The following is a 72,089-nucleotide window of genomic DNA, read 5'->3' as shown; positions in this document are numbered from 1 at the left end:
ACTTCTGGGAATTGGTACTTGGGAAAATTGGATTCCCAAAGCCCAATTTGGTCAGCCTAATTAAGGAATAGGTCTCTATATCTACAAAATAGTTTCAGTGGGGTTTCAAGGACAACAATGTCCTTAATTTGGAAATCTTTATCTGCCAGGGGGAGATGGTCTAAGTCCAGATGGGGAGTTGAAACTGGTCGGACATCCATGGCAATTGGAGCGGCCATTCTCAGTTCTTGTGGATTTGAGAATGGGGGAAGGGTTTTTCAGTTTCTTGAAGGCAAAAGGGTTCTAGTGCAGAGTAGTTTTCGGTTGCTGTGAACTTCTTTCAATTAATTTTTCTTTAATTTCAAGCAATTGAGTAACTAGTTCAGAAATTGAGGCAAGGTTTCTAGTGAATTTTGGGTTAAATACTTGGAATTTTGGGGGAAAATGGGCTTTGAACAGGTTGACAGGCGACTGTGCACGGTTGCAGAAGTTCTGCGTGGGCTGGAAGGTGGACTGAGTGTTCTATGGCATCTTCAAGTTGGCAAACGGACATAGGTTGACATGCTCAACGTTGTGCAGGTGTGTGCATGGAGGTCTGGAGTTGAATTTCACGATAAGACAAAAGGTTTTGGGGTTTTTGGTTTTATTCACCAAGTAAACCTTTTGGCAGGTTATGGGAACAATGGTCATTTTGGCATTTAGCGGGGCGACAGTGACAGTTTTGGCGTGTAGCGGATTGGTGGTAAGTGGTCTTCTTCGCACTGCTTTAGGGCGCTAGGTGGTTTTGTGGGAAGGCCGCCTAATTCCATTCAATGAGTGCCACGTTGCATTAGGGGCCCAGTGGAAAACAACCCTTTTCGAGAAGCTAATGTTCGGATTTCAGGCCCTTCTAAAATCAATACGAGTCGTCGGATGGGGAGGGGAGAGATTGTGTGGTGGTCGGGCGATGGATTTGCACGGACGGTAATGGGGGGGGGGGGTGGGCGTTTAAACGCAGCGGTTTGATTTAATGCATGATTAAGGAGAGGGTTAAGGTATCGGGCGGGATTTAATTGGATGGGTTAAATTTAATTAATCGCAGATCGATTAATTAATTAAATTTGTCGGGGTTCGGATAATGTAAAGTTTATATTTCAAACTCATGGTAGGGATATTTAACATTAAAGGGATTTAATAAAGATATATGAGAAAACGGTATTTTCGGGAATTAATACATATAAATAAAATTAGAAGTTAATATGAAACTTGCGGGAAATGAATTGCACTAAGTATAATGTATTCGTTGTAATTGATTTGCTTTTCACACAAAAACGTTATAACTTAGGCTTAAAGTATTTTTGTGGGTTTTTTAGGAAAAGGGGTTTACTTGGGGGTAATTGCTTTTCCTTAGGAAAAAAGTGTTTTAACCTTAGGAAAAGGGATTTATTAGGGAGAATGAGGGGGAGTGAAGGGAGTAAATGTTTATGAGGGGATTTTAGTACTTAAGATCTATAAGTCATTGGGCCGAGGGTCCAGTCCCTCCAGAAGTCAGAGAAATGCTCTGAGCCCCTTTGACTTAAGATTTTGGGTACTTAAGACTTATTGTGGGAAATTAGTTAAGTAAAGGGTGAAATGAGTGGGGGGGAATTAATCAATTGACTTTGTGAACTTTATGCATGTCCAATTGCTCATTCATACTTGGAACTTTCATGATGAGGGTGATAAATATGCTTTTGTCTAACAATCATCACAATTCTGCAACCTTTCATCTACTCATCCTACCATTTTTACTTCTCTTTATTTGGGTGCATTTAAGCTAGCAAACCCTTATGAACATTTTTCTTTTCTTTACAATGGAAATCTAACTAAGTCTAACCTTATTACATCCAAGGGCTCAGATTAAACAGTTGAGCTCCTTTTATTTACTCTACCTATCTAATTATCTACCAAGATTACATTGTTTGGTCAGATTTAAAATTATGACTCCTATTGGTATAGGAACCTAATAGTGGCTCCACTTGGGGATGGCATTTCCTGGTGAAATGTCAAGAACTTTGTAGACCAGTGGCCTTCTAAATTACTATGATCTTTCCTTGCAACATTTTTCTTTATGCTTCCACATTATTACTATTTATGATAGTAAAATCTTCAAAGCTCAGGGCCTTCTCTCTAGGCTTCAACTTCAAAAATTTACCATCCAATCAAATCTAGACATTTGAAAAGTAAAGTATGTACAAGTGCTAAGTGGAATTAGTAACTAGGTTCAATGTAGTGCTTGAGCATTCGACCATTTACTGGTCCTCCTTCTACTTCTATACCATCCATTTCCCTTAGGAAAAAAGCATTATTGCCCCTAAAAGCATAAATGATATATGGGCCTTTCCATAAGAAGTCAAACTTCCCATGTTTACCTTTATCTTCCCTCCTTGAGTCCCATTTCAACACTTTGTCCCCAAGGTAGAAATTATCAGCCTTGGTTCTTCTGTCATAAATCTTCTTGATCCTTTCTTGTACAACCTGAGATCTGATGTACACTTCTTCCCTGGTTTGATGTAAGTGAATTGTCTGGTTGATTCTTCTTTGAATATCATTGGGTTCAACCTGCAATTCTTGGAGCAGTTTCATCACTGGTGTTCCCAGAGAGGAAGGAAAGACAACTTCCATTCCATACACTAACTGGTAAGGAGAGGTTCCAATTGACTTCTTAGTAGTTAACCTGTCTACCCACAAGGCATTCACCAGCTTTTTATTCCATGTCTTCTTGTTATCCTCTAGTAATTTCTTAATAATATTAACAAGACTTTTGTTTGAGGACTCTGCTAGTCCATTTCCTTGAGGATAGTAAGTTGTAGAATGGCCTAGGGTTATGTGATACTTGTTACAGAAATCAATCATTCTCTTGGATTTGAAAGCTGCTGCATTGTCAGTGATGATTTTGGTTGGGCACCCAAACCTGGATAGGATATTGGCCTCAAGAAATTTTATGATGACTGTGTCAGTGGCTTGTCTTGATGGTATGGCCTCTATCCACTTGGTGAAATATTCTGTTGCAGTAAGGATCCATTTGTGTTGTGTTGAGGAAGGTGGGTGGATTTCACCAATAAAGTCTAAACCCCATTGTTGAAAAGGTGCTTCAGCAGAGATTGGTTTTAAGGGTAATGGTAAAAGCTTTTTTCTTCCTTCAAAAATTTGACATTTATGGCATGAGGTGACATGTTTCTTAACATCAGAAAACAGAGTGGGCCAATAGAAACTAGCCCTAAGGATTTTTTCAGCTGTAGTTTTCCAATAAATATGTCCTCCACAGTCACTTGCATGAAATTCTTCTAAAAATGTGTCATCTTCTTCTTTCAATAAAAAGTTAAGAAGGATGCCTTCATGATTCCTCCAAAACAAAGCATTATCTATGATGCAAAAATTTAAAGATTTCATTTTTAAAAACCTACTTTTGGTCCTGGATAATTCAGGAGGAGCTTGTAAGTTCAGTAAAACATATAGGATATCAGCATACCATGGTGATTCAGTAAAGGCCTGGTTGATTGGTGGAGTCACCATCTCCTCTTCATTATCCATTTCTGCAATGAAATTTATTTCTAGGGCCTGACAGTTCGATTCAACCATGAGTTTGGCTAAACCTTGGCCTTTGATCAACTTTGTTGGTTTAATTTCCAAGTCATATTCCAAAATGGTAGCTATCCATTTCCCTCTTTTTCCATCTGGACCTTCGTGAGTCAGGATGTCCTCGACTACTGAATTAGGGACATAGGCTACTATATGGGAATACAAGATGTAAACTCTGAAATATTTAATAGCTTTGACTAGGGAAAAAGCTTGTTTTTCCATTATGTTGTACTTTAAAGGGGCATCCCTTAGGGTTTTGCTAAAGAAGTAAATTGGTTGTTCATAGCCTTGATCATTCTTCTGTAGTAAAACTGCAGCAATTGTATGTTCTGAAGCAAAGGAAAATAGAATGAAATCTCTATCAAATTTTGGACTGATTAGAACTGGTGCTTTAGTCAAAGCTAGCTTGATATATTCAAATGATTTCTTAGCTTCAACTGTCCATTTAGGGTCGAATCTTTCTTTAACATGTTATTCAATAATCTAATTAACTCTGCTAAATTAGAAATAAATCTCCTAACAAAGTTAATATTTTTTTGAAGATTCTTTGGCAAAAATCACATAGAGATACCTTTGTCGACGTGTTTCGAACCAACCAGTGTGGTTCATTGTCAGGACAAGTTGAATGAGCAGATCTCACTTTGCACAGCGAGATCTGCTCATTTCAACTTGTCCTGGCGATGAACCACACTGGTTGGTTTGAAACGCGTTGACAAAGGTATCTCTATGTGATTTTCGCCAAAGAATCTTCAAAAATTTGATATGAATCACAGAAGCCTAAATTCAATAAAGTTAATCTTTCCTAAAAATTCTTGTAATTCTTTGATATTCCTGGGAGGCTGTATTTGTAAGATGGCTTCAATTCTGGCAGGATCTATTCTGATACCATCTTTTGAGATTATATGACCTAGTAGCTTTCCCTCTTCCAACCCAAATAAAGATTTCTTGGGGTTTAAAGTAATTCCATACTTCCTACATTTTATGAAAACTTTCCTTAGATGATCTAAGTGTTGATTATCAGATTTCTAGAAGACAGTGATGTCATCTAAGTATATCACTAGGAAGTCATGGAACGCCTTAGCAAAAGCTATGTCCATTGCTCTTTGGAAGGTGGCTCCTACATTCTTTAATCCAAAAGGCATATTCAAATACATGAAAGTGCCCCAGGGAGTGGTGAAGACAGTTTTAGCTTGGCGTTCTGGGTGAACTAGGATCTGATTGTAACCGGAGAACCCATCCAGTAATGGGATCTTGGTGGCCCCAACTACCCTTTGTAAGATGTGATCCATTTTAGGGAGGGGGTAGTTTCCTTTAAGTGAGACTTTGTTAAGATTTCTGAGGTCTACACAAAGCCTTATTTCTCCAGTTTTCTTTCTTGTAGGAACCAAATTGGAAACCCAATTAGAAAATCTGATTGGTGCAATTATCTTGGCCTCATACATCCTTCAGATTTCCTTTTCAATAGAAGGTAGTAAAATGGGATTGATCTTTCTAAGCTTTTGTCTGAAATGCTTTTGGTCTTCTTTAATAGGGATTGTATGTTGTATTATGTTGGTGTCATAGGACTTGAGGTCCTCATAACTCCATGCAAAAACATCTTGGAATTCTTTTAGCAACTCAATGTATTTTCCCCTTTCAGTTAGAGGTAATGACTTGGAAAGTTTGATAAATTTTGGATCTTCTTTAGTGCCTATATTACATTCCTCTATATCCGATTTCAAAGGTTCCATTTTTGGCATTTTAGGGACATCATTTGAATCAAACAAATCTTCTAAAGGGGTTAATCCTTTGGGTAAGAAGTTATCCTTAAGATTAATGACTTCAGTATCTTCATCAAGTATTTCATCAATATCAATTTCTTTTAAGCTTTCTACATCTGATTTTATGTAATTGGTGGGATGGAATCTATTTATCTTTTCACTTTCTATTTCATTAAATTCCATTTCATTTTCACAATATGAATCTACTGTAATGTCAGTATCTATATTGCTATTGACAAATTCATCTTCTAAAGTTAAGAAGTTAATTATCTGTTGGTCGTTTGCAAATACTTTCCAGTTTTTCAAGTTATCAGGGATAGCAGGTCTGTGCCTGACTTTAGCAGTGTATTGATGATTTGGTTGGAAAGGTAACTTGCAAGTATTAGCAAAAATTGCTAAACTGTGTGCTTGCATATTGTGTTTTCTTGGGATGACAACAAGCTTAGTTTCTAAGAAAGTGTTCAATATTTCTATAATTGTTCGTCTATGGAAACTCAATCTAGGATCTTTAGTCATATATAAAGGATTAATCTGTTTAATAACGAACTCAGAGTCTCCCATGATGGAGGCCCTTTGGGCTCCTAAGTTTCTAACTAGTTTGAGACCTAATATTAAGGCTTCATATTCATCCATATTTTTAGTACGTCTAAAATTTAGCCTGTAAGCATAACCCTCTGAATGATCATTTTCTAAATTATAAATCCATACTCCTGCTCCTACTCCTAACTTATTTACTGATCCATCAAACTCAAGATGCCATAAAATCTCATGTTCATAATTGTCACTATGGGGAGGGAGAGAATTTTCCTTGTTTTCCGCATCTTGATCAATTTGTTTATTGGAAAACTCTTGAATTTGAACAGTTTCATTATTACTTGTAACTGCAATTTCTTTTAGTTCTGCACAAATATTGTTTGCAATTGTCTTTGGTGTTTGTTCAACATTATACAAAATGAAAGAATCAAAGTCTAAATGCATAGAGTAAATAGGAAAGTTTTAAGGACGACCCTAACTACTCACCACATATTTCATCAAAGTTTCTCTATACAGTTTCTTGGGTTGTCCAAATACAGAGATGGTGGCATATGACATGTCAAGTTGCAAAGATCCTTGGAGTTTGGCTCCCCATGATCTAGACAAAAGCATACCATATTTAGGTGGGATGTCAGCCACTACTATGTCCATGAGAATGCTCTTAGCAGGATATTGTACCAAAGTGACACACAGGTCTTTGATTAAACCTAGACATTTTACTTGGCTTGAATCAAATGAAAACAAGTCTTTATAGGGTCTAGTGATGTCTAAGTTCAATTTTTCCATAACAGATTTAGGCATTAAATTATGTGATGCACCTGAATCCAACATTGCATTGTGTAAGATCTTGTCATGAATGCTAAGGCTTATATAGAAAGGTGGTACACCTCCTTCTACTGGTTTACCATTCACATCAGGACCGAATATAAGTTCAGGTTGGTCATCAAATAGGTTCACGGAATCTTCATTCTCAGTGATTTTCAAAGTTTGGTTTATCTGAGTTTTATATGTTTCACTTTTCATCAGTTCTGTCAATGGTACTGAAATTTTTAACTTAGCCACCTCTGCTCCCAAATTGAAAGGTAAAGGGGATTTTTCTATTTGAGGATTTGGGATTTTTACAGTAGGAGTTTGAGCAGGATAATCTTCTTTTTTTGTGTGAGGGATCTTTTCATGTTGTTTTTCTGATATGGGGTCCTGAGATTTTTCCACTGTTTCCTGGGAGGGGTTGAAGTGGAAGGTTGATTATTAGGGGGTTGATCGGGAGTGATATCTACAATGGTGGGACCTGGAGGATTCTGATTTGGTCTAGGAAGGATTTGGAGAGTTTTTGTGATTGGAGCTACTTTAATCTTCTTAGGTTGATTTGGTACAGTTTTCTTAGCTTGATCAGGAGTATCAATGTTCTTTTTACTCCTTAAATTGTATTGTTTGTGCACCTCAAAAATGACAGAATTGTATCCTTGTTTATAGTCAAATGATTCACCAGATTGGGTCTGCAATTACTGCAGCATATGTAGTTCTTGCTCATCTTGAGTTAAGAAGACTGTATCTTCATCATCTAATCCCATTGGATTTATCTTGGTGTCTTGTTCAGGGTCATCTGAATGAGAAGTTTTAGCATAGTTTTCTTGGAAAGGAGGCCTAATGTTTTGGTCAGGTCCATTCTTCCCAGAGTTCTGATTTTGGTTCTTCCTAAAGTTTGGATTCCTTACTAGAGGTGCTTGTTGATTGTCCCATAAAGGCTTTCTCTCCATATTGTCTATCCTATTCATAAGGTTTTCCATACTTTTGGCCAGAACATCTATTTTGAGGTCAGAAGGTGAGGCTTCATCTTTAATAGGTACTCTCCTCTCATTTCTAACTCTAGCTCTCTTTGTTAACAGATTGGCTTCTACACTCACAGCTACACTCTGCATTTCTTCGAGGTTTGGTGGGTTTCTCTCTCTAAGCTGGAAAGCCATATCTATATCAAATCCCTCAGGGAATTTTATTAAAGCTAAACCAGGTGGGGGTCTAAGGTCAACTGGTATTGCATTATATATGTTGTTGAATCTTGTGCAATAATCATGAACTGTCTCATTGGGTCCTCTTCTGATGTTTTCATATTCAGAAAGGATTTACAAAGGATTCTTTTTCTTCTCCCATGTATTTAAAAATTGTTGATAAAACACTTCTAAACTATCTATACTATTTGCAGGTAGTGCTCTAAACCATTTTCAAACATCTCCAGCAAGATTTTGAGCAAACAGCCTCATTTAAACATCCCCTATGTCAATCTCATGCAATTCGAAATAGTCAGTCATTTCGTTTACACGAAGTTGCGCTGTATAAGGTCCTATGCCACAAACTGGACAATTTTGTTCTGATAATCTTCATGCTTCTAAGTTGGGCAGGGCTAAGAAGTGGGGTGGGGTGCTAGGGGGTGATACAGTAGTAGATGTGGAACTAAGAGTAGTAGGTGTTTGATGAGTGATGGTAGGTTGGTGAGGGAGCAAGGGTACGAATGGAGGTGAGAAATGAAATTCAGAGATGGAAGGGAATAATGGTGAACTAAGGGTATGGGATACTGGTTCAAAAAGCTCGGGGATCCTAACAGTGGTGAGGGATGATTGAGGGGAATTCAGAATATACTCATCTATTGACTGGTTTGCCTTTTGAATCTCAAGTTCTCCAATAAACACTGGATCTAGAACTAGGTCATCAAGTGCACTTTCTGACGTGGTTCTAAATAGGGAAAGTTCAAATGGTACATCAAAAGGGAGGTCTTCTAAAAACAAACACTCATCAGGGTAGGAATATGCTTTTATTGAAAGTGTGGGGCTAACTAAACTTTCTAGTTTTTTGGATCTTCTTGAAATCAGGTTAGGATTATACACTACAGGGGCAGGGTTTGGATCAGGATTGGCACTAGTGTAATGAGTTCTCTTTGAAGCCAGATTTTCAAGATTTTTATAATTATTCTCTTTTTATGAAATTTTGTTAATAAATTCAAATAAATCCTTCAATAAGCATGAAATATAGATTAAAACTTTCCTTAAAGGTTTATTAGGGCCGAGGATTTGAGTTCCCCAGTATGGTCTTCACTATTTTATCACTCAGAATTTTCTTTGAAGTTCTAAGAAGAAGGCATAGTCCAAGGTAACCACAAACCAATATTTTAAGTATAGGTTCTAGCCAACCTACACTCAGAGAGGGCTCTCTCTTTATGATTTAACTTTGTTTTATGGGATCTTAGGCTAGCTGTTAAATATATGTGGAGTTTTGGTCTTGATATTGAGTTTGGGTGGTGGAATTCTTGGAAACAGTTGGACAGAGCAAGGTCTTCAAGCCATTGGGCTATGGATTCAACTAAATAAAGGCAAGACTGGACCCGATCATTAAAGGGAATGTCTACAGGGTGAGTGAGCAAAGAAAAAGGAAAATATTTTAGGCCAAGTGGATGAAGAGGTTCCAACCAGGGTAAAAGGGCACTTAAGAATCCTTAGACTGGGATCAGAATGAGGAACAGGGGATGATCATGAACAAAGGGCAATGAAGAATCCTTTGCTATAGATCACAAGGATCTACTTAAATTAAGAAGCAATGAAGAATTCCTTAATTTAAATATACTGAAGAAAACATTAATAAACTATAATTGTCAAAACAAAGTGCATTCATGCAAATTCTGAATTATCATTCCATGTTATAACTTTTAGAAATGAAAGATACATCAAAGATTTCTAGAAAACATAAGAAAACACAACTTTTAAACAAAAGATGATACTTATTTGTTTTTCACTTCACACAGGAATCCTCTAGAATATCTGATCTTTATTCCTTTGTCCAGCAAGCCAATCCAATCATTGATACAATATAATTTTGAGTTGGAAGAGAAAGTCTATAACAATGTATTAGAATCCAACCTACATACTTTGAAATGTGAAGTATTTATACAAAAATAGTTACAAAATATCTCATAACAGTTTGAGATTTAATCTAGGAAAATAAAAATATATCTAAGCATGAAGATAGAGGCAGATGGAAAACTGCATCACGATGTCCCTTTTATTGTCATGTTGCTGGCTGTTTGCAGTTGAGATGTGAGCCTTTTAGGCAGGTTGGTAGTAGTGGTGTTTCCACGATAGAACCTTCTTTCTTTTAATCTTTCCCTAATACTCTTTGACCCTGCTACTCTTTGACCTTGTTAATATGCCTTTTACCTGTTTCTTTTGAGGTTTTTCTCCTCATTTAGAGGATTTTGCATGACTGGGGGAGTACTCATGATGGGCTTTGGTACACTTATTTGAATAAGCTCCTCTGATAGGCCTGGTTGTTCTGACTCTTCTTGTACATGGGATTCTTCTTCTACATGTGATTCACTTTGTGCCTGTGTTTCACCTAGTGCCTGTGTTTCACCTGGTAGCTACAAGAAAGAACCTTCATCAAGTCGTTTCTCTAAGTCAATCAGTGTGTTTTCCACAGCCACTTCATTACTATCCCTGTCTTCTAGAGTGTTTTCTACCCTCTCCAATTGGTTGGCATATTTTTCTATTTTAAGGATTTTGTGATGAATATAAGGAGCCATCTTGTTTTTCTGTCTTCTGTGGCAGATGAAATCCAAGGGATCATATCTCCATATGAAGCTCTGTTTTAGATTTAGTCTCTGAAGGATCTATTCTGCTTCCTCTCCAGCTTCTTAGCTATTACACACAAAGGGGCCGAGTTGATATTTGATTCTGAGTTGGGCCTTCTTTTTGGCTTTGATAAAATGTACCTCATCTAAATTGATTTTCTATCTGTAGTACTCCAGAGAAAATAACCTCATTGGGAGGTATCTGGGTAGTTTATATGGGGCCAACTCACAACCATAAATCCTAATTTCAGTGTGATTTTGGTATAAGTACCAATCTCCCACTTTATGTTGTTTTGAAAGCTGCAGGATCCTCCTGATATCTGAACTGATTCTTGGAGGAGGGCTGTCTATCAGCATTGTTACAATAGGATGTACAAACAGATCTATGAATTCTGTATATGGATATGGGGAGTCATACTTATGGATCAAAGGAGTCCAGAAAATTACTGACCTAGGGTGACCTTTGGTATCAAGCTTTTGGAGAGTAAATGGAAACTTGTCAGCATGGAAATATAGGAAAAGGTGGTATAATACTGAGGAGTATTTGAAGACTCATTCATTACTCATTCTCAGGAATTGGTCATGCATTTTGTCTACTGTAAATTTAGCATAATCATAGATGATGGCAGGGGGTTGTCCTGGAGTGAAAATGGACATGAAAGCTAAAATGATCTCATCTATGTACTCACTTGTAGTGTAGCCTAAAACTCTGGAAATCATTGCTACAACATCTTGGGCAAATGGGGAAAGTATGGTGGCCACATAGGGAGGGGGGTCTTTTGGGATATTTTCTTCTTTCCTAATGAAAGTTTGAAACATTTCAGCTTGTTTTCCAGTGGGAAGATTAGGGAATTGGTTTAGTAGATTACCAATTGACAGAGGGGTTAGGTTTTGTCGAGGCTAAAATTGGAGCATTTCATTGATGGATTCAGCAGTGATGGTAAAGAGTACAGTCTAGTTTGGGGACATCACTGCTCTTTGATTGGGGATGTAATTGGCATGCCAATAATGGAAAATTTCAGGGAAAACATCTACTTCTAGGAATTGGTACTTGGGCAAATTGGATTCCCAAAGCCCAATTTGGTCAGCCTAATTAAGGAATAGATCTCTATATCTGCAAAATAGTTTCAGTGGGGATTCAAGGACAACAATGTACTTAATTTGGAAATCTTTATCTGCCAGAGGGAGATGGTCTAAGTCCAGATGGGGAGTTGAAACTGGTCGGACATCCATGGCAATTGGAGTGGCCATTCTCAGTTCTTGTGGATTTGAGAATGGGGGAAGGGTTTTTCAATTTCTTGAAGGAAAAAGGTTTCTAGTGCAGAGTAGTTTTGGGTTGCTGTGAACTTCTTTCAATTAATTTTTCTTTAATTTCAAGCAATTGAGTAACTGGTTCATAAATTGAGACAAGATTTCCAATGAATTTTGGGTTAAATACCTGGAATTTTGCGGAAAAATGAGCTCTGAATAGGTTGACAGGCGACTATGCACGGTTGCAGAAGTTCTGCATGGGCTGGAAGGTGGACTGAGTGTTCTATGGCATCTTCAAGTTGGAAAACGAGCATAGGTTGACATGTTCAACGTCATGCAAGTGCGTGTATGGAGATTTGGAGTTGAATTTCACGATAAGTCAAAAGGTTCTGAGGTTTTTGGTTTTATTCACCAAGTCAACTTTTTGGAGGGTTATGGGAACAGTGGTCGTTTTGGCATTTAACGGGGCGACAGTGAAAGTTTTGGCTTGTTGAGGACTGGCAGTAAGTGGTCTTCTTCACACCGCTTTAGGGTTCTAGGTGGTTTTGGGGGGAGGCCACCCGATTCCATTCAGCGAGCGCCACGTCGCATCGGGGGCCCAACAGAAAACAACCCTTTTTGGGCTGGTAACGTTCGGATTTCGGGCCCTTCCAAAATCAATACGAGCTTTCGGATGGGGAGGGGATTGATTGTGTGGTGGTCTGGCGATGGATTTGCATGGACAGTCATGGGGGGTGGGGGGGCGGCGGGTGTTTAAACGCGGTGATTTGATTTAATACGCGATTAAGCTGAGGGTTAAGGTATTGGGCGGGATTTAATTGGATGGGTTAACTTTAATTAATCTCAGATCGATTAACTAATTAAATTTGTCGGGGTTCGGATAATGTAAAGTTTATATTTCAAACTCGGGGTAGAGATATTTAACATTAAAGGGATTTAATAAAGATATATGGGAAAAGGGTATTTTCGAGAATTAATACATATAAATAAAATTAGAAGTTAATATGAAACTTGTGGGAAATGAATTGCGCTAAGTATAATGTGTTCATTGTAATTGATTTTCTTTTCACACAAAAACATTATAACTTAGGCTTAAAGTATTTTTGTGGGCTTTTTAGGAAAAGGGGTTTACTTGGGGTTAATTTCTTTTCCTTACGAAAAAAGTGTTTTAACCTTAGGAAAAGGGATTTATTAGGGAGAATGAGGGGGAGTGAAGGGAGTAAATGTTTATAAGGGGATTTTAGTACTTAAGATCTATAAGTCATTGGGCCGAGGGTCCAGTCCCTCCAGAAGTTAGAGAAATGCTCTGAGCCCCTTTGACTTAAGATTTTGGGTACTTAAGACTTATTGTGGGAAATTAGTTAAGTAAAGGGTGAAATGAGTGGGGGGGAATTAATCAATTTATTTTGTGAACTTTATGCATGTCCAATTGCTCATTCATACTTGGAACTTTCATGATGTGTGTGATAAATATTCTTTTGTCTAACAATCATCACAATTTTGCAACCTTTCATCTACTTACCCATCTACTGATCCTACCATTTTTACTTCTCTTTATTTGGGTGCATTTAAGCTAGCAAACCCTTATGAACATTTTTCTTTTCTTTACAATGGAAATATAACTAAGTATAACCTTATTACATCCAAGGGTTCAGATTAAACAGTTGAGCTCCTTTTATTTACTCTACCTATCTAATTATCTGCCAAGATTACACTGTTTGGTCAGATTTTTATTCTCTATCTATAACATGAAATTGAAAACATGAAATAGTCAAGTTTAAACATTTTGACTATCATGGATTGTGGCATAGATTACAAGCTGCACACAATCATTTATTCTGCATTAAAGTAAACTAGGAGTGGCATTTAGACTTGCTCACTTTCATGGTCTTTTTTTCTTTTCTTGGGGTTCATATTTTTCATCTTTTTTTGACCTTTTTATTCTTTTTGTCCTTTGATTATGTTTTTAGGACATACACTCTTTACATTTTTTTATTTTTAATTTTTTTTTTGAATATGGAAAACATTTGCACAAGCAAAGGTATGTACATATTACAAGTTTAATCTCAGTTATTCAAAATTATGACTCCTATTGGTATAGGAACCTAATAGGACCTACTGACCATACCACACGCAACTGTATAGCATCAGGTGGATTCACCAAGGATGATATCTCCGAGTCAGCCAACATTGTTGCCTTCCCTATAGCATCAAGCCCTTCCCAGATGAGGTATTGTGTGATGTTGCGCCTCTCGACGTTTGTGATTTATTATTTGGACAACCACACTTGTGGAAGCGACATGTTGTATATGAGTTTAGAGCTCGCTCTGTTATTATTTCTGTGGGTGATACGTTATACAGAATACCAGAGGTAGCCCAACATACCGCCGCCTCTTTGATCTCTGCCAAGAAATGTAGTAAGATCATCTCCCAAACTAGGAAATTTATTTTCTTTCTGGTTCGCTCTCAAAGTGAGAGGAATATCGTAGCCACATCCATGGCCCCTGGGAAGGGTTCCTCTACACAACAGAAGCAGGTGGATGCTATCATGAAAGAATACATGAAAATCTTCTCGTCACCCATAGGGGTACCATTTCACTGTCAGGTCAAGCATTCGTTTGATCTGACTCCTGGAGCACCTCTACTCAACGGGTTGATATATCATCGATCCATTGTGGAAAATTTCAAGTACAAACAACGACATGATCAACATCGGGTGCCACACAAGTTTCAAGTGGGCGACAAAGTCTGGCTATATTTGCGGAAAGAACGTCTTACAAGAACCCATTGGAAACTCATACCACTCTGATATGGTCCTTACACCATTACCCAGGCTATCGGAAACAATGTTTTAGAGCACAACATTCCTCCATTCATTGGCTTGCACCGAGTGTTCAATGTGGACTACCCTCGACATGTTTCCCACCATTACTAGACACATTAGAGATTGTAGAAAATCTCACTAGGGACTAGGTTCAATAGAAATTTCCTCACCTCATGGAGGCTTTGCACACAATGGGGACCATTGCTTCCTAAGGGGGGAGGAATGATCTAGGTGGATAGTGGTGGCCACCCACTTATTCCAATTGGACCCCCAACACTATCTCTTTTAGTTTTTCACTCTCCTTAATTGTAGCACAGTTTACTATTTTTGGTAGTTTTTTAGGTCCTGAACTTTTGGAGCCATTTTGAGGCCCTAAACGACGTTTTTAGGGAAAATGAAGAGTCCAAAACATTTTTAGACCAATTGCCAATTTGCTTTTGGCCTCCTCTTTGAGCTCTTCAAAACGAGGTATTATGATAGCCAAATGGAGATCATATGCCAAAGTTAAGACCCCAGGAAGTTGATGTACCAATTTACCCAAAAGGGGCCCATAGTTTTGGCGCTTCATATCCTAGGGTTAGGTTTTTGGAGGTTTAGGGTTTTCCATTGTTTCCTAATAATAAATAGACCTTTGAGCCTCATTGTAACACAGTGCAGAGGCATGTAGCTGCCACATCTCTTCTCAGAGATAAGCTACCATACCCCGAGCTAGTCTCATTTCCATTCTGTTTGTAAGCATATTTCATTATTTGATATTAATGAAAGGAAGTATTATTTCTGTTGCATCTCTGTATTTATGGTTATATCTGTAATTTGTTGCATTCCTGTTTAAATTTGGATCAACTATAATTCACTAATATATGTCATGTTACATAATCTATGTGAATCATTGCCATTACCTTAATTTCTTCTTTAAATATTTCTCATCTAAATTCGAGGCAAATTATAATTTTTTTAGGATTTTTAACTTTTTATAATTCTTTTTAATAAAATTAAAAAATTCTCAATACTATTTTTAATTTTTTTTAATTTTTTCCTATGAAATTTGAATTTGAAAATTTTGGCTTCTCAATAAAACCATCACATTTATTTATTTAATAGCTACCATAATCTTAAACCATAAAAAAAATATCATAAATACCCTTGTGTCTAATGGCAGTTTTTGACAAGAAAATACAACTACCATCCTGCCAACATTTCCGACCAACACAGGTCCTGTGCTATCAACCACAAAAAGCAGTAATCTCTCATGTAACTTTGATTCTTCTTCCAATTGCATTGCAATACAACAAACAGAAAGCATGCACCTTTCATTACACCCTATATTTTGAACCAATTAGTTAAATTACTTGTTTATATATTCTATTGATTTCATAATTCTTCGTGTCGCTTTTTAGGAACTAGGAATTTGGAATTTTTCCCCGTTATAAACTGCCATGAGCTAGTATGTGACATCCTTATTAGAGTAATTGAGATCGTCTTGATATTCAAGGATTTATATACTACACCCACTTTGCCATCTTCGTTCAACCTCAACTGTGTCTATGAGGCTTTGTGGATTTTCATCACAGACAAAGGCCTCAGGTTGTATCCTCAATGTCATCTTGACTCTAGGAGGCTTATAGATCAATGTAAGGATTAACAAAAACATAGGTACATCATTTGAAAAATAATTAATAGGTCAGATGTAGCACTGAGTGAAGCTCTGCCACAAAATGTAACTTCAAATAAGCTTTCTTTAACAGATAATTTCTCGTTGTCTTCTATAACTTATGAAATGTTACAGAATATAAATATTATAGCAGACTTGATAAGGTGCTAATCTATCATCTCAAACCTTAAACTGTGACATCAATTTACGAACTGTTAGTAGACTAAATGCCACCTGTTTTCCTTTTCTGAGATCCTTATTTTCATATAGTGGTGTACCAAACAGTCCTAATAACAACCTAACAATCTCTATTAATTGTAGAGATGGTGGGGAAGAAGTGCAATGGGAGCCATGAGCAGAGGTATTACAAAGTGAGCGCGTAAGATTTTTCCATGTCCAAATTCTTGAGCAGCTAGCCCTCAGGGAGAGACCAATCGAAGGAATGGAGTAAGGAGGCGAACATCAATTGAACCATGCAGATCCCCATGCTCATGCCTGTATAGATACTCTTCCCTGCGCCGAAGGGTATTACCTCAAAGTCGGTTCCCCTAACATCGATTGCGTTGCCCGCAAACCATTTGGGGTCAAACTCCAACATCCTTTCCTACATGTCCAGGTCACGCTGTATACCACATGCGTTCACAAGGAGACAGGTATTCTTGGGGATGTGGTACCTCTCTATCTCGCATGCCTCCACCGCAAGGCGAGACAGGAGCAAGGTGTGGGGAGTGCAGCCCGAATGTTTCCTTCATCATTGCCTGCAGGTATGGAAGTTTTGGGAGGCCTGTCTCCTTGATCTATCATTGATCCCATCCCACCACGAAGTCTATTTCCTCCTGCAATCTAAGACTATCTTTGTGGGTTTTATTTTATGTGCACTCTGTGTTTGGATTTATGCAACAAAGTTGGAATAAGAAATTAATTAACAGATTACAAATGTTTTCATTATAGATGTTATTATTCATTGCTAGATCTGTATTGTTTTTCCACAGAAGCTAAGGTGTCTATATACAGAGTAAAAAGAAACCATTGTTGGAGGAAGTCCATCTTGATGAAAACCAATAAGTATATAAAGAAAGATTCAGAAGAAGGGCGAACTATCTTCAAGAAGAATTCAATGGGTTCCTTCAGGCCTAAATTACTTTGTAATTACACCCCTCTACTCAGTCTGTACCAACATCAAACTGGACCAATTGCATGGACCAGTAATTGTGGAACAAAATTATAAAGACATGACATTGTGTTGCATAAATGTAGGGATAAATGTGGTTCTATGGTGCATATGGGTTAAGTGTAGAGATAAAATTTAAATAAATTTTGAGGTTAAATGATCCAAAATAAAGTGCAGAGAGAAAATTAGAAAAATCAAAGCATGAAAATAAAACATTGTTCAAATATTAAGATTACCAGAAAAATTAATTATGCGTTGATATCGAATACTGTGGGCCACAACAATCAAATGATGATTTCATAAAATATTGAAGTAGTACAACCAACCATGTTTTTTCTTTTTCACAAACCATCGTCATTATTCAAACATGGCATGCACCTTCATGAAAAACCAGGGATTTGGGATTTGGGCTGCACGACAATTTCTTGTTTAGTCCTCAAATGAACTTTACAATAGTCATAAATTTTGTAACTCAAAATTTACGCAGATACTACATTGATCAACACTACATTAATTCTTTATTGAATTCAGAATAGCTAGTGATAGATATACATAAAGTCTCTAATCTTTCCAGAGATGGACTAGTAAGGCATTTATCAAATATTATAACTCAAAATGAGCGTAGAAACTGAAATCTATTTGGATTTTTACACACTCTGTCTTTGAATCAGAGAAATTTGAAACAAACAAGACTCAATCCTAAAAGTCTGGCCACTTTAGGTTCTCACCAGGATTGTTCGTCCTGATGCGCATGCTTCTCAGACCATGAAACCAGTCATAGTCATAGTCATAGTCATGTGACTAGACATTACACTACAAATCAGATACCTTTATTGTAAGGTCCACTAGGAATGAATAATGAGTACAATTATGAAGCATCCAACAAGGTGGAGCTACAGAATCTTATTTTGTGATATAGATTATTGTCCCATGCCTTTGTAAAAATCCTATGGATTATCATGTGCTTTCCCAAAATAATTTGATGTTGAACTTTGGTCATGATAGCCCATTGGTGGTGTTTGGACATAAAATATAGGAGGATCTCATTGTCCGAGTATTTACTAAGGTTCGAGACAATTGTACAGGGTAAACGGAAGCATTCTCGACCTTCACATTTTTCACATTCCAACTAACGAGCACATTCGAAATAGAGTGGGTCTATGGCAAATTTGTTGAGTCCAAACATTCCCCACCATTCAGTGAGCCATTGCGGTCGATGATGATGCTAAGTGAGGAAAAGTGACCCAAATTTCATCAATGTGTAGTATGTACCACCTGGTTTATATCTGCAAAGGAGATTCCACTATAAATTTTTATATGCAGAAAAATTATAGATAGTACCAGGAAAAACCATGGCTGGGTCGTGATGTAGCCATAGAAATTTTAGTTCAAAAGATGGACCTCTTTGTCGATTGATCGCAAAATATTTGTGATAAATATTGAATCAATTATTTTCTCCTCCCAAACTTCAATTAAATCTTTAAAATGAAGTTTTAATGCCTCTTTTGATTCTTCTGATAATTTTCTGGAGTGGCTATATACCATGTCAGGAATCCATCTCCTTGATTTTGGATATATTTTTCTTTCTGGAACCAAATGCCGGAGATCTCCATGTGGTTGGAGGTTTGCATTTAACACTTGTGTTTCAGAGTTTCCAAGTTGGTCTCCAACTGTCTGTATAATCTTTACATAGGGTAGAATCCGGAATTTCTCTGTAGATTTCCTGGTTACATTAGACATCCCATTCAGTGAAAATGAGCATGAGTTGTGTCAGCCCTTGGAGATTTTCTTTGCTAAGAAAATATGGAATGCAATTTCTCATACCCTTAATGTGTTCGATATCAAAATTGAAATTGGAGAACAGGGTCTGCCTTCTTGCGAACTTGGCTTCTCCTGGTTTCTTAATATCCTTTGGTAGGATCTGTTTCATGGCAGAGGCATTTGTTCTTAAAAGAAATATTTTATTTATCATATGGATATCAAATTTGTCAATGCAGTTCTAGGCTTCTTTGACTTCTTTCTCAATTGTAGAGTAATTTTTTTTCTGCAGGGTTCCAATCTCTTGAAGAAAATTGTATAATTTTCTCATTACCATCCTTGTCTTGTTTAAGAATTCCTCCCCAAACAAGCTCACAAGCATCATATTCAGCAATTTTAAACAGATTTTCATCAGATACATATAAAATGGGTAGGACTCAGACTTTTTCTTTTATTTTCTTGACTACAGTTGTATGAACTTCAGTCTATGGACATGGATTCTTTTTCAAACGTTGATTCAATATTCTTCTGTCTTGGGTGCAATTTATATAGAAGTTGTAGACATAATTCATGCAACGTAGAAATCACTGCAATTGGGTTTTATCTTTGATTTCATCAGGAAATACGTCAGCAAATGCAACAACATGTTGTTGCAAAGTGATCTGTCCATTTTCAATAATATGACAAGAACTTGATTTTTGTTTGGAATTTCTCTAATTTCTTCTTACTTACAACCAATCCACTATTTTTAACAAAAAAAAAAATAATCTGTACAAGTGCTTAAAGTGTTCATTGACAAATTTAGAAAATACTAATATATCATATATATATACAGAATAAGCCAATCAAAATATGGCTTAAAAACTTAGTCCATCACCTTTTGGAATTTTGATGGAGCATGCTTCAGCCCAAAAGGCATAACATTCCATTCATAATATCCCGATGGCACACTGAAAGCAGTTTTGATCCGATCTTCTTCTTTTATAGATACCTGCCAAAATCCATATTTCATATCAAACTTGGAAAATATCTTGGCACCTACAATTTGGGTGATTAGATTTCCTTTGTGTGGGATTGGGTAGGTATCATCAACCAAGACCCTGTTGAGTGGTTTATAATTGATTACCAAACGAGGTACTCCTATGATTTGTTCAGAATGTTCTTTGACATAGAATCCATAGTAGTTCCAGGGATGTTGGATTCATGGATCAACTTCATGTCTAATAAATCTTGGATCTCCTTCTGATAAAGATTTCGGTAGGCTTCATTCATAGGAATTGCTCATATTTTGCATGGCCTACTAGTATAATCTAATTTATATGGTAGATCAACAAAGTATTACTTTATGTGCCAATATGCTTCTACACAATATTCATCTTCTAGAAGTTTTCTAAGTTCTACAATTCTTTTCTGCACACTAGGCTATTTGAGTTGGTCATCAATCTGGATGCAAGATTTTAAATCCTTCAATTATACTAGTATTTCTTGGGATTTATGTAATTCTTGCATTGCCTCAATCATGGTGGAAATCTGAGGCATTGATACAAATGGGAGTGTGATGGTATGCAGGTAACCATTATTGTTTGGTACAAAGATGAAGTATCCTGGTCTACCATCTTCAAGTCTTGCAGAGCCATGTGGCTCTACTGCTGTCAAAAAGGGATTTCCTAAGATGTAGTCAATAGGAATGTTGCCTACTGCAAATTTTTTATTTATGTAATATGTATCAGTATATTGTGGCCTTAGGGAATTCATACTGAAAATTAAACCCTTGTGCCCCTAATCCAATAACCTCATGTATTTCCTTAGACCAATACTTAGCAGGGACAGACTTTTTATTTAGAACATTGATGTCTGCACCAATATCTAATAAAGACTTTAAATGAAAGACTTCATCCTAGATTCCAATCTAGAGCATAACATGAAATTGTTGATGTTGTACAACCATAATCTTCATATCGCCCAAACCTCTGAAATTTGCAGGCTTGGTCTTATAGATTTTTTCATATGGATTTGATTTAGAAAAGAAATGGATTGTTTCCTCTTCAGGTGTCCTTCCTTTTTCTAATTTTGAGGCCTGAGTTTTGAGCTCATCTATTTCTTTTTTCAGACTTTGGATCTCATGGCTAATTTCTGGGAGAGTAAGTGTTCTATTCTTATCTACCTGGTGGCCTCTTTGAAAATATTTAGTATTTTTCTCAAAGGAAGCATCGAAAAAAAGGGTTTTGAATTTTTACCTGAGGAAGTGACTACAGACTGTTGGTTTTTTAGCATTGTTTGTAGAAAAGTTTCCATTAGCCTTTTTTTCATCTCTCCTTTAGGAAACATCTTTATTCTTGCCAAGACTTTGGCTTCTTCATCATCAATGAGACGAGCCATACATATTTTTTTTATGGATTTGGTGGTGATTATCCTTTGTCAGAACCTTCTTCAGTATCAATATTTGTGAGGGTGTAGTGACAATCATCAGAATTTGTACAATTACATTCTTCAACAAAGAACATGTTATCAGTGTTAGAAATACTAAAACTGGAGGTTTCAGTAGAATCACAACAGTCTTGTCCTAATATGTGTATTTCTTATTTAATATTAAAATTAGGATAGTGGTATGTTTTGTGCAGTTTGAATCCACATTTGAAGCATTGAAGATGTATCAGTGTCTTCTTTTCCCCTTGCTTTCCTTTTTCTTGTTGGAATTTTTGTGCTTTTTCTTGGGATATTTTCCCTTTCTGCAATTTGGATTCCTCTCCAACGGGACATCTATTTGAAGTATGACCTTGTTGGCCACAAATCGAGTAATAAGATTTTTCCATGCTTCATGTTTATGTGTCCTAAGAGAATGTCTTGAGGACTCTAATAATGAGTTCGGGGAACTCTTTTGTAATGTCCTTTGGCTATGTTTTTTCTATAATTGTTTTTCTGGCCTGAATATTGTCTAGGCTGATGAGAATGTCTGATCCTATGTTTGGAATTTTTCTTTATGACCTTCTTTGTCCTTTTTCTATGTACAATAGGATCATCTAGATTTAAGCCATATTTGTTGCAAATTGATTTTTTGTTGGGAAGCTTGGAAAATTTTTGGATAGACTTATTCATTTTCAAATTTGTACATAGGCCAACTAAGGCCTTGGTTATAATACAATAGATCTCACCCCATGTATAGGACTCATATGACTATGGGAAAGCTTCTTGAATTCTTAAATAATCAACAAATTTGGAAGGCAGAGTAGCAAGGTATACTTGTTTCCATAAGACATTCTTACTATCCTTGACTTTGTAAATCCATTGCATCCAATCTCTATGGAAATCTTCATACTGAGACATTTTTTTGCACTTTAGATTCATAAGAATCTGGGAATGTTTATCTGATATCTCAACTTCAGAACCACCCCAATGTTCAAGAATCATTGATGTGAGAGCATCAATCATGTTTCTCTGAGAACTTCCATCTTCATGAAATACATTATCTCCTACCTCATCTTTCATAAATTCTTCAACCATTTTTTCTAAAGTTGCGGGAGAAGACTCCACTTCCCACCACCGCTGAAGAGTGATGGTAAAACATTGGATCAATGTTTTACAGGCTTCTATTTCAGTTTTCACCTTCATGCACATTAGTTTGTATTCAGTAAACATATGGTCAATCATCTGTCTAATTTGGCCAGAACTAAGATTGTCAACATTCCATTCTCTGTGGGAGTTAGGTTGGAATGTCTAAAATTCAGGCATGTGTCCTTTGCCACTAAGATCAGGGGTAGGATATCTGGTAAACTGGCTTGGCAAAGGTTCGTAAATTGGTAAATATGAGATCTAGGGGATGCTTTAGGTTTGTCAGGAGTTTCTTTAGGAAACAAGTGAGGAAATCTATCAACAGATTTTTCATGTATAGAAATAGGATGTTGGAAAAGCATAAATGAAGGAATATCTTTGTTTGTGGAAGAAATCGATAATCTTTCAAATTTGGAAATAAACTCTTTAATTTTGTCTTGTGTTTGATGTAGACCTAGACTGAATCCTTTTTCAATATCATCATACTGGCTTCTGAGTTGATCAGACAAAGATGTTGTGGCTCTAGTGCTTTCATGAACAAAACCTTCACGAGTGGAAACAGAAAATTGAAATTCATTCAAATGTTTATTCACATTGTCACAAAGACCTATAGAGACTCAATTTTCTCTTTATGTGAAAATTGAGTTGAGGAATGTACAGAGAGACCTTTGAGGGTAGTATTTGTCCAATTTAACTACTCATTGACTTTTTAGACTTTTCCATCTGTGCCTGAGATAGAGTCATCTTTCAGAACTAAAGAGGCAACTCTGGCAATATTTTCCTTGTCTCTCAACACAATGATTTTATAAGTTGGAAAGACCGGTGGGGATTCGATCTTTGAACCATCTGAAGTTGTCCATTGGTTCTTGTGGAGCTTTCTCCAAAAATCATCTGATTTCTGTATTGGTTTGTTGTTTCTTCCATTCATAGAAATAAATCCAAGAGTTTGTAAGATCCATATATTATTTCCATGCAGTTGAAAGATTATGTTTTTCTTCTTCATATGTTAAATTAAACTCATGGGAATATGGATGTGAAAATAGATCCCAATTCAACATATTTTTCATCCAAGCAGCATTAATCTTGTATTTTGGACACCCTTCCATGAGAGAAAATAATTTGTACATTTAAGGTTTGGATGGCTTTTTACAGTCTTCTGGGAAAAAAATTTGAAAACGATAAGAAGGGATGAGTGCATCTATCTTCTCAAGATAACCTAGGCCATATTTTGACATACCAATAGGTCTCATTTTACTAAACATCTAAGTGAGCTGTGGATCTTCATTTTCCAGGGACGGGAGGTCATGGATAACAAGGAATTCATCATGAGGGTATGAGATGATGTTGCATTTAGGATTTGGACATGAGTTGTTTAACAGAGAAAACAAAGCTTCTCCAGTTCTTGGATTATGATTTGGATGGTTAAATGTACAAGGCATTTTAGATTGACTAGAGATTGGCAAGTAGGGAATTTAACTTCTAGTTTAGAAAAAAATTAAAACTTGAGTGAGTTCAAATAATTCAACATGGAGACAATTTGTACATATGGAATATGATGTGGTAGATGCTTCAATGGGAATGGGTTTAGACCTTTTGTAATCTGTTACTGCATGTTCTATGTCTTTGGGGAATAGTAGATCTGTGAGGGAAAGAAAAGGGTGTAGAGGAAAAATCTTCTCTTATTTGTGCAGAAGTAATGTTCTATATTTTAGGTATTCTAGGAATATCTATCACCCAATTTTTAGGAAAAATTAGATCTTCCCATTTTATTGTTTGGTGTTCAATCTTCTGATTATGAGCATCTGTGAGAACGAACACTTGATTTTGACTCTTGGCTAGGAGAATGCAAGACTGCAGGGTAGAGGGTGTTAGTATGGAGAAACAACCTCTAGTATGGATGGGAATACTTGTTCTTTTTCTCCTCATATCAAAGCGAGAAGTTTTTATTTGCAATTGTAGTACATCTTTGAGGTGTTCATCATACACATAGACAGAGAAATTAGGATAGAAATCAAACCAAATAGGTTCATTTGACAGAGGTGAACAATCCCTCCAAGAATAGAATCATTATATTTGTTATGAGTCAGGTCTCGAATAGTATCTAAGACAAAAGTGTTCAACCGTCTACGGGTTAAAGCAGAAATTCCCACTCGGATACAACAAATATGCAAATAGTAAGTATTATGCTTCTTAGCTTCTTTTTGTAATTCTTTGGGATCTAAGAGAGGAATAGTTTGTATAGTTTCAATGTTCTCTTGGACCTCACTGATGCATTCATCTATAGAGACAAGGGTAACCGGTTTGAGATAAAACATAGAAAGGCATGCATACACTTTTGATGGACTAATTAGCGAGAGTTTCCAGCATGAAGCAAGATGGTTTTCTACTATTTCTCTCTCGACATAATTTATCATAGAAGATGAAGCTTTATCAAAGAGATTTGTAATATTTGTATTACTGGAACTTTGTTCTTAGTCTTGAACTTCTCGAAAAGAAACAAATCTTCTTCCAACTTCCATTTTATATAAACAAGGGTTTATAGTACTATTGCGTGAACCAAACGTTATTGGCTCTGATACCAATTTAGACCGCCTGGTCGTAGAGGCTTCCTCTGGCGGAGAATGAAGCTTGCGGAGATACAAACTAATGAATTTTCTACAGGAACTATTACACAAACCTGTACACAAACCTTCAGACAAGTCTAATGCAAAACACACTCTTTGATGGCCTCCTGCCTATGCGAGGAAAATGCACTCCAGGACTCTAAGCAAACCTTCAGTGAATATTAGATGAACTTCACAATAGTCATAAGTTTTATAACTCAAAATTTATGCAGATACTAGACATGCATTGATCAACAATAAACTTCTTCTTTATTGAATTCTGAATAGCTGGTGATAGATATACATAAAGTCTCTAATCTTTCCACAAATGTACTACTAAGGCATTTATCAGATATTCTAACTCAAAATGAGCATATAAACTGACGACTACCTGGCCATTTGTAGACTCTGTCTTTGAATCAGAGAACTTTGAAACAAACAAGACTCAATCCTAAAAGTTTGGCCACTTTAGGTTCTCACCAGGATTGTTTGTCCTAATTTGAAAGCTTCTCATACTTATTACAATCTATGAGAATGTTTTTGTGTTGCAAGAAGATCACATAAGAAGCTCAGATGTAGAGAAGGGAGTAATTCTTGACTTCAAAACTCTAAGACTGAATTCCCCTAATGCTTACTCCTCTCCTTATTTATAGTAATCAAGAGGATACCAAAAGCATCTTCAAAAGATAACTCATAACCTTTCTGTAGGATTAGATGAGATGTGAGTCAAATCCCACCAAAACTTAGAGAAGTGCTCTGAGTCTCATCACAGTATTTCGGATCTAACCTAGTGTATCAAATGATTTACAAAGTGGAGATTTTTTTGGAATCCCACGAAATCAGTCACAATCATAATCATGTGACTAGACATTACATTACACAATGGATACCTTTATTGTGCAAGGTCCACTAGGAATGAATAATGAGTATAATTATGAAGCCCCCAACAGGGTGGAGTGAGGGAATCTTATTTTGTGATGTAGATTATTGTCCCATGCCTTTGTCAAAATCCTATGAACTATCATGGGCTTTCCAAAAATAATTTGATGCTTAACTTTAGCCATGATAGCCCAGTGGTGGTGTTTGGACATAAAATCTAGGAGGATCTCATTGTCAGAATATTTATTGAGATCCAAGACAACTGTATAGGATAAATGGAAGCATTCTCGACCTTCAATTTTTTCACATTCCTACTGACGAGCATATTCGAAATAGAGTGGGTCTATGACAGAGTTGTTGAGTCCAAACATTCCCCACCATTCAGTGAGACATTGCAATCGATGGTGAAGTTGAGTAAGGAAAACTGACCCAAATTTCGTCAGTGTGTAGTATGTACAACCTGGTTTATCTCTGCAAAAGAGATTCCTCCATAATTTTTATATGCAGAAAAATTATAGATAGTACTAGGAAAAACCAAGGTTGGGTCATGATGTGGCCATAGCAATTTTAGTTCAAAAGATGGATCTCTTTCTTGATTGATCACAAAATATTTGTGATAAATATTTAATCGATTATTTCCTTCCTCCCAAACTTCAATTAAATCTTTAAAATGAAGTTTTAATTCCTCTTGTGCTTCTTTTGCTAATTTGCTGGAGAGGCTATATACCATGCCAGGAATTCATCTGCTTGATTTTGGATATATTTTTCTTTCTAGAACCAGATGCCAAAGATCTCCATGTGGTTGGAGGTTTGCATTTAACACTTGTGTGTTTCATAGTTGGTCTCCAACTGTCTGTATAATCTTGCCATCAGGTAGAATCTAGAATTTCTCTATAGATTTCCTGGTTGCGCTAGACATCACATTCAGTGACAATGAGCATGAGGTGTGTCGGCCCTTGGAGATTTTCTCTACTAATCTGGAATGCAATTTGTGACACCCTTAATGTGTTAAGTACAATTCAAAATATAACATATACTATTAAATAAAGATTAGTATAGAATATACTATATTATGGTTTATAAGATATTTAACAACCTACCATATTTATGATAATACAGTATATTATATATTTAAGTATTTTATCATCTTATTAGTTCTTAATTCCTTTTAGTATTTTTGTTAATTTTTTAATGGACCTCAGCCCCACATTTTATTGTTGACCCTATTTTAGTTATTGGTTATTTTTCTTTATATATATATATATATATATATATATATATATATATATATATATATATATATGGATTATTTATATTTCTTTTGACTTGTGTGTATTTTTGTTTTATTTTATTTATTTTCTATTAATTATATTTTATTTAGTTTATTTTATTTTATTTCTATTAATTATTTTTATTTATTAAATAAATTAATTTTCATAGTTGTTACTTAATAATATTTATTTTTAATATATTAATAAATTAATATCATAATTTAAATATTATTGTTCAAATATAGTCGTTACTTGAAATTTTGGTCTCTACATTTCTCTCTATTTAAGCTTTTGTCATGGTCTCCCTCACCACACTTGTTGGTTCGAAACACGTTGGCCAAAAATTTCTCTTGTGTGATTTCTACCGAAAGACTTTGCTTAATTCATTATGGATCACATAAGCCTAAATACAACAAATAATATTGAGGTTTATAATATTAATGTTGGGACTTGATGTTATTGACATTTAAATCAATATTCTTGAGGTTTATACTATTAATATATTGATGCATTGATATTAATGTATTGTTGCTTTAAAATTTATTAGTGGTATATAATGTATTAATATTAATGTGTTAATATTAATGTATTTTATTAATGTCTTAATTGTTTGAAATGTGGTTGTTACATTATTTATGGTTTATCTTTATTATTGTATTCTTTAAGTTTATAATAACTTTATAATATTTAATGTTACATAGATTGACTCATTTTGAAAACCAGCCATGGTCAACCCTTGTCCAACATTGCATTATGATGAAGATTGTCTTGATATAAAGACCAATCATGGTCAAGTGTGAGTAACCATGTTCGAAGGTCACATTTTGATGAGGGCTATCTGAATATGAAAATCAACCATGATCAAACATGCTTATTTTAATGTTTGTAATATTTATCTTAAAAATATAAACCTTAGGTTTATAATATTCATCCCTTTGGTTTAATATTATTTTCTTGGGTGCATAATCCCTTGGGATTTTAATATTAATCCTTTTAATATAATGTCCACTTCAGTTTATTGCCAGGGTTTGATATTATTCCCTTGGGTTTATAATCCCTTCGTTTTTTAGTTTCTTCTGTTGTGTTTATTATTCCCTTCGTTCATGATATCAATCATGGTCGACCATGGTCAACCATGGCGAATCATGATCAACCATTGTCGTCCATGCTCAACCATTTGTTGTGAAATCAATCATGGTCAACCATGGTTGATCATGCTCACGCATGCTCGAATGTCGTAATGTGGCAAAGCATTTCTCAATATGGGAACAAGCATGGTCTAGCATCGCATTATGACAAGCATTGTATTTTTATTTTGGGGTTTATATACCTTGGTAGTATAATATTAATGCCTTGGGTCCAACGTCACATTGTGATAAATGTTGTCTCAATATGAAATTCGACCATGGTTAACAATTCCCAACCATATTTATTGAAGGGTTTATAATATTTATCTCAGGGCTTATGTACGTAGGGTTTAATGTTGTTCCCTTGTGTTTATAATATCAATTCCTTCGTTTTATTAATTTAAGGGTTCATATTCTGAGGGTTTGATATTATTCCTAGGGTTTACTATTATTCCTTTTGGTTTATAATCCCTTGGATTTTATAGTATTTGTTCTATGGGTTTAGTATTCCTTGTATGGAATTCTACCATGGCCAAGCCAACTACGATTGTTTTAGGGTAAAAAGTATTTTTCTTAGGGTTTATATAGCTCCAGTTTATAATATTAATGCTTTGGTTTAATATTATTCGTTTGGGTTAATAGTCCCTTGGGATTTTACTAGTAGTCCCTTGGGTTTATTGTTCCCTTATGTTTATAATATTAATCCCTTAGGTTTATTGTTCCCTTGTTTTTATTGTCCCTTGGGTTTATTGGTGTAAGGGTTCATATTCCTAATGTTTATTATTGTTTTGTTGGGTTTATAATATTTATCTTAGGGTTTATGATTTATAATATTAATCCCTTGGGTTTAATATTATTTCCTTGGTTTTTTTATATTAATCCCTTGGGTTTATAATATCAATCCCTTAGGTTTATTAATCAATGGGTTCATATTCCTAGGGTTTAATATTATTCATAAGTTTATAATATTAATCCTTGGGTTTAATATAAATCCCTTGGGTTTATAATCATGGTCAACCATTGTCATACATGGTCAACCATGGTTAGTCATAGATTAACATGCTCTACCATGTTTTATAAAATCAATCATGGTCAACCATGCTCCACATCGCATTGTGACAAATATTGTCTCAATATGAAAATCAACCATGGTCAACCATGGTTCAATGTCGCACTGTGACAAAGATTGTCTCGATATGAAAACCAATCATGGTCAAACATGGTCAACCATTGTCCAACATCGCATGAAAATCAACCATGGTCAACCATATATATTTTAGGGTTTATAATATTTATCTTAGGGTTTATATACCTTGGGTTTATAATATAATTCCCTTGGCCTTAATATTATTCCCTTCTATTCATAATCCTTTAGGGTTTTAGTATTAACCTCTTGCGTTTATTATTCCCTTGGGATTATTAATCTAACGGTTCATATTCTTAGGCTATAATATTATTCATAGGGTTTATAATATTAATCCTAGGTTTTAATATAAATCCGTTGGGTTTATAATGATTTTGTTAATATAATAATAATAATTATAAATTACCATTAAAAATTTTATAATTATTATCATATTTATAATATAATGATAATAATATTTTATAATATTATTATTATTTTTATATTATTATTATATTTATATATTTATTAATATCAATATTAATATTAATATTAAATCCATATCCATTGACGCCTATCAGCGTATATCAACCGCATTCATTAATGTTGTTGTGCTAGCTAGTATTAAATAAAGACCAGTATAAAATATACTATATTATGTTTTATAAGATATTTAATAACCTACCATATTTTTCCCTTCTCACAACCGACCATCTTTATTCAGCATAGTACAAGGAGGCATCGTTTTTCTCAGAGAACAATGGAATTTCCAGTAGGGTTTAGATAAATATTTGGCAGATTTTTTTGGAAATCCGAGTTATAGTTGTCAAACTTTAGGATTTTGGTTGTCCCAAGGTTTTTGTCAGTGTTGAATCCATTTCCACCATAAAAAGACGATTCAAAGATTCTCAAAATCATATTTTTGGAAAAAATAATGATTAGATTCCAACTATAAAAGAAGGTAAACATGAAATTGATGCTCAATAGACAACACCTTTTTATTCAAACGTGGCCTTGATTATTAAAAAATCTTACACCTAATGGAAACATAAGGAAACTATATTATTATTAGATGAAAATAATGACATATATAATGTAAGATATAGTATAATTTATAGATGAAATGACTTTTCTCACGATCATTTTTCTGATTAATTTTAAGTAAAACTCGACAAAGATTTTTAAAAACTTGAGTTTGTGTTCTTTAATTTGTAAAATTAATGTGCCCCATGGGTTTTTTAGGGTGCTAAATCCATTTATGCATTCAAAAATATATTTTAAACAACAAAATATCACATTCTTGCTGGAAATTGTGTCGTTGGATTCTGGTGAAAAAGGTTATTTCGTCTATAAGTTAGACAATGCCTATAATGTAATATTATATAAATATAAATTAATATCTATTAGCATTTGCACCAGATGTTGCAAAGAAAACGCCGTAAGGCAATAGAAAAGGAACTAGTAGCTTGAAGTGTCTTGTAAAATCGATGCAATCTCTACACATCATTATAATGTTTCAAAATTATATATTTACAATGTCAAAGATCATTCAATCAACATTTATTACCACGACAAAGAACAATATAAATACCTGGAAAATAGGTTTGTGATGACCCTATGAGGACACAATCTTTACACATCATTATAATGTTTCAAAATTATATATTTACAATGTCCAAGATCATTCAATCAACATTTATTACCACAACAAAGAACAATATAATGACCTGGAAAATAGGCTTGTGATCACCCTATGAGGACACAAATGAGAATGTTGAAGGTACTTTCCTTGGAAACAACTTTTGTATGGTGCTAGATAATATCTACAATAAACATACGATAGATATTGTATAAAAATAAATATTGGAAACATGTTAAAATTCTAATCAAAATCAATGTATCTCTCTATCTATGTTTTTTTATTATATAAAGACTAAAGTCGTGACAAGTCAAGTTCGCTGTTAGGCATGGATCTCTTGACCTTGCACAAAAGTTTGTATAAAATACCATAGATGTTGTAAGCCATTGTTGAGGGTGGGGACAGATGGCAAGAGGCACAAAAAATTTGATGCCTTCTTCAATGTACCAAGCATTCTTGCAATAAGCTGCATTGTGATGATCTCCATTATTCAATGATGTCCATGTGATTTGAATACAAGAAAGTTAGAAGTGACCATCTTGACTACTGTGATAGTAATAAGAATCCTACAGACAAATATCCCACCAAACCTAATTACAAGGTCATCCCATCATAAAGAAATATATACATAATAACATATATTAAACAAGAGGGCGTGGGTCCAAGCATCACACCATACATAAATAGGAAGCAGAGTACCAGGGTACATTGAAGCAACGTGAAAATTTTCACCACGATCTTGATCCTTTGCCTTCTCTAGAAGGTACGATCTTGAAAGTTCTTAGTCATCTCTAATACATAACCAAAATCGACGCACTAGAGTTAGAAATAAGAACATGGTCACAATTCCTCCTCAACACTAGCATTGATATGTTTCCCAATTCCTTCCTCTCCAATGCCAAAATGAGGATGGGGATGATGCAGCCCTGGCAGTGTCAAACTTGAGTATGAGGTGCAAATCATCATATACTTTTCTCTTTTGTGGATCAGACAAAGTACCATAAGCCTAATTTATCTCAGAAACAAGGTTAGTGGTTGTCTCAAGCTGGTGCAAAGGCATGACATCAAGGTGGTATTTCAGTGTGAGTATTCTATATGCAACCCTGATATCATTGCAGGAGGCATAACAAGAGACACCCAAAAGAGCATAGTGATCCCTTTTCCTCCTGAAAGCCATATCCCTCTTTTCTTCTGTTGCAAAACTGGCACTGATGGTTCTACCATTGAAGTTGTGAGAAGCCCTTAATACCACATTTCCAAGACTCAGCTGATTAATTAAAACTGGGTTGCTTGTGGTACTTGTTGGGAATATCAATTCTCCCATAATCAGAGGGGATTGGAACTGATGCTAATAGTGGGGAACAAGAAGTTTCACATCATTGACCAAGGTTCCATTTCCATATGATAATATGTCAGTCTATATGCAAAGGGAAGTGATTTATTCTCACTAAGCAAGGCAATAAGTAGATCATGCCTAGCATAACTATGTTTAGCTCTGTTTTGTTAGAAGTAGTGGATCCTTGTGTTTACTCTTTGAGGAAAAAAATGCCTTAAGAAATCAATTCAAGGCAAATAAAATCTTAGCAAGCTTGATACATGAATATATAACTGGATGGGTTTCACTCTCATATGTGTTTCTAAAAAACGAAATGTTTAGGGACAAAAAGTGTATTTGGTGAGGTTTTGCCCACAACTAAGAGGTAAGACTATATCCACGAATATTGGGGCTACCAAAATATTTTAGGCAGGTAAGTAGTATGTTGATTCTCAGAGATGTACATCTAGGATGGTAACTTGCACCATATCCATGAATCATATCCATACTCACATTGAAGTCAACTGGGTACCTAGTTGATGTAGTGCAGTGATCTATGCATACACTGTTAATGAGAATAACTTGTATGGGATGTGTAAGGTATTATGTTTTTTCTACTGTTAGTGTTCATCCTATTATGGACAATTATAAACATTTTAGCCTCCCTTTCTTAGGGACTACTGATATGCATTGATATCAGTATGTTATTGATGCAAGTTTCATATTAAGGAAGGAAGGCCTATGGCATATTCCATTACTGGCAAGTGAGGAAGAACCACGAATCTGGCACATTAAAAACACCCAATAGAATGATCTAATGTGTCAAGGGAACTCAATATTTAGACAATTACCCTATATGTGTCCTCCTTGGTACCTGATCTAGCAGAGGTTATATTTTACCAATCTAATTCCATAAGTCCAGCAAAATAACTATTTTATACTTCATGACGCTTTTGATTCAAAAGCTTAATATTAGTAGATGCAGAAAATCAATAGAGAATTTATAGGTGCATTATTTCTGCTTATATTGTATTGCAAATTTCTTATCTGTTGAATCATATTTAACCCGTACTCTTTATATCATGGTAGTCTTTATTTCTGAGGTAAGTTAGGTCTTCATGTCTGTGGAGATAACTTTCATATGTGGTCATCCTGCAACATCACTCCTAAGTATTGACATAAAATAGGCTCAATTAGACTTAATAGTAAATACTATGTTTAAAGCCACAAGCCTTCGAAGAAATTCAGAAAAAAAACATGCAAAAAGATTTCAACAGCATGGTCATAGCTCATCCTTGAATCACAATCATGCATAGACATTTCACACATGCTAAAGGTTTCCCAATCCGTATGAATATATAAGAAAATATAAAGAATCAAGCAAGATAGGGTGGAAAATACCAGCACAATTTAAATTTGGCCAACATATCAATTCCAATGCAATCCTTTAGCACAGGCTCAAATTATTTCATGAATCCAAAGAAATGAACAACCCAAACCCCAAAACTGGCTCAGGAAAGTCAGTGCACAAATAAACACAAAATCCTCTCATTACAATGCTAGTCCTCCATAGAACCTAAAACTAACAAGGCATATGCATCCAGTTCTCCTCCCACATAGAAGTAGCAAACGTCCAAAAATCTAGAAGCACTTCTTGTGAACAATTAAGGGGCCAAACTCATCATATTCTGATTTGAAATCACATTTGCAATACACGTACCAAGTGTAGATTTTTAGGTGAATCCAAAACTTTTTCCTTGATAAAATTAAGAAGCGATAAACCAGATACAATATGCAAAATGAAGCGATTAGCAGTTGTAGTACATACCTGCTGGAAAGTACTGAGATAAGACAAAATAGACCCTCCAGTCCAGACACTATATTTCTTTTTTGAGGTCCGACCACCTTAATCTTCATGCTACTAGGAGCCAGTGAAGTAATTTCCTTACTCATTCAATCTGCAATCCATGGAAACATTGTGGAACCACCACTGAGCACAATATTCCCATACAAGTCTTTACGAATATCCATATCACATTTCATAATAGAATTGTAAGTAGTCTCATGGATTCCAGCTACTTTCATAACTAATAAAGATGGTTGGAACAACACTTCTGCACATCTGAACCGTTCTGCACCAATGGTGATTACTTGGCCATCAGGAAGCTGATAGCTCTTTTCTAATGAAGAGCTAGATTTTGTAGTCTCCATCTCCGGTTCAAAATCTAGAGATACATAGGCTAATTTCTCTTTCATATCTCAGACAATCTCGCGCTCTGCAGTGGTGGTGAAGGTGTACCCAAGTTCTGTAATAATCTTCATCAATGTGTTCGTTAGATCACGCCCAACAAGGTCCAGTCTAAGTATGGCATGAGGAAAAGCATATCCCTCATAAATTGGGATAGTGTGTGTGACACCATCACCAAAATCAAGCACAATACCTAGGATGATAAGTGTAAAATAGTTAGTGACAACCTAAAATAAGATCTTAACAAAATGCATGTGTTTGTGCAACCTATAACTCTTAGAAGTATCAATTCAACACAACTATTTATGGAAATGGACATAAGAGATCCAAAATTAATGGCTGAAAAGGGATGGAATAATAAAAAAGCATACGAGTGGTTCGTCCACTTGCATAAAAAGAAAGTACTTCTTGGATTGAAACATACATGGCAGGCACATTGAAAGTCTCAAAGATTATCTATGTCATCTTTTGTCTATTAGTCTTGGGGTTAAGTGGTGCCTCCGTGAGAAGCACATGGTGTTCCTCAGGGGCCACTCGGAGTTCATTGTAAAATGTATGATGCCAGATCTTCTCCATGTCATCCCAGTTGGTCACAATACCATGGTCGATCGGATACTTGAGAGTCAAGATACCCCTCTTTGACTAAGCTTCATCTCCAACATATGCATCTTTTTTCCCCATAACAACCATCACACCAGTATGTCCTGGTCTGCCCACAATGCTTGGGAAAACAGCACACGGAGCATTGTCTCCAGCAAATCCGGCCTTAAATAGGCATCACAAGAATAAGAAGGGATAGGATCAACATAACTCAGAAAAAAAATCACAATCCTTAATGAACATAATTCTTTTAAATCCCAGCTCCTTAGTTTGAGGAAATATCCACATCGATTAGAATATGGTCTACAATAGACATACACTACTGGAACTTCTTGCAATCGAATTGGTGAATATAGTAACAAAGATCAAGGATCATAGACCAACAATGTAAAAACCAGCCTTCATTCCCAACCTAGCCCCTTAGTTTGAGGCAATATCCACATTGATTACAAGATGGTTTGCAATAAACATGCACTACTACAACTTCTTGCAATCGAATTGGGGAATTCACTATTTAAATCCTTTTAAAAAAATTAGATTTATGTTTGTAGACTATCAAGTGAATTTTACTATCTTAATTCTATTCAATGGATACTTTATTACTGTAATTATATTCATTGGGGATTTTATGCATAGTAAAGGAATTCGTATTCAAGGTCTATGACCAAAGTTTGGCTCATGGTTGTTTAGGGTGTGAAATGTTAATATTTATTTCTATTCATGATATAAGAATATCATTTGTTCCTTTATTAGACCATTGTAGATTATTAGATTTCAAAATATAAAAAACTTTATTTGCTCAATAGCAAAAAAACTCTCAACCATGTATTTGGAGTTTCTTTTATATATGCTAGCTATAAAAAAATATTCATCTGGGCATAGAGAATTAGTATTGGAATGATTGTCTAAAATAATGGATTGACTAATTCCTTGAAGCTAGCTTGCCCATTAATCCCAAGTCTTGCTACTGCCTGAAGTTTCTTGAATAAAGGAAAAGCTAGCTTGCCCATTAATCCCAAGTCTTGCTACTGTCTGAAGATTCTGTTGGAAATAATACTGAGAGGGGGGGTGAATCAGTATTATCAAGTTCTTTTAATAAATCTTCCTTATTTATACTTTGAATTATTTTTGTATGTCAGTACCATAAATAATGAGCATGAACAAGAAAAACAGATAGTCACACCAAAGAACACTAGATATAAGGTGGAAACCCAATGTGGGTGAAAACCACCTGCTGCAATATGTCTCTATCTTCTTTCAAATTAGAAACTCCTTTTACAATGATTTTGTACTGGTGCAGTCCTTTACCAGTACGCAGGCTGCAACCTGCAGAGAGCTACAACTCTCTCGTTTTCCAGTCTCTCCTGGAAGGGAGCTACAACCCCCTACTTCTTTTCTTTCAAGGATCACTTTTCATAAATTTTCAAACTGGATCCATGAACATCAAATGATCATCAAGTACAAGTAAATCACCCAGTCAACTGCAGTAACCAGATCAATAGTAACAGTAAACTAAACCCAGAACACCTTATCAACAGAGAAAAGTCAGTCAAATAAATGCCTTAATACAGATCCGCAGTTTTTCTTTATCTGGCATGCGTTGCTACGCACTTCACCTTCTGCACCTCTGCGTATCCCCGCAGAGAGCCTTGAACTGCACTGCGTATCCACGCACTGTTCCTTTAAATGCGCCGCGTACCTATACTGTGCCCCCGCACCCACTGCTTCTATCGCGCCGCGTACTTTCACTGTGCCTCCACAGTTACTGCTTCTATCGCGCCGCGTACTTTCACTGTGTCTCCGCACCTGCGGCTTCTGTCGCACAGCGTACCTCCGTGCTTCTCCTTTCTCTTCACTGCGAACCACCGCACCTGGGCTTCTATCGCGTTGCGTACTCACGTACTGCTCCTTCTTCTGGGATGCGTACCCCCGCACTTGCACCGTTAATCGCCTGCGCACCTCTGATTAGGGCCAAATTGGCAGTCCACCAGTGTGCCATAGATAGTCAGATGCCCAGATCTGATCATGCGCCCGAGAGATCACACTTCATAGATTCACTTTCAACTTCACTTTTATATAGATCAAGCTTTTAAACCGATAACCCAATATTTCAGATCTTAAGATATTCAATTTGCAAAAGATACCTTAGCCAAGTGATCTCCTTCCCTATTTATAGTCAAGCCCTTATTCACACCATGGGACAAAACCATCAATAACCAATACAAGGGATCCAAACCGGGGCTAAAATAGATCCTATACCACGGGCCAAAACCATAGGATCAAGAACAGCGGGCTAAATACCACGGGCCAAAACATAAGAAACCCCTCGTGAGCGCATTTCTCTGCCTTGAAGTAAGTGAACTGGGGGTCCGCACCTTCTGAACGGGTGACCTGCGTGTATGGCCGCAGCTCCTGCACGGCGTACCTGCGGGTACGCACGCTTTTCACTGAGCACATGCGGACCTCTTAATTTTTATCATTTTGAGAGCCTGATCAGAGTTTTGCCACCTGTATGAGTTGCCATCAAGTACAACACATGAATCATAGAGCCATACCAGAATCATAATGCCAACAATCTCCCCCTTTGGACTTGATGGCAACCTCAAGATCTTCAACGTCATTCTCCCCCTTTGACATCAAGGGCAAAGGGTTATGCTCCCCCTAAGAACATGCTCCCCTTGACTATAAACCAGATCTGCAAAGAAAAACCATAATCCACCAAACACCATAAATGACCATGAAAGAGATAGAGACATATTGCAGCAATATTCAGACCAGCATCCATGATCTCCTTCTGTACTTCCTCCATAATGCCAACAATGCATTATATGCTCCCCCCTAAACCTGTGCCATTCGATCTTCGACCAATCCAAAACCCAGCACATGTACGCATATACCCCAGATGAGCCTTGCGTACAACCAACCATCAGAAGAGATTCAACAACAAGATGATGCATCAACAACCCCCAGCTTTTGCCTGAGGTATTCAAAGGTCTCCCTGGGCAATGGTTTGGTGAGTATATCAGCAACTTGTTCCTTAGAAGGAACATACTCCAACTTGACCTTTTGTTCAAGTACTTGTTCCCGGAGAAAATGATACTTGATCGGTATGTGCTTGGTCTTTGAATGCATGACTGGGTTCTTTGAAATGCTGATTGCACTTGTATTATCACATAAGATGGAGATGGGTGGTATACAAGTGATTTGAAAATCCTGCAAGGTCTGCATCATCCAAAGGAGTTGAGTGCAGCAAGATGCAGCAGCAACATATTCCGCTTCAGCTGTAGACAAGGCAATCGAACTCTGTTTCTTGCTGAACCAAGATACTAATCTGGAACCCATAAAGAATGCACCACCACTTGTGCTCTTCCTGTCATCCACGCTTCCGGCCCAATCTGCATCTGTATAAGCATGAAGTGTGAGATCTGTATCTCTAGGATACCATAAGCCATAGTTTTGAGTTCCTTGGAGATATTTGAAGATTCTCTTTACTGCCTGAAGATGAGTTTCCTTTGGATTTGCCTGAAATCTTCCAACTATTCCTATTGCATGCATTATGTCTGGTCGGGTACCTGTCAAATAAAGTAGACTTCCAATCATAGATCTGTAGGTTGGTTGATGCACTGCTGCTGATTCATCATTTGCACTGAGGCTACATCCTGTGACCATGGGTGTACATACTGGTTTTGCATCTTCCATGCCATATTTCTTCAAAATCTGCTTGAGATACTTGGTTTGAGACAAAAAGATCCCTCCTTCTTTTTGTTGGATTTGCAAACCAAGAAAATATGTCAATTCTCCCAGCAAGGACATTTCGAATTCTTTCTGCATTAACAAGGCAAATCTTTGACTCATAGCTTCTTCATTGCTGCCAAAGATAATGTCATCTACATACACAACAAGTATTAGCAATTTGTCGTTTTCAACTTTTATATAAAGATTGCTATCTGCTGATCCTTTTGAAAAACCTTGTTGATGAAGATATTTGTCCAAACGATAGTACCAAGCCCTTGGAGCTTTTTTGAGACCATAGAGAGCCTTTTTCAATCTGCATACAAGATTTGGATCATTTCCAAGAATGAAACCATCTGGCTGCTCAATGTATACTTCTTCTTCCAAGTCTCCATTCAGAAAGGCTGATTTCACGTCCATTTGAAATACTTTGAAGTTTTGAAAGCTTGAGAGAGCAAGGAACATTCGGATGGCCTCAAGTCTTGCAACAGGAGCAAAAGTTTCTTCAAAATCTATTCCTTCTTGCTGCGCATACCCTTTACAAACAAGTCTGGCCTTGTTTCTAATTACTTCTCCATTTTCATTCAATTTATTTTTGAAGACCCATTTTGTCCCTATAACATTCTTATCCTTTGGTCTAGGAACCAACTCCCAAGTGTTGTTCTTTTCGATCTGCTCAAGTTCTTCATCCATTGCTTTGACCCAACATTCATCTTTGCATGCCTCTTTCACATTTTGTGGTTCAGTGGAAGAGAGTAATGCCAAATAGCTTGAAGCTTCTGCAATTGTTCTTCTTGTTTGTACACCTGCTTCTTTCTGCCCCAAAATCTGAGTTTCTGGATGATTCTTCTGAACATATCTGGATGGAGTCTTCTCTTCTATCCTTATCTGCTCCTCTGGTTCTTCTTGAGGTTCTTCTTCTTCATCATTCTATCTTTGAGGGTAGTCTTCATCTTCTTCGATATCTTCATGATTTACTTGCCTAGGAATGTATCCCTTCTCATCAACCACTACATCAATGCTGTCAACAATTCTTCTGAGTCTTTTATTGTAGCACTTGTATGCTTTGCTGTGTGGAGAATAACTAAGAAGAATGCCTTCATCTGCTCTAGGTTCAAGTTTGCCAAGTTGCTCATCAGTATTCTTAATATAGCATTTGCTTCCAAAGATTTTGAAGTGCTTTAATGAAGGAGTCTCACCATACCAGAGCTCATGAGGGGTTTGAGTGATGTTCACCCGGACATTTGTTTTGTTGAGAATAACAACCGCAGCGTATGCAGCTTCACCCCAGAAAGTTGCGGGAGTTCCAGACTCATCAAGCATAGCACGAGCCATTTGTTGGACTGTTCTGTTCATTCTTTCCACCACTCCATTTTGCTGAGGAGTTCTAGCTGTAGAGAATTCTCTTCTTATCCCATGTTCTTCACAGAAATCGAAAAATTCATTTGAGGTAAACTCCCCACCTCTGTCGGATCTGAGGCACTTAATTTTGTATCCTGATTCATTTTCAACCAAGGCTTTAAAGGATTTGGATTTTTCGAATGCTTCATATTTGTGCTTCATAAGTCCTAACCAGACAAACCTGGAGAAATCGTCAATGAATAATATCAAGTATTCTTCTCCTCGAGGTGTCCTTTTCCTAAATGGACCACATACATCTGTATGTACTAGCTCAAGAGGCATGCTAGCTGATCCTTCCTTCTCCGGAAAGTTAGTTCTGGTTTGCTTTCCAAACTGACATGATTTGCATATGGTGTTGTCTGGAATTTTGATATCTGGAAGACCGCGAACTACCTGATATTTGCATGCTTTCCTTATTTGTGAAAATCTTAGATGCCCCAACCTCCGGTGCCATAACCAGTGTTCATCATCCTTGCTTAGATAGCATTGTTGTTGTCCTTCTTCAAATTTGTATAGATTATTTGGAGTTCTTTCACCTTTGATCATTGTTTTACCTGTATCCAGATCACGAACAAGACATCCATTTGATCTAAATATCACCTCGGTTCCTTGATCACACATCTGGCTGACAGTCAGAAGATTATGCTTCAATCCATCAACATACAAAACATTTCCAGCTTTGACCTTTTCTTTTAACTGAGCAGTGCCTTTTCCTTTTATAGTTGCAGGAGTATCATTTCCAAAAGAAACTTTCTTTCCCTTTTCTAAAGCAGAGTATGATTCAAGTTTTTCTTTATCACCTGTCATATGCTTCGAACATCCACTGTCAATGTACCATAGATTTTCCTATCCCTATGCATAAAATGCTATCCCACATCTTTCTGTTTGTGGTTCCTTTACTCTCCATGTTTTGGTGCTTGAGGCTTGTTCCTTTGTCTGCTGAAACCTGCTCCTGCATTCAGAATCTTCATGACCAAAGTTATTGCAAATAGAACATTCAACTTCATTTTCAAGAGCCGAAAAGTTGTTATAGGTCCTTTTTGTAATCCCAGTCATACTTCTTTGTTTTTGAGCTTCTCTAGTCATGATTGTTTTATATGCAACACATTGAGCTGCTTTGTGACCAAAGTTATGGCAAGAGAAGCATTGTCCATTGAAGAAACTTCTGCGGTTATCAAATCTTCCGGCCAAATGATTGTAATTTCTATTGTCATCCATTCTTGAAGCAAATTGAGAGGATTTTACCTGTGGCTGGTTGTAGCTTTTGTTCATCCTTAGGACGGATTGCCCCTGGTTTACCTGATAGTCTTTGTTTGTTCTTGATGTAATTCGTCCCTGCTTTACCTGGTGATCTCCATTGTGCTTTTGCTCATTCCTTCTTGCTGCATCAAGATAACTCTTTGAGGTGGATGGTTGAGAAGTTTCTCCATTATAGCCTAGACCTGTCTTGTTTAGAGGAGAACGCTGTACATTGATGATCTCATCCAGAGTTTCAGATCCTTTGACAAACTTAATATTAATAGCCTTTGTTTTCTCAATCTCTTTTCTAAGACCAACAATTTCACCTTCTAACTTTTCAAGATATTTTTCTTTTTCATCAATTTGAGATTGTAGGGTATCAATGATCATATTCTTTTCTTCCATACATGTCTTGAGTCTAGAAATTTCTTCATAAAAGCTATCCACATCTATAGCATCCATGTAATCATCATCTTCAAATGCCATTAAAAGTTTATAGCCATTACCTCGTTCATCTTCATCACTATTTGATAGACCATCACTATCTTCATGAGTGTAGTAGATTTTCTTATTTGCATTCTGTTTCTTGTTCCATCTAGCAGGTTCCTTTCCTTTCTCAATCTTATCCTTATGAGGACATTTCGTAGCATAATGACCTACTCTTCCACAAGCAAAACATTTAAAAGGTAACTTACCTCTGAACCTTCCAGTACCCCGTTGAAGATTTCTGACAAAATTTGATTCTTCTTCTTCTTCTGGCACGTGACTTGCTTCATAGTAGTCTCCTTTGCCTGAAGCCTTGAAAGCAGCTTCTCTCCTGTCTGATGGACCTCCCTTTCTCATTTCATAAGCAGTTAGAATTCCGTGTAGCTGAGACATAGTAAGAGTTCGTAGATTTTCCTTTTCTTCTATTGCAGACACTTTAGATTCAAACTTGGGGGACAATGATCTTAGAACTTTTTCAACCACAATAGCTTCTTTCATTTCTTCACCCAAGTTTTCATGCAATTAACAATCTCGTCTACCCGAAAGAAATAGTTAGCCAAACTTTCATCATTATACATTCTGAGATTCTCATACTGAATCCTGAGGGTTTGAAGTTTAGCACGCTTTACCTGTTCATCTCCTTCGTAGCTCAAGACAATCTTGTCCCATATTTCTTTTGCGGATTTATATTGCATAACCTTCATGAATTATGTTTGAGATAAGCATCCCAGCAGAGTATTGACTGCTTTAGCATTTGTTTCATATTTCTTCTTTTCGGCCAGATCTGTAGGAGTAGCTGAAGGAAAAGTGTAGCCTGTATCTATGATATCCCAAACTTCTGTACCAAGAGATTGAAGATAGGCAGTAACTCTTACCTTCCAATAATTGAAGTTTGTCCCATAAAAAATTGGTGACCTGATTGATGCTTCCCTCTCGTAGTTGCTCATGATGAGTGATCTTCCTTCAAGCGATCAAGCTTCACTGAAGAACTTGCTCCGATACCAATTGTTGGAAATAATACTGAGAGGGGGGGTGAATCAGTATTATCAAGTTCTTTTAATAAATCTTCCTTATTTATACTTTGAATTATTTTTGTATGTCAGTACCATAAAATAATGAGCATGAACAAGAAAAACAGATAGTCACACCAAAGAACACCAGATATAAGGTGGAAACCCAATGTGGGTGAAAACCACCTGCTGCAATGTCTCTATCTTCTTTCAAATTAGAAACTCCTTTTACAATGATTTTGTACTGGTGCAGTCCTTTACCAGTACGCAGGCTGCAACCTGCAGAGAGCTACAACTCTCTCTCGTTTTCCAGTCTCTCCTGGAAGGGAGCTACAACCCCCTACTTCTTTTCTTTCAAGGATCACTTTTCATAAATTTTCAAACTGGATCCATGAACATCAAATGATCATCAAGTACAAGTAAATCACCCAGTCAACTGCAGTAACCAGATCAATAGTAACAGTAAACTAAACCCAGAACACCTTATCAACAAAGAAAAGTCAGTCAAATAAATGCCTTAATACAGATCCACAGTTTTTCTTTATCTGGCATGCGTTGCTACGCACTTCACCTTCCGCACCTCTGCGTATCCCCATAGAGAGCCTTGAACTGCACTACGTATCCATGCACTGTTCCTTTAAATGCGCCGCATACCTATACTGTGCCCACGCACCCACTGCTTCTATCATGCCGCGTACTTTCACTGTGCCTCCGCAGTTACTGCTTCTATCGCGCCACGTACTTTCACTGTGTCTCCGCACCTGCGGCTTTTGTCGCACAGCGTACCTCCGCGCTTCTCCTTTCTCTTCACTGCGAACCACCGCACCTGGGCTTCTGTCGCGCTGCGTACTCATGCACTGCTCCTTCTTCTGGGATGCGTACCCCCGCACTTGCACCGTTAATCGCCTGCGCACCTCTGATTAGGGCCAAATTGGCAGTCCACCAGTGTGCCACAGATAGTCAGATGCCCAGATCTGATCATGCACCCGAGAGATCACACTTCATAGATTCACTTTCAACTTCACTTTTATATAGATCAAGCTTTTAAACCGATAACCCAATATTTCAGATCTTAAGATATTCAATTTGCAAAAGATACCTTAGCCAAGTGATCTCCTTCCCTATTTATAGTCAAGCCCTTATTCACACCATGGGACAAAACCATCAATAACCAATACAAGGGATCCAAACCGGGGCTAAAATAGATCCTATACCACGGGCCAAAACCATAGGATCAAGAACGGCGGGCTAAATACCACGGGCCAAAACATAAGAAACCCCTCGTGAGCGCGTTTCTCTGCCTTGAAGTAAGTGAACTGGGGGTCCGCACCTTCTGAACGGGTGACCTGCGTGTATGGCCGCAGCTCCTGCACGACGTACCTGCGGGTACGCACGCTTTTCACTGAGCACATGCGGACCTCTTAATTTTTATCATTTTGAGAGCCTGATCAGAGTTTTTCCACCCGTATGAGTTGCCATCAAGTACAACACATGAATCATAGAACCATACCAGAATCATAATGCCAACAGATTCTTGAATAAAGGAAATAGGAAAGAGAATTAAGAAACTACATTTCTTAAAATTTCAATAAGAATGGTAAATTGTGCCTTCCAAAAATCCTTACAAGCATGAGGTTGAAATGGAAGAAATGGTAGGTGGTGGAAGAGGCAATATCCGCATCGATTACAAGATGGTTTGCAATAAACATACACTACTGCAACTTCTTGCAATCGAATTGGGGAATTCACTATTTAAATCCTTTAAAAAAATTAGATTTATGTTTGTAGATTATCAAGGGAATTTTACTATCTTAATTCTATTCAATGGATACTTTATTACTATAATTATATTCATTGGGGATTTCTTGCATAGTAAAGGAATTGGTATTCAAGGGCTATGACCAAAGTTTGGCTCATGGTTGTTTAGGGTGTCAAATGTTAATATTTCTTTGTAATCAGGATATAAGAATATCATTATGATATAATCTATGACAAATATCAGGATACAACTCATGCAATTGGATTTGTGCCTTTATTAGACCATTGTAGATTGTAGAGAATTAGTATTGGGATGATTGTCTAAAATAATGGCTTGACTAATACCTTGAAGCTAGCTTGCCCATTAATCCCAATTCTTAACTACTGTATGAAGTTTCTTGAATAAAGGATAAGATAGCTTGCCCATTAATCCCAAGTCTTGCTACTGTCTGAAGTTTCTTGAATAAAGGAAATAGGAAATTGAATTAAGAAATTGGATTTCTTAAAATTTCAAGAAGAATGGTAAATTATGCCTTCCAAAAATCCTTACAAGCATGAGGTTGAAATGGCAGAAATGGAAGGTGGTGGAAGGGAGAAAGTAAAAAATAAAAATGGTAATACAAATGAATGGATCCCTTAGAATGAGCTACCAGGAAGCCAACCAATATTTTGAGGATTACAATCCAAATAAATGTCAAGTGGTGGAAGGGGGAAAGTAAAAAATCAAAATGGTAATACAGATGAATGGATCCCTTAGAATGAGCTACCAAGAAGCCAACCAATATTTTGAGGATTACAACCTTTCTATTCTTAATCATAGATTAGGAGGCAAAGTTTGACAGGCCCCAGATTACCAGGTGTTGCGCTTTGACTTTAATACATACAGGTGATTTACAAAAGTTACTGAGTACAGGGAATAATTCCAAGGATGGATATATAGAAAAACTAATCCCAAGGAAGACGCTTTGTATCAATATTGGCATTCACATGTTTGAATGGGAATTTTTTCACCATGGATCAATTTGATTCTAAATATGCCAAGCTACGACCTAAATTTGTCAATCAGATGTTAACTACATGTTCATTTACCTAAAATAATTGTTGAAAGCAATGAATTTATAGACTCATAAAGTTGGTTTTAATTTAAAAACATGTGTCAATAATTGAAAAGCCCTTGCCTAGCCTCCCCCTTTACAACTCCATTAAAATAGAAATTGAAAACACTCAAATTTTTTTATAATGATAAATTAGCAGCCTTTTATGAAGTTAGAAGAACAACCATGCCTTGTAATTTTCCAGAGCCAAATATGATTAGAATAAAAGATGTTAATAAACTTCGGGAAACCTATTACAAGATAAAATAAAATTTATGAAAAGAGTCAGGGGCTTATGTACTATTATCTTAAAGGATTTCTCTACCGACTACATATATACTATGGATATACATCAGTGATGTAAAATTACATATTCGTTATTTGTTCAATGTACATGTACCTCTTGAACATTGAACATGAATTTTAAATATGTATTAATAATCAGCATTTAAAACATTGAGACCGAAGGAGAGATTCAGTGGATGGACATTGAATTGTCAGGATTAAAACTTGAGGACTTGATTACCTTAGAAAGCCACATATATTTATAGCACCATATGTAGTTTTTTTCCTGAATTATAGCTTATTTGTTCAGTTGCAAGTTTGCATCTATTGGTCTGGTCACAATAATGAAGCATTTAGTCAACTGGTACCTAATGCTTTGAAGGTTGTCATAGGATTCTTATGAGGTGTAATTTCCCTATTAGAATCACTAAAATAAAACAAGTCCAATTATGTACAGAGCCTAATCTCTTCAATTGTATCTTTTGTATCTCTGTATAACAACCCACATGGAGATGGGAAACAACTCTGCCCTTGATGCAGTTGATTTTCCAGCACTTCTGCAGGACCACACATGTTCTTACATTCAATCATGTGGTGGTTATTTATAAACTTCAGACAAAGAAAAGACTTGAGTGATGTTGTTTTTATGTGACAAGGCCAAACGAAGCGCCTGGTAGTTGTAGTACATACCTGCTGGAAAGTACTGAGAGAAGTCAAAATAGACCCTCCAATCTAGACACTGTATTTTCTTTTTGAAGGTCCCACCACCTTAATCTTCATGCTGCTGGGAGCCAGTGAAGTAATTTCCTTACTCATTCGATCAGCAATCCCAGGAAACATTGTGGAACCACCACTGAGCATAATATTCCCATACAACTCTTTACGAATATCCACATCACACTTCATAATAAAATTGTAGGTAGTCTCATGGATTTCAGCTGCTTCCATTCCTACTAAAGATGGCACAACACTTCTGCACATCTGAATTGTTCTGCACTGATGGTGATTACCTGGCCATCAAGAAGCTCATATTGCTTTTCCAATGAAGAGCTATATTTTGCAGTCTCCATCTCCTATTCAAAAACTAGATATACATAGGCTAATTTCTCCTTCATATCTCAGACAATCTCACGCTCTGCGGTGGTGGTGAAGGTGTACCCACGTTCTGTAAGAATCTTCATCAATGCATCCGTCAGATCACGCCCACCAAGGTCCAGTCTGAGTATGGCATGAGGCAAAGAATATCCCTCATAAATTGGGACAGTGTGTGTGACACCATCACCAAAATCAAGCAAAATAACTAGGATGATAAGTGTAAAACAATTAATGATATCCTAAAATAAGATCTTAACAAAATGCACATGTTAGTGCAACTTATAACTCTTAGAAGTATCAATTCAACACAATTATCAATGGAAATGGACATAAAAGATCCAAAATTAATGGCTGAAAGGGGATGGAATAATAAAAAAGTGTACTAGTGGTTCGTCCACTTACATACATAGAAAGTACTACCTGGCTTACAATATACATGGCAGGCACATTGGAAGTCTCAAACATTATCTGTGTCATCTTCTGTCTATTAGCGTTGGGGTAAAGTGGTGCCTCCATGAGAAGCACAGGGTGTTCCTCAGGGGCCACTCGGAGTTCATTGTAAAATGTGTGATGCCAGATCTTCTCCATGTCATTCCAGTTGGTCACAATACCATGGTCGATCAGATACTTGAGAGTCAAGATACCCTTCTTTGATTGAGCTTCATCTCCAACATATGCATCATTTTTCCCCATACCAACCATCAGACTAGTATGCCTTGGTCTGCCCAAAATGCTTGGGAAAAAAGCATGCAAAGCATCGTCTCCAACAATTCCAACCTTATATAGGCATCACAAGAATAATAATGGATAGGATCAGCATAACTCATAAACAAAATCACAGTCCTCAATGAACATAAATCTTTTAAAACCTAGCTCCTTAGTTTGAGGCAATATCTGCATCAACTACAAGATGGTCTGCAATAGACATATACTACTGCAACTTCTTGCAATCAAATTGGCGAATATAATAGTAAAGATAAGGATCATAGACCAACAATATAAAAACTAGTCTTCATTCCCAACCTAGCCCCTTAGTTTGAGGCAATATCTACATCGATTACAAGATGGTGTGCAATAAACATACACTACTGCAACTTCTTGCAATCGAATTGGGGAATATAATAACAAAGATCATGGATCATAGACAAACACTATAAAAACTAGCCTTCATTCCCATAGACCAATGTGATCTGAATGAGACATAAATATTAGAAAAACAAAAACATAAATACCAACCTTAACCATTCCAGATCCATTGTCACATACAAGGGGATGGATTTCTTCTGCATCACCCATTCTCAGAAGAGGATAAATAGAACACTATTCAAAACATATCCAATACCAAATTACAAAGAAATAAAGGAGACCTTACCTTAATCGTAGAGGGTACAAGGCTCTGCCTTTCTGCTCTTGTGGTCATGATGAAAACGCAAGGTTAATTTTTTTCATAAAATTGATAATCAAGAAGAAAAACAACCTAGGGTTAGCTAAGAACTCTTACAGAGCATTTATATGGCAGTGAACCAATGCTTGCCCCAATTGGAAGTAGAGGAGATTAGGTTTTTCACTCTCATAAACTTTTGGGAGAGCAGTATGTGAGATGGCTGGAACAACACTTTTGCACATCTGAACCATTCTACATCGATTGTGATTACCTGGCCATCAGTAAGCTCATAACTCTTTTCCAATGAAGAGATAGATTTTGCAGTCTCCATCTCCTGTTCAAAATCTAGAGATACATAGTCTAATTTCTCTTTCATATCTCGGACAATCTCGCACTCTGCAGTGGTGGTGAAGGTATACACACGTTCTGTAAGAATCTTCATCAATGCATCCATCAGATCACGCCCAACAAGGTCCAGTCTGAGTATGGCATGAGGCAAAGCGTATCCCTCATAAATTGGGACAGTGTATGTGACACCATCCCCAGAATCAAGCACAATACACAAGTTCAATATTTTTTGTCTGATCCAATATGCTCCACAGGGCCAAGGTCTGCATAGTGGCTAGCAGATTCAAGAAAGATCATGAACGATACAAGGCCAGTAGATTCAAGCAAGATATTGGACGATACAAGTCCTCGCCACTCCCATGTGACATCTTATAGTGGACATGGATCATAGAACAATGTTTTAGAAAACCTATGGAAGAGGAGGATCATAGAACAATGTTTTAGAAAACCTACGGAAGAGGTAAGATAAGTATAGTTTCAGTTATAATGACAACTTTAATCATGGTGGCAAATATTTTAATCGTCTAACATCAAATCAAATGGATCATACTAAGACATAGTAAGACACGTAAGGTAAGAGGGGAGTTGATTTCAAAAGAGAACGCCTTACGGCGTAAATATACTATATTTTATTTTATGATATATTTAAGAGTGTAATTTAAATGTTTAAAAATAATTTTGAATAAATTTCATTTGAAATTTTGAGAAACAAAATTATTTATGATTGAATTTATACAAATTAAATGCTTAAAAATTTGGATTTATTTATACACATTATTAGAATAGCTATATAAATTAAATTGCTAATAAATTTAGATAAACATCAATTCATAATAAATACCAAAATACTTACTCCACTATACATGTGCCCAAATTTAAAAAAATTATAAAAGTTAAATAAATTATAACTTTATTTTAAACTATTATTGTTATTAATTACAAAAAAAAAAATATATGAGTTAAACATATATACATTTTCAAAAACATGTAGCCATATCTTTAGTGATGGATATTCACCTCACTTTACCATGGAAATTTTTAACTCATAAATAACTCTTTCTATAATACCATGGTTTTTCAATACCATTTACCCAATATGATGTGAGTTGATATGACCTTCTCTTTAATTAATTAATTTAAGATAAGTTTATTAAAAGAGCATAACTAACTTGGAGATAAATCTTAACCCTTGATCTATGAATATTTCATCATATTCTATAGAGGTTAAATGTTTACCATCCAATCAAAATGTCTCATGTGAGTAATCCCAAAATGCTCAAACATAATTACTCTTTTGACAAAAGCCCCAGATCTGAAATTATTGATAGTTCTGCCTCTCTCCAGCCTAGTATGGTATAGAGGTTGTCATGTAATGTCTTGTTTAACATTTTGGCTAAGTCAAATTACAGAAAAATAAAAATAAATAAAAAGATTAATGTAATGTAATGTAAACATTTTAGCTCCGTAAAAATAAAATAAAAGTATAAAAATAAAGATAACCATATAAAAATAAAATAAAATAAAAATAGAAATGACCCATGGTATTAATGTGGAATATAGGTTATTTAAAGGGGGAAATTAAACCATCCTAGATCCATTTTAACTCCAAAGCTACCAAGCCTCTAGAGGGATCAAATCTCTTGAGATGCAAACCTCTTTTAGAGTGAAAAGAGATTTGATCCATCTCAACATTTTGTAAATCTAGAGTTAACATAGATCATTTTAACAAATTTTCTTTTTAAAACCTATCATCTTTATTCAAAAAAACCCAATTATTAACAAAGCAACAAGATACAAAAAAAAATAGGGATTTGAGCTGGAGGCTCAATTATTTACCAACTATATTTATATTCCACATTGAGAACTGCTTTATTCGAACATGGCCCTAGTTATTAACAAAGTTCACACTTTGACAATGAAAACCTAGGGAATTGAGCTGCACACCAATTTATTTGTTAGCGTTGCTTTCTATGCCACGTGTAAAGCATAGCAATTATCACACACATTAAGACATGATATTTTCCCCTATGACTATGTGGCAATGTCTATTCTTGAGACGAGGAAAGAATCGGCATCGAACAGCCAAAATGATTAAATTTATGCAAATTAATTGTTTAAATATATTAAATTTATTTATACACATTATTAGCATAGCTATATAAATTAAATTTCTAGTAAGTTTAAATAAACATCAATTCATAATAAACACTAAAATACTTACTCCACTATACATGTGCCCAAATTCATAACAATTAACTAAATTATAACTTTATTTTAAACTATTATATATATATATATATATGAGTTAAACATACATACATTTTCAAAATGATGTAACCATATCCTTAGTGGTGGAGATTCACCCAACTTTACGATGGAGATTCTTAACTTATAAATAACTCTTCTTACAATACCATGGTTTTCCAGTACTGCATGCCCAATATGATATGAGTTGATATGACCTATTTTTAAATTAATTAATTAGATATAAAACTTGGAAAATATATTTCTTACTTGTCTTTGTTGTGATTCATTCCATATATAGGAGTATGTTCTGAGTATTTGGCAGCTTGTTTAGGTCTAGTTGGTTGAGAGATCCTCTCCAACTAGTTATCTTCCTAGATTGGTGTGTGGTTGAGATATTCACTCAACCAATAGATTATATGTCCAAGATAGATTAGCTATCTTGAGATATAGCTCCTTGTATTTATAAGCCCCAAGGGTTAGCTCAGTTGGTCAAAATCAGTGCCTCGCCGTTCGGGAGGTCACAGGGTCCATTCTCCCTGAAGCCCTTGGGGTTAGGCCTAGCTAGTGGGCCGCGGGGCTAGATTCCCTTCGGGGTTGATCAACCCATATTTTTCTGTGGACGTAGCCGCCACCCATTGACTAGCGTGTCAATGAACCATAGCCAAAAAAAAAATAGCTCCTTGTATTTATATTATACTGATGTGAATTTATTTTTGGTGTGCATTATGTAAATTTAACTTGGTATCAAAGCCCGTTTGGGGCTAGGGCCTTGGCCCCTCCTAGGCCAAGAGAAACAAGAGAGTATATATTTATTTTGTAATAGTATGTTGATTTTTTAAGCTTTTCCATCAGACTTGTTTGTTGCATACTTGAAATCGACGTGGAAAACAACAATCAGTTGATCGCTTGAGCTGAGCATTGGCAAGGAAAGGAGGGTCGAACTTGAAAATTTCATTGGGTGTTGTGTATACCCGCGCGGATGGTGCAATTAATACATGATATTTTCTCCTATGACTACTTGGAAAAGTCTATTCATGAGACGAGAAAAGAAGTGACATTGGAGGGGCAAAATGACTTAAAATTGGATTACAACCCATGGTTAAATTTGATAGTTATTTAAATGTATTTCAGTTTTAAACGTCATATACTAGTGTAGATTTTTACTTGTAGATTCAACAACTTATGTGTTATGATAAAACATAAGACAAGAATCTACTCCACTCTTCACCGAAAACCAAAATTGATCAATGAAAATAATAAGCAGAAAAGGAAGAATATCAATCACACATAACACAATATTTCTCTAGGGAAAGCAAGTGCTAAAAACCCCGACTATCTATATTGCATTAACCAGAAGATCTTAGAAGAAAATACAATTCTTTTTCAACCCGAACAATTCATGCACTAGTATAATCTATCTCTCTGCCTCACAAGCTAGCTCAAGCCAACACTTAGCCAATTTTTCTTCCTGCCAAGCCCTTACTTCCTTGCATAATTCATGAGAGAATTAGCCTCTATTTAATGTGTAAATTCTCACTCCATAACTGCGCAATCCATCCATAGGCTCTCAACTGATTGCATGCATCATCTGTACAACTCAGAAAATTATACAACTGATATTACATTGTCCCTGAACTCTAATATCAACTGGGTCTTCCTCTGAACTAACATGCATGAGTTATTTATGAGTGAACCTTTAGTTAACTGGTGTGGTACTGGTGATGCACTAATGCACTACCCCACTACTAGACCTATGCTAGTTCCTCCAACAGTTAGAACTAGTTTAACTGACTATAACTTAGTTAGACTAAGTTATCTAATTACAACTCCAAAGAACCCAACATGCCCCCCTAAAATTTAGGGATCACTCTACATGACTCTAGATAGACTTCCAACTCAAATTTCCTAAGTCAATTAAGTCAATTTAACTTAATTTACTATTACAAGTTGCTATGATAATATAATTTCGATTTAATTCCTAATTTAACTCAAGGACAAATTAAATTGGAATTTCTAGATGTTATTTTTAACATTTCTTGTTGCTATTTTCAACAACTAGTTTGACAACTGAGTTATGATAGGTTTTCCCATTGTTTCAAAAAATATATACTTACTCTACCTTAAGTTCCAAATAAATAGTAGTTATAACTCTTAGAATTGGAAATTTAATTTGTAGTATAATCCAATAAATCTTCAGCGTAATGTAGAATTTTAACATATAATTTTGATGTTTCCATAATATAACAAGGAGTTTTGATTTCTCTAGTTTTTTCCATAACTAATAATAGGGAAATTGCACTGAGAGACACTCTCCAACCTAGGGATGGAATTTGATGGGAAAATTTCCTGTGATGGGGTGATTTTCTCATCAAATACAATTTAAAAATTTTAAAAATCATCAAAATCCTTCTTTGAAACTGTGAAGATAGGTCAAGGATGTGTGAAAACCATCAAATTTGATAGGTGGGTCTAATTTGAAATTCCAACCCTAGTCCAACCTGGTAGGAAGAGATGTAATATCTTGTCGTGTCCTGTTATGTAACCATTTTGATTGGTCTAATTACATAAAAATAAAAATAAAATAACAATAAATAACAATAACATAAGTAAAATAAAATTGATCTAAAAAAGTCAATTTACCATTCCTAGTTTTTTGGCTTCAAGTTTTGACAACCCATGGGTTTTCCTGTTAGGGTCGCACCCTAACCCCCTTATTTATGTAGTAGGATCGAGTCATAAGTATAGTTAAGTAAAGAGTCAATAAAGCCCATATTAATAATTGTAAGTGGTTAACCCGCATTTAATGACGGGACCACAGTTAGTTGCAAATGGGCAATGGTATTAGATAGATGGTATTAATAAGAACCATGGTATTGATCCATGGTATTGCATGTACGAATCATATATAAAGGATAGAGACTCTCTGTGAGGAGCATCGTGTCTTATTTTGTACTCAAGCTCGGCTCTATTGGAGGTTGCTCCCTCGAAGAGGCAAGTGAACATTGCTTTCTGAATAATAAAATACTTGCTGTTGTTTCTCACTGTTCTATGTTCTGGGTATATTTCTCCGCATATTTGGTATTCTCGTATCTTCTTGCAGGTTAAGAGCATAAAAATTGGTATCAAATCGCTTTCCAGGGCCGGTGGGATCTCCATTTTTTAGCAATTTTTTTTTTTGGCTAGAGACGTGTTCTGGCATCTTTAAACCACGAGATCTGTCGTTGAGCACAAAAACCTGTGGATTTGGGGAGGCATGCATGTAGGAAATACAAGAGGTGGTCATGCTTGTTGGAATCCCTTGTAACCCTTGTGGGTACCCCTTCGAGTAGTAGTGCATTAGACAAAACCGCGCATGGACTATCTTCCAAGTACCCTCTGGGTATATCGGAAGCCCCCTAGCTCCTTTGAAACCTCGCCATAGATAAATCGTCGGTCGTCTTGCTGCAACAGTACACCAAGAATAGCACTCAGAGAGATTACTCGCCTGTACGATAGGGTATTCGGGTTGTACGGCTAAGGGTACGGTTGATCCTCCTTAGTTAGTGCCCTGAAACATTGGGCCGAGTACTACTGTCAGACCCTTATGTATATTGTGATCTATAGCACCTGACACTCCTCGAGACCATAGTTCCCTTCTCTATCTCTAGATCACGCATAATCTCTGCCAGATCAGATCTCGCAAGTGGGGGTTTTACAGCAGCAGCCGCAATCAGTCCCGCCGTTCAGATTTATCAGAAAAGCCATTCAGATCTATTAGATCCATCAGATCCGTAGCAGCAATCTGTTCCGCCATTCAAGATCTCTCCGATCAGCCATTCAGATCTCTCAGATCCATCAGATCTGCCATCCAGATCTGAGTAGTTGTGTGGGTTCCTATACCTGGGCGTGATTTTCACAGGACTTTTGGCAGCATTGACATTTCGGAGATTCGGCGACTGTAGTATTCCTAAGCGAGTAAAACTCCATTAGGAGTTTTCAGAAAGAAAGAAAAAAAAATTTCTGAGACCCCCCGGGGCGCTTATTGGTGACTTAGCCCATAAGAATCAGGACGACGAGCTGAGCAAGGTGGTACCATTCAATTGTTAGTGCCAAAAAAATTCGGGCGGTCCCAAATTTCAAGTACATCGGATCGGTGCATGGTAGAAACTAGAGCTCAAGCTATGGCCAATGATAATATCGACAAACTGGAACAATCCTTGAAAGACATCCAAGACCAACTGGCGATAATAACTACAACACTCTCTAAGGGCAAGGCGGAAGCCCGCGAGGAGGCATATATTGGCAATGAACACAGTGAGGGTGAGTTTAGCCACTCTCTTCACCTCTGGGGCATGCACCAATAATCCCGTCCATGACCACCCAAGCTGGATATGCATAAATTTGATGGTTCTCACCTAGCAGCATGGATAGCACAAATGGAGCAATATTTCAATCCGAATTAGATCTTGGATAATGACACTCAGCTTATGGTGGGGAGCATGTACTTGGACAATGAAAGATGGCAATGGTGGCAATGGCATCAACGTTGCAATGGAAGGCCCTTGACTTGGGACACATTCAAAAAAGCTCTTATGGAGCGCTTTGACCATGACTCTACTTTTTTGGGTCATCTCACTAAGCTCCGACAGACTGGCACAATGGATGAATATATTACAGCCTTTGAAGCCTTAGCTTTCCGCACTTTAGGTCTACAAGATGAGTTCTACACGGAATGTTTTATCAGTGGTCTTAAAGAGGCCATACAAGCTCACGTCCGACTGCACCACCCTCCCACATGGTCAGAGGCTTGCAAGGTAGCTCGTAAAGTTGAACGTGCATTAGCGGCCCAGTCCAATCACCCAAATTTCACCTCCAAGGGTCGCCCCCCACAGGCTCATAGCACTACCCAAACACTTAAGGTTCAAAAGGTGTCACCTGCAGAAATGGCAGAAAGAAGAAAGCAGGGATTATGTTACTACTATGATGAAAAATACTCCCTTGGTCATAAATGCAAGGAGCCCAAATTCTTTCAAATTGATGCTACTGATCACAGCTCATCGGAGGAAGCCCCACCACTTGAGGAACCAGAGGAGGAAGAAGAGGACAACCAGAAGGACCATGTCCCTGAAGAACCAGTTATTTTGCTGCATGCTTTGGCAGGGATTTCTTCGCCTCAAACTCTCAAAATCAGAGGCTTTATTAAGCATCGCCTAGTGGTAGTCTTGATTGATAGTGGAAGTACACATAATTTTATCCATCAAAGAGTCGCGGAAGCAGTGCATTGTTTTGTACGAGCAGTTTCTAACTTCCAAGTCCAAATTGCGGATGGGGGAACAATGAAATGTGACAGCCGCTGTGAAAATGTCAAACTTCAAATGGGGGAGTATCAGTTAAAGACCCACATGTCTGCCATCCACATGGGAGAGTGCAACATTGTCCTTGGTGTTGAATGGCTTCACACACTGGGCCCAATCACAATGGATTTCCAGGAGTTATATATGAGCTTTAAGCAGAACAACCACACACATACCCTCCGCGGACTCCAAGCGGGAGCTCCCTCTATCATTAGCTCACATAGGATGGAAAAATTGTTAAAAAAGGGCCATCATGGAGTTATATCTCAACTTAATGCCATCCAGGCCATCGAACCCAATTCTCTTTTGATTCATCCTGAGATGCAACAGATCTTAAATAACCATCTGCCAGTCTTTAACAAGCCTCATGAGCTTCCACCCTCGAGAGGGGAACATGATCATAGCATCACTTTGGTCCTAGGGGCCCAACCACAAAATGTGCACCCATATAGATATCTGTTCGCCCAAAAGAATGAAATAAAAAAAATAATCAAGGAACTTTTCGAAGCAGGCGTCATTCGTCCCAACATTAGTCCTTATTCATCACCGGTGGTCATGGTGCTCAAGAAAGACAGAGAATGGCGTATGTGTCCAGACTTCAGGGCCCTCAATAAGTTGGCATTCAATGATAAATTTCCCATCCCGTTTGTTGATGATTTGCTGGATGAACTAAATGGGGCTCAATTCTTCACTAAGCTTGATCTCCGTTCAAGCTACCACCAAATTCGCATGAAAGAAGTCAACATTCCAAAGACTGCTTTCCGAACTCATGAAGGCCATTATGAGTTTTTGGTCATGCCATTCGGTCTTTGTAATGCCCCATCTACTTTTCAGAGCCTTATGAACCACCTACTCAAACCATATCTCAGAAAATTTGTCCTTGTTTTCTTCGATGACATCCTCATTTACAGTCGCACTTGGGCCGCACATCTTCAGCATGTAGATCAGCTCTTGCACCTGCTCCGCGAGCATAAATTATTTGTTAAGATGTCCAAGTGTTCTTTTGGCATGGAATAAGTTGAGTATTTGGGCCACATTGTGGGGCGTGAAGGTGTCAGGGTGGACCCCAAAAAGATCCAGGCAATGCAGGATTGGCCTCAACCTAAGACCTTGAAGAGCCTGAGAGGATTTTTGGGTCTCACGGGCTACTATCGCAAATTTGTCCACAACTATGGTTGCATTGCGAGGCCCCTCACTCAACTCCTCAAGAAAAATTCATTCCTCTGGAATGATGAAGCACAACAGGCCTTTACAGCTCTAAAAAATGCCATGTGTTCCACTCCAGTCTTAGCACTACCAGACTTCACCAAATCTTTTTTCATTGAATGTGATGCTTCGGGTACGGGTATTGGGGCAGTCTTAATACAGGAAGGTCAACCCTTGGCCTTCACAAGCCAAAAACTAAGTGGGAAGAATTTGGGACAATCTACCTATGAGAAGGATATGATGGCCATCTTACATGCAATAGATACTTGGCGACCTTACTTGTTGGGGCGACGCTTCCAAATCTGCACAAACCATCAAAGTCTTAAACATTTTTTGGAGCAATGCCTATCCTCACCACAACAAAATAAATGGCTCACCAAAATGTTGGGATATGATTATGAGATAATTTACAAGAAAAGGCGCGAAAATATTGTAGCAGATGCATTATCTCGCCAATTTGAGGACGAAATTACCTTGCTCGCAATTTCCCTTCCCATTCCAAAATGGATTGAAGAGGCTCGCAGGGAATGGTTTTCACATCCCTGGCTCTCCCAACTCATTACTCAATTACAGGCGGATCCAAATTCCACCAAGTGCTACTCGTGGCAGGATGAGATTCTGTGCTACAAGGACAGAGTCGTACTGTCACCAACGTCCACCCTCAAAAGCATCGTTTTGGTGGAGTTGCACTCATCCCCCACTACAAGACATTCAGGATTTCAGAAGACATATGCTCGCACTCGAAGATCATTTTTTTGGACAGGAATGAAAAAGGACATTTTTACTTTTTTAGCGGAATGCAACGTCTGTCAGCGCCACAAAGGAGAGACTGTCAAAGCACCAGACACATTACAACCATTTCCCATTCCGACATCAATATGGATGGAGGTTTCTATGGATTTCATTACAGGCCTTCCAAAGTCAGGAAACAAGTCAGTCATCATGGTGGTGGTGGACAGACTTTCTAAGTTTGCTCATTTTTGTGCCCTACCCCACCCCTTTACGCCAACTTTGATCGCTCAATCTTTCATGGATTAGATCTTCAAATTGCATCATATGCCCACTTCCATTGTGTTTGATCGTGCCCCGGTCTTCACCAGTAATTTTTGGCAGGAACTCTTCAGGCTACAAGGTACCCAACTAAAGCTCAGTACTTCCTATCATCCACAAACTGATGGTCAAACTGAAGCAGTCAACAAATGTCTGGAAACCTACCTTAGGTGTTTCACTTCAGAAAAGCAACATCTTTGGGTATAGTGGTTACCTCTAGCTAAATGGTGGTATAACACCAACTATCATGCCACCACCAAAATGACTCCATATGAAGCAGTTTATGGTCAACTCCCTCCTTCCCCTACTTCTTATATCAAGGGGTGCTCAAAGGTACAAGCAGTGGATCAACTCCTACAGAACCGCACAACCATGCTCGCCCATCTTAGAGAGAATCTTCATTAAGCTCAAAACCGCATGAAGTAACAGGTAGATCAACATCGATCAGAACGCCAATTTCAAGAAGGAGATCAGGTATTTTTTAGGCTGCAACCATATAAGAAAACATCACTCAAAGAAAAGGGGTGTCAGAAACTAGCTCCAAAATTCTACGGACCGTATCAAGTACTTCGACGCATTGGAGAAGTGGCCTACAAGCTAGCTTTTCCACCCACTGCAAAAATCCATCCAGTTTTCCATGTCTCATGCCTCAAGAAAGTGATTGGGAACAATTGCAGAATTCAAACCAATCTACCTGAACTGGATGAAGAAGGGTCAATCTGGCTCCAACCTGAACAGGTCCTAGACACACGAGAACAGCACTTGCGTGGCCACATGATCAAGGAAGTCCTCGTCAAGAGGAAAGACACGTCTCCGGAAGATGCAACCTGGGAACCAACTACTATTCTTCAGCAGTTTCTGCAGCTTCAGCCTTGAGGACAAGGCTATTCTTATGGGGGAGGGCATGTTAGGGTCCCACCCTAACCCCCTTATTTATGTAGTAGGATCGAGTCATAAGTATAGTTAAGTAAAGAGTCAATAAAGCCCATATTAATAATTGTAAGTGGTTAACCCGCATTTAATGACGGGACCACAGTTAGTTGCAAATGGGCCATGGTATTAGATAGATGGTATTAATAAGAACCATGGTATTGCTCCATGGTATTGCATGTACAAATCATATATAAAGGATAGAGACTCCCTGCGAGGAGCATCGTGTCTTATTTTGTAATCGAGCTCAGCTCTATTGGAGGTTGCCCCCTCGAAGAGGCAAGTGAACATTGCTTTCTGAATAATAAAATACTTGTTGTTGTTTCTCACTGTTCTATGTTCTGGGTATATTTCTTTGCATATTTGGTATTCTGGTATCATCTTGCAAGTTAAGAGCATAACATTTCCAATGGTATATATATATATATATATATATATTTTACTAGCCTAGATCAATCTTAACTTCGGTTGCATGGAGAGATATCAATTTTCTTTTCACTCTAAAAGAGGTATGCACCTTAAGGGATTTGATCCCTCTTAGCACTTGGTAAATCCATGGTTAAGATTCTAGGTTGGTTCCATAACTAATTATGCATTCAAAAATTAAGGAAAACTATACATCCCATATGACTATTCAATTGAAGTCTAATCCATTTCTATATATCAATCTACTCAAGCACAACACACTGGCTTAAAGGACAATTCATTATTATCAATATATATACCTAATTATCACATAGCATATATATATATATTCTATGTGATAATTAGGTATGTAGATTGATAATAGTGAGTTTTCCTTTTTTACCCAATTGTGTATTAACAATTTGCTTACTCTTTTTCACAATTTTAATTTTATTAGTGTAATCTTTAACATATCAAAGATTGAATTGATATAATATAATTTAAAAGTACAAAAACAATTCTCATCACTTTAATTAATTATATCTATCTTAAATTTTTGAAATTGGAGATCCATATATAAAATTCCTAGATGAGCAAAGTGTATTTTTCAGGATTCTTCAATTATAAAATACCAATTACAAACCAAAAAATACAATGTAAGAAGTCTATATCATGCTAGACTTTTACGAATAACCAAAGAGGTGTTATGGAGGAATGATTAAAAAATAAATCTCATGAATTAATTCTTTGGTCGTTGTGGCTAATGGATTTCCACTAACTGATAGTGATTGATTGCAATGTTATAGTAAGGTCTGATGATTCTAGTCTTCAAAATAATGGGTTTGTTATATAATCTGTAATTTTTCCAATAAAGTTTAGGTGGCATACAACTGAAGTTTCCATCATGAAATCTACAATTTTTTGTTATATTCCAACTTCACTAAAGATGTACTAATGTCTTTTTCAAGGGTTGTGATAGGACCTGTTTTGTGACACTTCCAAACAACAATGACAAAAATTGTTGGAATATTTACCAATACTGAGAGGGTAGTGAAACAATATTGGGAACTTTTTCAACAATTTTAATCATATCATGTTTTAACAATAAAAAGTTGACAACACCATTCAACAATGCATAACATCGTAGACAATACACAAGATATTTTTGTTGGGTTGTGTTATATTCTTTCCACGTAGTTAATAGGGGGTTTGAAGGGCACCCGTAACCCAACTTTATGGGGTCCGGGGCAGCGCCCCGGAAAATTTTGGTTTTGGACCATATGTTAGGTTTGGCAGACCCACCTATGGTTTTGTGCATGATTTTCGCACATGTTTTTTGGACGCGATGGTTTTCGGTCCATGGTATTGGATGCTTCGGCATGTATAAATATGTATTGTAACATTGAAAGGAACATAATGAAAAATCAAGCTGGTAGTCCCAGTTTTGGGATCCAGGGAAAAATCTCTGTGCATATGAGTTTTATGGGTTATGCTCTCGCATTGTTTAGTTTCTTTGTTTAAGAATTCGTATGCAGGTAATTTCTGTACAGGGTTAAAACCTACAATTTTTAGGTGGAAACCCGTCCAATAGAAAAACCACTGAATGCTTTTTAATATATGTCCTAAATATTAAACCAACATGAAGCTCCAACTTCCAAGATTCTTTAGTAACAACTAGAAGGAGGTTCCAACCTCCTGATTTTATTAGTTCCAACTAAAAGGATGCCCCAACACCCTGGTTTAACTAGCTCCAACTAGAAGGATGCTCCAACACCCTAATTTTATCATCGCTGACTGAATGGATGCTCCAACACCCTGCTAATATCCTAGCACCACTCTACCATCATAAAGTGTTCTTAGGCTCCAACCTAAAGGAGAGCTCAATCTCTTCCTTTCACTACCCTACCACCTTGAAGATAGAAGATAAAATAATTATTAAAAAAAATTGAGGTAAACAATGGGACTCTTAACAAAAATATGCAAAAAAAATAAACTTTATAAGAACCAATAGGGTTTAATATGACGATTCACCATTTTTGGATTAAAAAAAAAAAAACTACTTTTTCAACTCGTATTTTCAACTGATCTCCCTACTGTTTTTGATCAAATTTCGAGTAGGAGCACTCGTTAGATGAAACAATTAATTCCTTATCCAAGGAATATCCATATTGTCAATACTTTCAATGGACCTTGCTACACAAAAAATGAGAAATACATGAAAAATGTGATTGCAATAACATTTTTCAGGTATTTCTCAATTTTTTTGTAGCAAGGTCCTTCGAAAGTATGCAACATGTGCAATCCTTAGATGAGGAATAAAATTCTACATGAAAAAAGTGCTCTTGCTTGAAATTTGAGTAAAACTATAGGGAGATAAGCTGAAAATATGAGCTGAATTTTATTTTTTTCTTTTTTCCCTCTAAAATTTGATGATGTAATCTAATATTATTTTATTATTTCCACTATTATTTTATGATATTCCTTAGGAGGCATATTTTAGACCTCAAAAATTCTCTAATGAAGATATATTACACTAGTCTCACTAATCGACTTTCACACTCACTACTGCAACCATTGTTGTCAATAACCTTGGTGTCTTTGTTGCCAATACTATTGTTGGACTCTATTTGCTTTATCATTATATTATTGTAAATGTTACCACTATCACTGTTAACTCTTACCAACATTCATAATCCAATGTGCCACAAATATGTCTTGTGCCCGACCTTAAGTTGTCTTAACATTTTCCTTAAGAAACACAATATCATAAGATGCCAAGTCAATTACCTTTCTGCAATCTAATCCCCAACTCAACAATTCAATAACATTCTATAGAACAAACTCTATCCAAACCCTAGAAAAATTTTGATCAACCACAATTCAAAATACTCTTACTACTCAATATTGCATTAAACCCTAGCTCAACAATTCTTGCTCAAACACATATCAACATAAAAAATCAACCATTACTCACACAACTCAGTCACATATAAATACTTATATCAACGCCGACTTAACTATACACAATTATACTTGTTTTCCAAACTTTGTCACCAGCAATATCATTAGGCCATTACAATGCTCATGAAAATAATAACTAGAGCATTACTTTCCGATATTAACCTCAGTTACACTTATACAATAGTATACAACTTTAGGAATAACTAATGGCAATGAAGAAGACTCTTTGTAATGTGAACGCTAGATGTCATATGGAACAACTATCAACTATTAGAAATTAAATAACAAGACCATGAAACATAAATATTAGAAACACAGAAAAGCATAAAACAAGAGAGACATAGATATATGTGGTTCACCCAATACATGCTATGTCCACAGAGAAACAACCAATCCTTCCTTTTATATCATCCAACAAACTGAAGGGATACAACCTACAATAAATCTGCTGCAACCTCCTCTCCACTCTCACACAGTCACATCTCCTTTTCTCACATAATAATACATAACTGCAATAAAATTCCATCATATAAACTAAGAGATCCTTCTAGGGAAATAAAACCTAAATTAACATAAATTCTACTGTTAGATCTTCCTCCTAATGAACGATCCATATTGACTACAAAATTACAATATTTTAACAAGCTAATTTTCTCAAAAAAAATATTTTTGAGGGAAATTCACTTGAACACCTACTAGGGTGGACCAAAAGAATGTTTCCTTACCCCCACCATCCCCTAGACCCCCCAACAACACTAGTGGGGGGAGGGGGAATGCCCCCATCAAGGACTAAGATCCAAACACACCTGAAATAAGACCTCTGAATCAAGAAGATAATCAAGCTCCGCACCCAACAATATCCCCACTTGGAGACTAATTATAGCAACTCCACCACTTCTTCAGTTACTAGACAATAGTTCCACTTGGACTTGGTTGTTTCTCATATTTGCCATCATACTTGAAGGCCAATTGAAACTAAGCACAAACTCATTTTCTCCCTGGTCACTACCTTTTTTAGCATATCTATAGTATTTTGGCTAGTGTGTATCTTTTCCAGCTTTAACTGTCCATCTTCCAAAATTGACTGTATGAAATGGTACCTGAGTTGCATATGCTTAGTATTAGAATGAAAATTTGTGTTCTTTTCAAGATGAATGGAACTCTAGCTATCACTATATAACCTTCCAATCTCCTGCTTCTTTCCTAATTTGTCCATAAACCTTTGTAACCAAATCATTTTTTTACTAGCTTCTATAGTAGCAACATAATGCACTTCCATTGTTGAAAGTGCAACAATTATTTGCATTTTAGAAAACCAACTTATTGTTGTTCCACCTACAGTTAACACATACCTGTGGTGCTGCTCCTATTATCTCTATCACTTTCTGTATCTGAATTGACATATCCGTATAGAACAATGTTTGAATCTCCAAAACATAATTCTCAATTAGTAGTACTGCTCAATTTCATGAGAATCCACTCCATTGTCATCCAATGCGCTTTTCCTGGATTGTTTATATTCCTTCTCACAACTTCCATTGCATGTGTAATATCAAGACTTGTGCACACCATTGCATACATTAAACTTCCAATTGTTGATGCTGATGGAACTTTATACATATTATCTATTTCTTCTTGAGTCTTGGGACACATCTCTTTACTTAGTTTTAAATGACTAGCCAAAGGTGTCCTAACTAGTTTTGCACTTTTCATTTTGCATATTAAATATTTCCAACACCTTTTCTATGTACTCACATTAAGACAATGTTAATTTGCAATTTTTCTCATCTCTAGGTATTCTCATACCAAGGATTTTCTTTGCAGCACCCAAATCCTTCATTACAAATGAATTTACCAATTTTCTTTTAAGCACATTTATTTCTTACATGTTAGACCCTACAACAAGCATGTAATCTTCATATAATAGCAATATAATGTAGCTACCATAATTTTGTTTCTTAAGATAAACATAATGGATAGAGTGACATCTAGTATAACCTTGTTTAGACATTTTTAAACTTGTCAAATTTTAGATGCCATTTCCTTGGATCTTGTTTCAAGCCATACAAGCTCTTCTTCAAGTTGCAAACTAATTTCTCCTTTCCTTTGACCTCATACCCTTATGGTTGTGGCATACAAATCTCTTCCTCCAAATCCCCATAGAGAAAGGTTCTCTTTACATCTAACGGTTCAAGATGCAAATCTTCTATTGCCATTAGACTTAAAATAGTTCTAATTGAATTCATTTTAACAACAAGAGAAAATATTTCACCAAATTTTATAGCTTTGTTTTGTGCAAACCCCTTCACAACAATTCTAGCCTTATACCTATATTCTCCTCCATCTTCTTCCTTCAACCTGTAAACCCATTTATTCTCCGTTGTTGTTTTACCTATAGGAAACCTAACTAAGTCCTAAGTCTGGTTATGTACCAAGGCATCCATCCCCTCTTTCAAGGCTTGCTCCTACTTCTTCCTGGTTTCTACCTACATTGCTTCTTCATATCCTTTTAGTGCACTAGAATCAATCAACAATACATAATATAATGAAGGAGGGTATCATTTAGGTGGTCTACTTAACTTGGTAGATGTTCTAACATTAGTTGTAGGATATTTAGGTGTTTGTTGTTGTTTTTGTTCTTTCTACCAATCATTATGATTTTCTAGCACTTTTAACTTTTGTTTTTCTGTGATCTCATCAAGCATTGTGTATTTTTTGTTTTCCATTTCCTTTTTCTTTCTCTGCAATTGATCTTTGTACAAGACACTTTCATTGAATACCACATGTATACTCCTAATGATTTTATGGTTTTCATAATCATATAAGTCATAACCAAAATCATTAACACCATATCCAATAAAGGTACACTTATTTGATTTTCCCTCAATATTTGTTTCTTTTTTCTCTATTAATGTGGACAAATGCTTCACAACCGAAAGTATTTATAAATGAGTAGTTTACCTTCTTACTTTTCCATGCCTCCTTTGGAATATGACCATCCAAGGAACTTAAAGGCCATCTATTTATTAGATAAACAAAAATATCTACAACATCTGCCCAAAATTGTAAGGGTGATCTTGCATGAAATCTCATACACCTTGCACACTCCATGATGGTCCTGCTCATCCTTTATGAAACACCATTTTCTTGTGGTGTTCTTGGAATTTTATTCTCTCTACGAATTCCATGGTATGAACAATAAGTATTAATCTCCTTGTTGTATTATTCACCTCCATTATCTGATCTGAGACACTTCAACTTCTTTCTTGTCTCATTTTCAACCAAAGATTTCCATTTTCTTAAAAGTGTCCAAGACATCATATTTATTTTGAATACAATAAACCCAAGTTTTCCTAGTTGCATCATCAATAAAAGTAACATAATAATGAGAGCCACTGAGAGATGATATATGAGTTGGTCCCCATAAATGTGTATGCAAAAGCTCTAATTTTTCACTCTTCTTTACTTTCCCGACTTTGAGAAATCTAACTCTCTTTTGATTTCCATAAAAACAATTCTCACAAAAATACAAATCAAAATGCTTCAAACCTAGCAACAAATTTCTTGAGTGAAGAATCGACATCCCCTTCTCATTCATGCGCACAAACTTATGATTCCACAATGTAGTATATTCTCCCGTGGATGTCAAAACATTAGTATATTAAAATATACCATTTCATAAATACAATGCACCAACCTTATTTATTTTTTCTATTACCAGGGATCACTTAGAAACCCTCCAGGTCTTATCTATAAATGCAGTTACACAAAATTCACTTCCCAACTACCTTGTAGAAATTAGATTTTTCTTTAGATCTAGAACATGCCTTACCTCTTTTAATAGCCATTGGTCTCTATTTTTCTTTTGTAAGTACGTTACCCATTCCAATACTTTTATAGGGTTTGTCATCACCTAGGCGAACCTGTCCAAAATATCCTTCAATATAGTCATGCAAATGTTTCTTATGGGGTGTCATATGGAATGAAGCCCCTGAATCTACCACCTATGCATCAATAATATTTTCTAATGAAATAATCAAAGAACCTTGCACACAACACCCATTACTTTCATTCTTGATTGTTCTGTTGTTTTCCATCTCCTTCTTTTCCCTTTTGATATTTACAATCCTTCTTCAGGTGTTCTTTCTTCCCATATTGCACACTATTTCCAATCTGGATTTGGATCTGACTTTCCTTGAATAATTGTGATATCTTGAGCTCTTTCCTCTCTCTAGTTTTCTTCTCCTAGTCTTTGCAGTCAAAGAATTACCTAATGTCTCACTTGAGATTTTCCATTGCATTTCCTTGTTAAGTATAGCACCAACAACATCATCAAACTTTAAAATATTAGATCCAAAGAAAGAATAACTAATAAACATGATTAATCCATTCTAACTTTATGGAAATTAGCATAGAAACAACATATACCTAAATTCATCGTCAAAATTTACCCCTACATAACTTAACTAATTGGTAACCCTGTTAAATTCATTTGAATGATCAACAACATATCCACCTTCTGAAATATTCATATTACATAAATGCTTCATAACAAATACCTTGTTTAAGGATGCGGGTTTTTCATATAGTTTGGCCAATTCCTTCATTATATCTTCCGTTGTAGTTTCCTTTGAAATGTTGAAGGTCACCAACACTCTCAGGCACAATCATATTGTTCCTGGTGCCTTTCTATTGATAATCTCCCATTCTTCATCCATAATACTTGTCAACTTCTTTTCTATTCCACTCAATGGTAGGTAACGATATTTTGGATACAAATAATCCTCCATTTACATCTTCATAGCTGGAAATTTTTTTTGTTGAATTTTGTCTACCCTAAACCTACCATCTTCGTCCATTTCTCCCACTCGAACCATGAACTCTTCTTTCCTGTGAGTTTATCAACCAAATGGACCTTCGACTCTAATACCACTTGTTAGAAATTAAATAATATATTAATGAAATGAAAATATTGGAAGAAAAAAATGCATAAAACAAGAGAGACATAGATATGTGTTGTTCATCCAATTTTAGATACATCCATTGAGAAATAGCCAATCCTTCCTTTTATATTATCCAACAATCTAAAGGGATACAACCTACAAAAAATACAATGTAGTTTCATCTTCGCTCATACACAGTCTCCTCTCATTTTCTCACAGAATAATACACAATCAGAATACAATTAACTCATATAAATTGAGGGTTTCCTTCTAGGGAAAGAAACCATAAATTAAAATAACTTCTACTATCAGATCTTACACCTAATGAACGGTCCAAATTGACTACGAAATTACAATATTTTTACAAGGAATTTTTCCCAATTTTTTTTCTTTTTGGGGTGTTGCCCCCAAACCCCTGTTGAGATGGGGGACTCAAAAGCATTCTGCCAACCCACTTGGACCCTCTTACAACACTAGTGGAGGGGGGAAATCCCCACGCCCCCCATTAAAGACTAGGATCCAAACACTATTGAAACAAAACCTATGAATAAGGAATATAATCAAGCTCAACACCCAACATCAAAAATTTTGGATGATTTGGATTTACACTTCCTCAAGTAATCAAGCAATATAATAGGACCGATAAAAAAAGTTATTAGCCCTTAATATGCCTTTTCAAACAAACCTTAGTATTATCTTAGTCCCTTTAACTACGACCTTAACTTTCTTCTTTTCTGCTACCAAACTCAATCTTGATATGCCTCTTAGGATCACTATAATATAAGCTAGATAATCCTCAAACTCAAATTCAAATCATTAAATTATATTGTGGCCTAATATGGAAATATGTGGCCTCTTTCTTAGGATTAGAATGACCTTTAGAAAATCCAAAAGTTACAGTTAAAATATGTCCTCACATCTATTATAGATAATCAATTGTATGCCTTTTTCTTCTACCTCAAATAGGTCTGAAAATAAGCTTCAAGGTTGGCACAGAAGAGGTCTAAAATCATGCTTCAACTTATACCAAATATAGGCCTAATAACTAGTTGACTTGTGGCCCATAACTAGCCTTAGTATCAGCCTTTCAACAGTCTCAGATATGGTTGAAACAAGCCTCAGAAAGATGGTCAAAATAAACACAAACCTGGTCTAAATTTCAGTTTAAAATGGCTCACAACAACTTCAAAAATTTCCTTAAGATTCCTTAGGAACTCTTTTTTCCCTACCTTAGAGGGGGGGAAAAGTTTCCTCAGAAGAGGACTGAAATATGGCACATATTTTCCTTAGGACAGGTCCGAAACATTTCCTTAGGATGGCTGAAACAAAATGCCTCAGTAGGGGTCCAAACTAACCTTAGAATTGTGACCTTTGTCTAATAAAAATGACCACAAAAGGATGAAAAAATTCAAACCGAGAAATGCTTAAAGAAATCGTCCTAATTCTCACATTAGCATGACTACATTGGCCTTAGAAGTATCAAATGAAATTTTCTAGGGATGAGCATTAGATTGAATTCCTTTGAGGGGAACCAAGGCCCAAATTTATACTTGATGAAGGGACATGAAAATGGGGCAATCATGCCTTAAAGCAAGGACCCAACCTATCCCATAAATTCAAATTTTCTTGAGAAGAAAACTTGTATTTCAGCAATATACATCATGTTTTTGGGGGTTGAAATTAATCCTCCTTTACATCATTTTCAAAATATGAAACATTCCTTTTTGAGGGCTAACTTTATCAATACTGAAGATCCATAAGAAATATCTATGAATTACGTTATGCCAGATTTTTACCAAACATAAAGCATCCTTTTATCATTCATTTTGGGCACCATGACCAACTTTTGTGGCTTCATCTGTGAGAAGGCATATCTCCTCAATCGTGAGGAGCTACGTGGAATTTCACCTATCATTGGAAATGGAATTATGAGTAAAATCAACCTGTGATGGTATTCCCAACAAATTCATGATTCTTCCCATTCACTTTCCTCATCAAACGTGAGGCATATTTATTTCAGTGCTAGGGATACGTTTCTTTTGTTGGCATTATGGATTTGGATTTGTCCTTGACGACAACCTACTCTGATGTCTACCTTATCTTGATGTGTGACACTTTCATGGATTTTTGTGCATATATATAGTGCAAGATTGATGTACTTAATTAATAGGTTTTTATGGTTATAAATATGTCTACATATAGGATTATATTTGATGACTTGTTCATCTCTTATATCTCTTCATGCTCTGAATAAATTAGCATAGTTGATCATAGTACGTAGTGCATGATTGAAATGTCATCACAATTTGCATGAATGGATTGATTGTTAACAATTATAAGGTACATAATATCAGTAAAGGAAAAGGTATATGAGGCCTAAAAATATTTGATAAGCCTTCATAGGCATGAGTAAGTGTTAAAGAACATCTAGCAGATGATTGGGCAAGTTTTGGACCAAGAAAATAATTTTACCTAGTCTGAAACCGAGTTACAGGGAAGGAGGCTTAAGAGTGCATCTAAAAAGCCCCAAAAACATGAAATTATGCCTATGGGTGTGACTAATAGGCCTTACAACCACATGGAAGGTTCCTTGTGGGAGTGGCCAAGCATGTAGATGAAAACACCAAAGTTTTGTGCACGAAACCAGGGTTTTTCTCATTCAACTTTATGCACGAGATTGTGTTGATTTGGTCAAATATTTACAATGGTATTTTTTCCTATGGTAATCACAATTCAATATTTTTTTCTTTGAGGCATTGGAAGGATTGAAAGCTATATAAGGAAATTGATCTAGAGCAATTAGTGAGGAATAGATGAAATCCTTGTGATAAATCTTTGATGCAAGTGCTTACCAGGAGCAAGAGGAAGGTCATATTTGTGTACTTGAAGATATGGATATGATTGGGAATTAGAGATCTATGTTATAACCTATTTTATATAGGTGAAATGAAAAAAATATGGATCATATCTATACATTTTATGAAACTCTTTTGTCCTCATTTTTTTAGATCGTAGTATATACAGATGATGTTTGGATTTTGTGGCAGTAGTAGCTTAACCTTTGCATGCAGAGATATGTATGTTGTAGAGGGGACCAGGGTTGATAAAAAATGGAGCAATGGTTGTATTTTTTCATCTAGATAATGTAGTGACTGAGGATAGACAAAGTGCTAACTATATTGTGGGGTTTTGAGATGAATATGCAGTGATTTCAGAGATAGGATTATAAAGACAAGGGTCTCTAGTGCGCACTATGTTTAGACATAAATATATTTATGTTGTAGAGGCTAATGACTTGTCCTTTTATTGATTTGAAAATGTTGAAGAATGTCCTTATATTAAAATTGATGATATGGGTATGCATAGATAGAGAGTTATGACTAATGTTGCAAAGATCTGGCATTGTTTCATGCAAATATTAGTATGGATTGTCTTCAATTTATTATGGATCTATTGAAAATATATGTAAGGTTATGATACAATGTTTCAGTGATTTTTTATTGCATTGATAGGGTATATGATCAGAGATCAGATTTTATATTGTTCCTTGATATGTTTGGTCTTGGTTTCCTGAGCTAGCATTAGAGTTTGTATGTGCTCTATATGATTGATAGATCGTTCTAGAAGTAACCACATATAGATATGAAAGTATATAGAGATATGTGTTTTGATTCTTCCTTTTCAT

General features: G+C 36.3%; 2 pseudogenes; both read right to left on the bottom strand.

Moving 5' to 3' along the window:
* Positions 1-16,626: 16,626 nt before the first annotated feature.
* LOC149162416 (actin-51-like) lies at positions 16,627-35,698 on the bottom strand (annotated as a pseudogene).
* On the bottom strand, positions 35,540-48,893 carry LOC149162415 (actin-7-like; annotated as a pseudogene).
* Positions 48,894-72,089: the final 23,196 nt, after the last annotated feature.

Source organism: Pinus tabuliformis, chromosome 5_2 (assembly GCF_031772625.1).
Source record: "Pinus tabuliformis cultivar Carrire ecotype Pingquan chromosome 5_2, CPIR1, whole genome shotgun sequence".
Lineage (NCBI taxonomy): Eukaryota > Viridiplantae > Streptophyta > Pinopsida > Pinales > Pinaceae > Pinus > Pinus tabuliformis.
Note: the sequence above shows the minus strand (reverse complement) of the source record. Positions and strands in the feature narration are given on the sequence as shown.